The sequence below is a fragment of the Cimex lectularius genome, unplaced genomic scaffold (genome assembly GCF_000648675.2).
Source record: "Cimex lectularius strain Harlan isolate CLEC.00 unplaced genomic scaffold, Clec_2.1 scaffold177, whole genome shotgun sequence".
NCBI lineage: Eukaryota > Metazoa > Arthropoda > Insecta > Hemiptera > Cimicidae > Cimex > Cimex lectularius.
In genome coordinates this window covers 611382-667079 of record NW_019392787.1, presented here as the reverse complement: position 1 = coordinate 667079, position 55698 = coordinate 611382, and the positions used below count along the sequence as shown (strand labels likewise).

The window sequence follows — 55698 nt, the reverse complement described above, 5'->3', positions numbered from 1 at the left end:
TGCCCACAAATAGATGAAAGTAATTAGTATAAGTAAGTATTGTTTTACATTATTCCAGTTAGTTCATTTTGCAAATTTTAAACTGAAAATACTATTAATGGATGGATACATGTACTCATATTACCCTAGCTTGTGTCAAGGTTGTCAGGTTAAACACGAATGTCTAGACTTGTTATTGTATGTTATATAATTCTAACTAGTATTCAAAGATTTGCTCATTTTGCAAATGAAAAGGTTGCTCGAATGTGTGATGATGTTTTGCCACTAGGCACATTTGTTGGAATGTAAACATTAACAGTTGAAAGTAGATATAATTATTGTACTTCGGTTAGTTCATTTTGCAAATTTCAAGCATGCTTGATTGTGTGGTAGCCTAGGTATGCAAAACAAATTTGGAATTCTGGGTCCCTGACGTAGAAATAGTATTCAACTAGAAACTGATGCCCTTGCAAGAAGAGGGGCTGCTATACCACTGATATGACCCAAACCCTTCTGTGGCATGGGATTCACGCTATAAATGAGTCTTAGCCAGAAAGATAAAAAGAAAATGAGAAAACGATTTAACTGAAATTAGTCACAAACAATCCAAGAAACTCCTAACAAACTTTGGAAGGAAAGAGGAAACAGAATATATTAATGGAAGCAGGACAAAAAACTGTGAATCCCAACAGGATTCTTAACAAGACACTGAAAACTAAATGGGCATCTGAAGAAGATTGGTATAACCCTACATAGCAAGTGCAGATTTTGCAAAGAAGCGGAGGAAATACAGCATAAATAATAAACTGGCCCTCAAAAGGAAGTGTTTTGGGACGTACAATGTAACCATAGAAGAAATTCAACCACTGAAAACAGGCCTACTAATCAAGTTGATGAACTAGGACCCACCGGTGTGCTACAGGCACAGAACGGAGGATACACCAACTCTTAAATGGTGCAGTGTAATACACCCTAAATTATGCATCTTAGGATAGATTAGATTATTTAAGAGCTGACCTCTTTACGACCTGCACTCTATGACCAGAATTAGTCTATTGTGCATCTTCATTTTTATCTAGATCTCCTTGTTAAGCTTTTACCTGACACCAAAGCTTTTCGAAGGGCTCCCATGTATCCTTCAGACCCTGGCTTTTCCTCTCGCGAGAATTAGGACTTTCAATACAATTATTCAGAAACCGTGAGATGCGGTCTGGTACAAATTTGTAAATACCAGGCCCTGAAGCTGATCTCAGTAAAGATCTAAACGTTGGCACGATAAAGAAAATGTTTTCTGAAATCTACATCACACCAGACCGCATCCCACGATTTCTGAATAATTATCGACCAACGGTCACTAATACCCAACTCTGGCACAGTGTACAATAACCAAAGTTTCTGCTTGAAAAACGGTGGCATATTGTCCAAGCCATATATTAATTCTAATCCTCGGTTTATTTCCATAAATGCCCCAACTCCTGACCCATATTCGGTTTTGGAGCCATCTGTAAACCAGATATGGCCGGTATTAACTGGGATCTTTCCCTGTCTACTCTACAAGTATTCTGATTAAAATTTTTTGGTGGCATCGGTAGTCATCCCCTAAGTTCTGCCTAGCTGAAGCTTTAATTGCTCCTTGGTATGTGAGTATGCTATTGGAGCCTCTGCATTACTCTATGAATTGTAGTTCCGGATAAAGATGTGTAGTGGTGGTAACTGGTAGATTCAGTAGGACTTCCTGGTCAGCTGTAGGGGTTGTTCTCATTATCTCAGTGATGCTTCTCTGTCCAGTACCGAGGATCTGGACCGCCCTTTTGCATGTTTTAGTCCATCGAACTACTGATCCGTAGGCTATCATGGGTCTAACAACAGCTGACAATAAGTTTAGTAATCTTAAAAAATGCTGGGCTCTGATGCAGTCCCAAACGGGACTAACGTGTTGTGGCCAAGTATGTCGGAATGTGTCAATTAATGAAAGGTCATGTTATAGTACATCTATTATTGCATCTAGTTAATTATGCAAATGAGAAGCATAAGCATGGATCTGAATAAGATTCTTTTCTTTTAGTAATTGTGCATTTTAGTATTATGTACAATCGTTTGAAGGGACAGAAGTGGAGCGGTCGGACCCGTCCGTTGAAAATGAAATTTCGGGAAAATGGAAATCTGCTGTCGAACGGAATGGGAAAACGTGCGTCGCTCAGAGTGGAAAACTAATGGTCAAAAATGCGTCGAATTATCCGTTGAAAATCTTATGGGGGAATTATCTATGAGTGTTGAGTTATTTATTGCCCGTCCAGCTGTTAGGATCAATATGAAGTGAAATCGAGAAGGCAGTAAAGAGTTGGTAGGGTAGGAGGAATGGATGGTTGACACATATTTTCCATGAATTTGACGTTTCGCGTTATGAGCAAAGTAGTCTCGTTCAGCGGCCGATTCCGTTCCGTCAAGTTCAAAGGAGGCGAGTCGGACCGGGCCCGTATGATGTGAGAGGACGAGGCTGTCACTTAGCCCCTGTCTAGCTGTCCTTCGCGAAACTTATGCCTGAAAAATGGCCTCTGGAGACGGCGTAGACGAAATACAAGTGATCGACACATTCAACAAAATGAAAACGGAAGGGACCGCTTCCAACTACAAAGACGACGACAGCATTCGAGGAGGTAGGATTAACAGACGACCTTTTCAACGAGAATCCAATGCCGACCGACCACCCGTCCTTCGAGGCACACCCACCAACTCGACAATCTTAAAAAAAAAAACCACTAATTTTTTTAATTTTCCACCCCAACCATAGATTTTATTTCACCAAACGATAAAAGCTATAAAGAATATAAATTGCCTCGACAAAGAAAACCTACGGATCCTTTTTATTTCCTTTATCCCAATAACTCCCTTAAAAATTACATCGGTTAAAAAAGAAAAAAACTAATATACTTAACAATTCAAAACAAATATTGATCGAATTCAAAATATTTAAAGTTAGAAAGTATTGCTTATTAAAACTCATTGTCAAATCCCCTTTCAAAATAATCATGAAATCATCCCCCTCCCCCGAATTGAGTTTCTCTTTTACACCCAAATAAAATGATAAAAACGCTCTGCCTAATAAAATCTAAACATTAATTAACAAATGATTCTAAAGAAATAGGTTAATTAAAAGTATTTTCATGTTGAATATGTAAACAGTTGAAAAGTATTACACTGGATCTTTGGCCCTTAAAAACACCTTAGACCATTTTCTTATACATGTTATGTACCAACATACATACAGACAAATTGTATTTTTAATTTTAACGTTGTTTGATTTCTGTTCTTGTGCTTAATCGCTTTTGAGGTCATGGAGTTACGGTCAGACTTTGGCATGGAGATTACGCTTGAAAAAGAACACTTAAACCTACCGTATATATGTGCGATAGTTGCACATGTATTAAGTACAAGTTGTTTCTTTAATTTTAATCTTTTGTGATTGTTCACAATTGATTTTGAAGTCAGACGATTGAGGTTGAAGTTAAACACTGAGATCAGCTTTTCTGAATTAATAGACACTACAAATTGTAAATCCATATATGTTTGGTGGTCATAATTGACCATATTAATTATTACATTTAATTATTCTTTCTAAGGCCTTGATGCGCACTGCTCTAAGCCTCTAACCACTTGAGCTGTTGTGACTTTGCTACCCTCGAACACTAACTCCTCATCTCAACCTTCGAATTGTCCTTCTTTTTGCCATATTTTCATATATCGTGTAATTAGAATTCGATTCTCAGCGACTTATGTAATGGCCACAGGGAGCTGTTAGCAAAGTGATTACTTCTCTAATTATTGTGTGGTGTTTAGTGGCTGTTAGTTATGATTATTTGGAGATTGTGAGATTCGGTCTGGTGTGACGTAGATTAAAGAAAATGTTTTTCTAAAACCTTCCCTCACACCAGACCGCATCTCACAATCTGCAAATAATCTTTAATTATTGTATTAATCCATATATGTTTATAGTCATTATTGTCCATATTAATTATTCGTTTTATCTACTATCTTGGTTGAGTTGAAAAAGCAAGTGTCTTGAGCGGGATTCGAACTCACGGTCTTTGGGTCAATACACTGCTTCTCAAACCAGAAGTCGAAATAGCCCAAAGTGGTTAGAGCGATGTATTGAGTCGAAGGTCGTGGGTTCGAATCCTGCTCGTGACACAACTTTTTCATCTCAACCAAGACTAGATTAAAATAATAATTAATTGAAATAATTAATATGGTCAATTATGACTGCGAAACATATACGGATTTACAATTTGAAGTTCCTATTAATTCACCATAGCCTGTACTCAGTGCTTACACGTGCCACTCGGACACCAACTCTTCACATGAATGTACAATTTTTCAAATTTTCCCTTGAAACTATGAAAAAGTTAGTGTCATGAGCGGGATCTTGATATAAAAAAACATCTCATCAGCATATACATATGGTCGCACAAGTATACATACATTCAAGTTATTTGTGTGAGTTTAATCTTGTCATTGTTTGATCTTTACAACCAGTCACAATTGTTTTTTTGAAGTCAAGTAAGATTGAGGTTGAATTTAAGCACTGAGATCAAGCTTTTGAGAATCAATAGACACTTCAAAACATACATTTTTAATAATAATACATTATGTATGTGCACACATATATTTTATTTGTAAAATATTAATTAGTTGAAAAGAATTTATTTGATCAATCGGACCACAAAACCTAATAGATTATTTGTAAAGTTGCCATTGTTTGAGCTTACTGCTTCACAATTCATTTTGGGTATGGCCAAGTGGTTAGCGCTTGCAGTCCTGGGTTCAAATACCAGCTTAGCCTATGAATTTTTAATTGTGAATGATATTGAAAAAAAGTATTGTGAAATTGTTTGGCACCTCTTCTGTGTGACACCCAACGGGTAATTGGACATAAAGCCCTCTCCTGTATGACAGGAATTTCTTTTCTTCACAATTGGTTTTGTATCTGTGCCATATTCATACATACATCCACTTTGGCACTAACTACATAGAACTTATCCCTACAGCATATAATATGGACGCACAAGTATACATACATTAAAGTTATTTGTGTGAGTTTAATTTTGTGATTATTTGATCTTTGTAACGGTTCACTTTTTTGTTTTTGAGTCAAGGAAGATTGAGGTTGAAGTTATGCACTGAAATTAGACTTCTGAGAAGAAAAAACATGACACTTCAAAACCCCTTATATCTTTCGCATATAAATTAATAATGTATGTGCATACATATATGAAACAATTATTGCAGTTATTACTTGCTGCTAGTGTTTGAGCGTAGTGCTATTTTTCATAATTGGTTTTGTATTTTTGCCATTCAAAGTTTGGTGAAGAGGGCAGAATTCTGAGAATATACAGATTGGCACTTAATACAGAAAACTTATACATATAGCATATACTTGTAATACGGATGAAAAAGTATATGTACATTACAGTTGTTTGTGTGATTTTAATCTTGTGTGATTGTTCATAACTGGTTTTGAAGTCATACAATTGAAGTTGAAGTTAAAACTGAGATTAGACTTCTGAGAAGAAAAAACTGTCGCTTGACACTTCAAAACATCCTATCTTTCTCATGGGAATACATTATGTATGTGCATTCATGAACTGATTGTTGCAATTTTATTAGTTTTAAAGATGCCAGTGTTTGAGATTTTTGCTTGTGTGTGGTGATTAGTGACCGTTTGTCGATGATTGTTCAGAAATTGTGAGATGCAGTCTGTGTGATGTAGGTTTCAGAAAAACATTTTCTTCATCGTGCCAATGTTTTGATCTTTATTGAGATCATGTTCAGGGCCTGGGATTTACAAACGTTGTTTAAATTTAACAAAAACATGAAAGATGTGAAAAAAAAAGTGAATTTATACAATGCAAATAAATATATTTTTTTAAAATATTCAATTATTGCTTGTTCATAGTTGGTTTTGGGACTGCAGTGCCTGGGTTGTTATGGTGTCCTACTCGTATTTACCATGCTAGCCGTCTTGGGCTTGAATTTGGCCTAGTCCATGAATTTTTAATTGTGAATAATACGGAGATAGTATTGTGAACTTGTTTGACACCTCGTCCTTGACACCCAATGGTTGGACCTTAACCCCTTACGAATGACAGGAATTATTTTACTTTACAATTAGTTTCGTATCTGTGCCACATTTACACATACAACCACTCACAATAGATAAACATTGCTTTATTTATTCTGATTCATAATTGCAAAGTTTGGCACAGAGAACAGTTTTCTGAGAATGAACAGATTGTCACTTACTATAAAACTTACATCTATGGTGTACACAAACAATATGGTCGCACAAGTATTACATACATTACAGTTGTTTGTTTGAGTTTAATGTTGTTAATTGTGACTTTGCCATTGTGTGAGCTGCCATTGAACCGATTTTTGTAATTTAAAGATGTGCTAGTGTTTGAGCTTATTGCTTGCTAACTATTGGTTTTGGGGACCACAATGACTGAGTGGTTCAGCGGTTCCCAAACTCTTTCTGTTTCTGGCACCCTTAATATATCAAAATTTTTCGCAGCACCCCAAGTCAAAACAATGGTCTAACTCAGCGATAACTTTACAATAATAGTAGTAATTAATTACAGTAATAGTAAGAAAATGGTACATCTAAACCTCTAATTTTGTCTCTAATTTTATTTAATAAATAATCAAAACTACTGATTTTCTTATGAAATTAAAAAACTTGCCTTTTGAAAAGCGATTACACACTTAATAACAAAAATATAAAAGTGAATACTTTTCTTGAGCAATAATATAAAATGCACAATTGCAGCTGTCTCGTTAACATCCATATTGAGATTGGATAGCCACCAAGGTCTTAAATTTTAGGGTTTTATAAAGGGAGTTAAGTTTTATAAATATAATTTTTAAAAAAATATAATTTATAAGTTTTATTTTGTTTTTATAAATATAATATTATTTTTTATAGAAAATTTTCATGGCACCCTGGGGTGCCGTGGTGAACAGTTAGGGAATCACTGGGTTAGGGTGTATGACTCCTAACTGCCACACGGTACTGGGTTCAAATCTGGCATAGCCTATGAAGTTGTAATTGTGAATAATTATTTTAACTATTTACACTTTTTGTCTAAGGTCTTTGGTTAAGATGAAAAAGTTAGTGTCACAAGTTATAAAGTTGCCGGTCATTTATGACTACTAAACATATGGAATAATATAATAATTTCATGTGTGGGATTAGTGACCATTAGTCAATGATTTTTCGGAAATCGTGAGTGTGGTTTTGATTTTTATTGATATCATCTTCAGGGCTCAAAGTGTCTGTTTTCTGCGTAATTGTGCCATTCCTGTGTGTCTTGTTGAGAGTGGCACAATTATGCAGAAAACACGATAACGTTGGCACGATAAAGAAAATGTTTTTCTACAACCTATGTCACACCTGACCACATCTCATGATTTCCCGAATAATAATAATTACAGAAGTACTTACTTCACTAACAGCTCCCTGTGGCCACATCAAAAGTTGCTGAAAATCGAATCCTGATTACACAATATTTGAAAATATGGCAAAAAGAGGGAAAATTGCAAAGGTTGCAGGTTCAGATGGGGATTTGGTGGTGAATTGAACAGAAGATCGAGGGTTTGAATCACGCTCGTGACACTAATTTTTTCATCTCAACCAAAGACCTTAAATAAAAAGTATAATCAATTAACATAATTATATAGTCAATTATGACTGCTAAACATATATGGATCAATGGATATGGACTTCTTTGCATTTGACCCCCAAAGGGTAGTTCGACCTTAAACCCCTTCTGAATGACAGGAATTATTTTATTGTACAATTGGTTTTAATTCCTTGCCATATCCAAAACAGACTAATGAGAATGATCAGATTGGCACTAAATACAGAAAACTTATACCTATAGCATATACATATGATACAAACGCTCAAGTATACATAAATTACCGTCACAGTTCACAATTGTTTTGAGTGATAGGTTGATGTTAGGCACTGAGATCAGACTTTTGAAAATCCAATGATACTTTGTACTTGTAACTTTCTCATCAGAATACATTATGTATGTGCATACATATATTACCTGATTGATTCGGTTTTATTAATTGTAATGTCACCAGTGTTCACTTCTTGTTCACAATCAATTTTGTATCTTCTTATGTATCTTTGCCACATACATGCACACACCAAATGGATTAACATTGTTTTTCTATTTCTGTTGGTGTCAGTGTTTGATCTCTAAACTTTCATAAACTTTTTGAGGTCATGGGATTGCAAAGTTTGGCCCAGAGAACAGATTTCTGAGAATAAACAGATTGACATTTAACACATTCGTTACAGCAATGATTTGTAATGTCGCTCCCAAAGTATGGGAATTGGGTCATTCTGGACTACTCCCATAACAAAAGTGTAACATGCAAATGTATACCTGTCGTATATACATTCGTTAGAGTCTAGACTGAATAAAATATTTAATTATATAAAATATTTCATATAATTTTTGTCGTGATAACATTGCATTTTGTTGTGCTGTTAATATAACAATAAATAATTACATAAACTTAGTTTTATATGTGACAGATTGTTCGTTAAAAATAAAAAATGATTATTTTTAATTAATTCATGGTCATTTTTGCCTATTCTTGTTTCATTGAAGCTCTCAGATTTTTTCACTCAGTTATAAAGCGATAAAGCATGAATAATAAATCTTACCCAAATTTATTAATGGAGAAAGTATTCTATTACCAACTAGCAACATTACAATTCAATCAATTGTAATAATAAAGATAATCAACTAAAAAATAAGTAAAATAATAGATTCGCATTTCTTTTGGAATTTCTAAAACGGCACTTAGCCCGAACAAATATGCACTGAATTTATAAAAAAAAGAAGACAAAAAGCGAACAAACAGAATACTCATCAAACTCTAGATAACAAGGACATTGTTCTTATCTCCAAGGGCATGCACATTTTTCCACCTTTAGTCAGAATATTCTTAATTAAGTCGTACAACGCAATTTAAAAATTGACCCACATGTATATCATTAGAAAATTTAGTGTTCAACCTATAGACGGTAATTTTCACATGTTGATATAATTCTTTTGAAATATATAGTTCAAATTTTTTAACATAAAATTTACGCAGTTTTTATTAATTTTTCCAGATGAAGACGGAGGTGATGATTTTGGAAAGAAAGATGTAAGTTCAACAATTAAGATTTTTTTCATGATATATTATAGCTAATAAGTACATTAACTGCATTTCTTGTTGAAAAATTGACACAAACAATTTTAATGAATATGAATGAAATGTGCCAGTTGGCATAATGAAAATTGCTCCTATCAAATTTTTATTGCATGTCTCTTTTTGGAAAACAGGAAGAGATACTTTGTCAGACTAATTGAAACCATTATGGATCCAAAGATAAAGCCAAAAATCTTATAACTTATTAGAAGAGAGTGAGAAATTATGCTAATTCCCTGTAACATTCATTTCTGCAGTTAAAACCTCCACTAAAATGTTTAGTTGATATAATAGAGCTTGAAGACATTGAAATTGATACGAGTATAAAGAAAACATAAGTTGAATAAAAACAAATATTTGTTTTCAGGTAGTGCATGTGCAATTAAGACAAAAAATGTACTGCATGAAATTTGTTGATGAATATTAATTTCACTTAGAATACAATTGACAGTGTGAAAATAAGGAAAAAATTGTCTTTTATTCGTTAATAAAAAGATATTTTTTTAGTATAAGATTAAAAGAAAGAATTGATTTTTCATTTCAGGGTTCACTGTCTCGTCAAAATGGTGCGATGGCAAGGCATAAATCTGAGAGAGAGAAGAAACTTGGCCATCGAAGAGTTGGAACAGGGGGAGAGGTCACTTATAAAAAGGTAAATTATAGGAATTTGTATATAAGTTAAGTATATAATTGTTAAGTAGATATCTATCAATGTACAATGCCTTGTTGACATATAATGTATAAATAATTAGAATATTAGTTTTTTGCATATTTGTATATAGAATATTTTATTATTTTTTAAACTTCTTTTTAAGTATCAATTAACAGGCTTAAATGGAAATTTTTTTGATAATTTTTATTAAATGAGAGGGAGATTTTAAACAATTATCGCTCCCTCCGGCTGCAAGCGTACATGGTGGAACCAAACGCCATATCCCTCGTACTGAGCATGATCAAAAGTAAAAATGACAACTCTTTTTTGTTATGTACCGATTCGCTCAGTGCGTTCCAGAAGCTCAGGAGAAGAGCCTCCGTGGACCCCCTAATAAACGGGATAAAAGAACAGTTAAAGGGGATCAATGCAGTTGGGAAGAAGGTCGTGTTGGCATGGGTTCCTGGCCACATAGGGATAGACGGGAACGAAGAAGCAGACAGGGCGGCCAAAGTAGCCGCTGGAAGGCCCCATAACGCTTCCCAACCTATACGCCCAGTGGACCTAAAACTACTAATTTCAAACTGTAAAAAGAGAATGGGAAAACAGCTGGGCTCGAAGAAATAGAAATAACTCTGCCAAACTATGGCAGGTTAAGAAAGAAGTCGATCCCTGGTCCATGCAGAATGGTTCGAAAAGGGAAAAGGCCATACTGACAAGACTACACATAGGTCATACAAGAATAACGCACGGGCACCTTCTGGCCAGAAAGCGATTGCATAGGTGCCCGTTATGTAAGGATATAATAACGTTCAAACACCTAGCAATTGTAGAAGGCGTGATGTATATAGACAATATTTTGGCATATCATCGGACCTGTGCGTAGCCTTGGGGCACGGCAGCAGGCACAGATCGCTGTTCTGGTGCCTCAGGGCTATAGGGATTTTTAAATACATATAGTTTTATGTGTTTGTGTTGTGTCTGTGTTTAACTTTATGTTAATTTATTGGAATGAATGGAATTTTTTTAGCATGAAAGGAAGGGGTGATTTAACCATCCCCGAGGAATATCGAGTACTCTGGGGTGAGTGTGTGACGTGTGGAGAGTAAAAGTAAGTTATTAGTGAGAGTGGATTGGGTTCAACCCTGCCCCGAGGAATATTGAGTACTCTGGGGGAGTGAATGTGATCAGACGTCTGTTTCTTTCGAGTGTTGTGTTTGTGGTAATTTATTGTAATGAATGTAATTTATTAGCGTGAAAGGAAGGGGTTGCTTATAACCCCGCCCCGAGGAATATCGAGTACTCTGGGGTGAGTGTATGACGTCTTGAGAGTAAAAGTAATTTATTAGCGTGAAAGGAAGGGGTTGCTTATAACCCCGCCCCGAGGAATATCGAGTACTCTGGGGTGAGTGTGTGACTCTTGGAGAGTAAAAGTAAGTTATTAACAAGAGTGGAGAGGTTTCGACGCCGCCCTGAAGAATATTGAGTACTCTAGGGGAGTGAATGTGACCAGACATCCATGTTTGTGGTGATGTATACATATGTACTGTATGTTTTGTTTCTATTCTGTATTTGACAACCAGAGGTAAAAATGAGAGACTAACATTCTAGGATATCAACGTAGTATATATTTGAAATCAGAGAGTCAGTAACCAGAACGAGACGCTCAAATGGCTGCAGTTTAAAACAAAATATGCGTGAAAGAAGAGAAAAAGAAGGAAAATATGGAGAGGACCGGTGATGACCTTAGCTGTTTGTCGGCCCATAAATTTCCCATTTTATTATTATTTTATTAAATGTTTTTCTTTTATTAGTGATAGAAAGTTTGAAACTAAATTTTTGTTAAATTAACATTAGGGAAAAAGGGAAACTGCTGTTATTTATAGATGGTTGATTAGGAATGATAATTATCTCAACCAAATAGTAGACTCTTTAGTAGTTCATTACCAAAACCTAAATTTGAACCTTAAGTGAACTCAGTTAGTTTCAATATTTAATCTTAATATCTTCTTCTTTCTTAATTGAAAATTTATGATTAAAGGAATTAGGAAGGACAAGTAATAATATGTTTTGTTCAATTGATCTTTTTCTAAAATCTTTATTTGTTCCTTATGTGGTTCATTATGTTTGGCTAAATAGGTGTTTGTATAAATGGGATTTTAGAAATCCAGCAATGATTTGATACACCGTGTGATGTAGTCAATCAGAGGTGGTCCTCACTTTTAACCAATTTTAACCACTTTAACCAATTTTTTTCAAAATACACAACAACACTTTACAGATCCAAACAACTCAAATCATGGGATCGATTCAACTCGGAATTCAGCATGCTGTCGGTGGATTGGCGTCAAAGCCGGAACGTGACTTGCTAATGCAGGACTTCATGACAGTGGAGACAACAACGTTTGCTGCTGATGGCAGCAGTCAAACGCCAGCCCATCACTATTCAGAGTTCACTTTCAAGACTTACGCACCGATTGCTTTCCGCTATTTTAGGGATCTATTTGGAATTCAGCCAGATGATTTTTTGGTAAGTCGTGAAATCAAAAGTGTTTCATTTCGAATTTATGAAATATCAATTTTTGTTTTGTTTTTTCCTTTGCAGATATCATTCTGTAGTTCACCTCTTAGAGAATTGTCAAATCCTGGTGCTTCTGGTTCTATTTTCTACCTTACCGCTGATGATGAGTTTATTATAAAGACAGTTCAGCATAAAGAAGGGGAGTTTTTGCAAAAATTACTTCCTGGATATTACATGGTAAATTTAAAAATTTAATTGTAAACAGTGATAGATTATTTTTGGTAAAAAACCTAGAATAATGGGATTACTTTCCTTTATTCATACACCATTGTAATCTCATGAAATCATTGTTTTTATCTTTGACATTGATCACATTGTCGATTAAAACAGTATTAGTTTAATCAAGATTATCTCATTTCTGTTTCAATATTGAATAAAAGTGGAAAGCAATTTGATTAGTTGAACAAATATAAACATTATTATCAATCCATATATTATTTAATATTATGTCTTGTTATATTTTCAGAATTTAAACCAAAATCCTAGGACATTATTACCAAAGTTTTTTGGACTTTATTGTTATCAAGTATGTTATTTATATTTTACAAGGAACTTTTACATTTTTGCTATGTAAAAATTTTCAATATAAAACTGCTTTTAGTGTAACCATAAAAACATTCGAATAGCTGCTATGAACAACTTACTGCCATCTTCAATACCCATGCACCAAAAGTATGATCTGAAGGGTTCTACATACAAGAGAAAAGTAATGTTTTTAAATTGTAAAATGAACCTTTTTTTAACTTGTCTTTTTTCTCCTCCAGGCATCTAAGTCTGAAAGAAATAAAAAATCTCCGACTTATAAAGATTTAGACTTCATGGATCACCACCCCGAAGGAATATTTCTGGAAGCAGACACATACACTGCTCTTGTAAAAACGATCCAAAGGGATTGTCGGGTGAGTGTTGTCCTATTATAAACTCTCCAAACAATTTTTTTAAAAACCTTATATTAATACAGTTTTTAAATTCCAGGTGCTAGAAAGTTTTAAAATAATGGATTACAGTTTACTTGTTGGTGTACATAATTTAGATCAAGAATCTCGTGATAGAAGTAAGGTGAGTGTCTCTCTCTTGATTGTTAATTTTCATGATTAATTACATCATTTGTTTTTAATTTCGTCATTCGATAACATAGGATTTAGCAGAACAAGAACCGGCAGAAAGCGAGCAGCGAGGACTCCAAAGGGCGAGGTCCATTAATAGACACAGACTGGTAGCACATTCCACAGCAATGGAGAGTATACAGGCTGAGAGCCAACCTATAGACCACCAAGGCGACGTCCCGTTAGTATTTTTAATACAAATTGCCAAGCTGATTTCGACTGAATGTCAATTTATTTCCCCAGTCCTGGTGGTATTCCAGCAAGAAATGCAAAGGGCGAACGTCTTCTTCTTTATCTAGGTATTATCGATATCCTTCAGAGCTACAGGTTGAAGAAAAAGCTGGAGCACACCTGGAAATCAATTTTACATGATGGGGTACTTTTTTAAAATTTAATACACAATGCTGTTTTACAATCAAATTAATTAATTTTGTTTTTAAAAGGATTCAGTCTCAGTCCATAGGCCAGGTTTCTATGCACAGAGGTTTCAAGACTTCATGGCAACTACAGTTTTCAAGAAAATACCATCCCGTGAGTTTTATTACAATCATAATAAAATTCGCTTTGTATATATAATGGACCTTGTTTTTCTGAATTGTAAATAGGCCCTAGACACAAGAAAAGAATATTATTATACTTCATATTGGCCCTATAAATTGCAAATATGGAAATATATTTTCATATTTCATGTATAGTAAATGAAAGTTAAAGAAATTTAACTTTGAGAGAGAAAAAAAAACTAATAACATAAAAGAATTAATTTTCAGGGTGTTCTACCTTGGGCAGGGGATATTTCACATCAATAATGTCCATACATCATTATGCTTATTTGAAATACATAAAAACTTAAAATGATTGTTTATGAAAATAAATAATTGAAAACTTTTAATGTTATTTTTTAAGAAAGAAATTAAATGCAGATGTAGTTCATGGAGTCCATTAATTAGGCTGATTTTGAGACATATAAATTTTACTAGGAAAATATATAATAAAATAATTTTTAAATTGTTATTGTTTTGAACAGTTGGAGTCCAGAATATACTTTCTCATAATTTTTAGTTTGAATTTTTTATGTTTGTCTTGAAAATATTTTGGTTTTTTACAAAATGTTCGCTACAAGAAAAGGAAAGTAAATGTCTTGCCCTTATTTTTATTGTTGTTTAAATCCGGCCCTATTTATCAAACTTTAAAAATATTTGAGAAGGACTTGTTATACAATTAGACCCTTAGTAGTTTTATTAAAATTGTCATTTGCACATCCAAAGTACTAAAATGCTGAATGTTAACATAATTAATGGTTTTATTTAGAAAAGTAGAAGTTCAGTTTAATTGTGATCTTGAGTTTTCCTCTGTCTTTTTTCCATCATCCCGGGGTGATTGTGCAACTGCAGTTATGTCATTGATTTATTGTTGAGCAATTGGTTGGAACTCGACGAACAATAATTGCCAAATTTTCTTGGATCTATTTTGCAATTAACAGTTTCAAAAACTTTGATCGACATTGCTGCAGTCGACTGACCCATTAAACCAAATTCATTGTTTTACCCTTTGTACTTAACATTATTAGACAAACTGACAGTTTTTGTTTTTACAAATTGGATTTTTAGCTAGTAGAAGTTTAAATTCCGGCTCGTAGTTGTCCACTATTTCTTTTCTTACAATTACTAACTTTAAAGAGTTTTTTAACATTATCAAATTTTTAATAAATAATGCAATTAGAACTTCACTGACAGTTTATATTAATGTAAACATAATACACATTTTTTTATGTAAGTAGCTCCCATAATTTTGTAATTTTGTACATTTAAAGGAAGTAGGCGACATCATAGATCTACAAAGTTTTTTTTTTCATTTTTCCTTGGTTTTGGTAAAGTTTAAAAAATTATCTTGTTCTCATCTCTGTGGGCTATATCTAAAAGGTAAAATTAATGCATGATTCTCATTTTCTAATTAGTGAATGATGTTCATCTGGGATATAGGGGAAAAAACTGTGAATGTAAAATTGTTGTTTTATTGATTAATAAAAAATGCACATGTATATCTAATTATATAAAATCAAAGTGGTATGGTATTGAATGACTTACCAGCTTTGATCACTGTCTTTGATGTTTGCTCGGGAGAATGTTTTCACGCATAATCCTGGTCCCTAAAATTCATCTTATACATAGTGTTTTTGCATTATTTTCTCTTTTAATATATACACTTACTACATATACCGACTGTCAGTTATCTTTTAGATATCTCATCATTGAATAGAATTATTAGTTCAATCCTTGTGCTAATACAGTACAAACTTATTTGTTTTGGTTTATTCTCAAGAACCTTTGTTTTAGAATGAGTAAGATGGGATTTTTGTGGATAAAAAATAAAAAGGTCCTTGAGTTGTTTTGCATGATTTGGTCAAATATCAATGTTTATAATGATATATTGATTTAACTGACGATTTCATAAAAGGGGCTGAAAGTTTGATTTTTTTAAATGTTATACTTTCTGTTTTAATTCCATTTTAAACTCTCTAGTTGTCGTGTTATTTTTGTAAGAAAAAGGGGCCAAAAATGTTATGTCAGCAAACTCATTGTAAATTAAACGATCTCCTGATGGATTTTTATTTGCATCCACTGTCAGAATGATGTGTTATTGCATAAATTTTCTTTTTCAAATTGAGAACTGCTTTGACAAAATTGTTAAAACATTTGTATTTTCTCTTCCAAGTGGACTTGCCCGAAATAAAAGGAAACCATAGAAAATTTAGGACGCTCGTCACAAGTTATATAGGTAAACACAAAGTTTCAACAAATGCACGCAATTGGATAAAACATTACTTGGATCATTTAAGTCATTTTATTTTGTTTTATTTTATGGGAATATTTTATTGGAATATTTTATTGATGACACTTTTATGGATAATAATAAACATTTATTTTGCTTTGAAATATCACTAATGCTTTTAACTAATTGATTTTCTTTTGCTTTTAAATAACTAGACATTTTTTTAAATGTAATTTTTCTAATACAATAAAGAAAAACCCATCAAAATCCTTACTTTTTTAACTGCCTCTAAGGCAACTCTAATTTAAACAAAAGATTATTCTATTTTTTATTATAATACATTATAACTGGCACATATTCCAATTTTTATTTCATTATGTTATTTTATTATTACTATTATTATTATTACTTTTTTTTTGGGCGGTTTACATACTATAACAGTAGGATTTATTCAACCGTTCTAATATTTATGTTTCTAATGCTTTCAGTGTTGTGTGCATGTTGTGAGTTGTTCACATGTGTTCACATGGTAGATTGTTAGCATGAAGTTTTACACACATATATTGAAGGGTGGCTTATTCAGGGATCTTTTGTACTTTACTAAATAAAAAAAAAAACCTGTCACTACTCTGTTTTTTAAATTGACTTTATTATTTTCAGCCTTAAAACACTCGCCTTCCAAGAGAAAAAGCATTTCAAGACCTGTTCGGGCACAAGACTCTACAGAAGTGGACGGAACAGGTAACTCTTCACAAATTCCATGTTAATGAATTAATAATAATTGACCTTTAGCATAGATGATGATAGGGTTTACATTTCTAATCATATTTAATACCCAATTTGTTTTTAATTTTTTTATATAAAACTAAACAATAAATATTGCAGGCTAGGTTAAACAGACAATTTTGTTTATTTTTTAAACGGAGCTATTTCAACTAAATACCAGGGTTCTGGCGTTTTTGAAAAAATTCCATTTGTAAGTAGGCTGGGTTTGAATTCAGGGCCACTGGATTTGAACGCAGGACCTTTACAATAATCAGTCGCCATGTTAATGCTTTAACACTTTACTTCCACTGACTTCCCTAAATGTATTTTTAAAACATTATTTAGTAAACATAAATTTTCATCTACCCTTTTAAACTAATGAATCTTTCATTTTTACTGGTTTTATGTCAAAAAGTTGAAATTTTCTTATGCCAATGTCATCTTTTTTTAACAGAAAACTTTTTGACTTAATTTAAAATATCCTATTTCCATTCGGATGTATACAAAATCACTATTAAGGGTTTATTATATCTGATCATACTGTCCTAACAAAAGAGCTGATCGACCTGGACAATTAGGTACGATCAAACTAAAGATTTATCACCTCGTGAACCTCACCACAACTCGTTCATTTACAAAAATAATTACTGTTCATAAAACCCATTACTAATTAAATTTTAAATACATTTCATTGTGTTTAATGCATAAACGATTAGATGAAAAATTTCTTTCTTGTAGGCTTTTTGTTGAAAGTGTTTTAACCCTTGAATCAACATGTTGATTAAATCTTGCCTGCGAGCTGATGCACTTTATTGACCAACTGATTTTTCCCATTTTTTCATAAAAACCTCAATTTTTATATATTTATTATGTGTGGTCCTATTCTTTGAACCTATAAAGTATAATAAACTTAAGGTTTTGTTGTCTCCTTCATGTCCCTTTCGCGAGAAAAGTGATGGCCTTGAATTTTGTCCCAGATAAATTCCAATTCTGCGGGCTCTGGTTGCTCTTCAGAAAACATCAGAAAATCATCAGGGGAAAAATATCTTCTTTCTCTAAACAAAATGTGTATAGTAATTAGTAAAATTCAGCTCCAACAGTTTCATATAATGAATAATTTCATGTGATAAAAACAAAAATACTCACTTTGACATAATAAAGTGATCTAAGTGTAAATCAACAAAAAACATGAATCATAGTGAAACCTGATAAAAACTATGCTATTTGTGACTTGTCCACAACAATCCAAATAGCATAGCGAAAAGGTACCCAGATGAACAGACCTTCCAATACTCCCTACTGTTTACCATAAGCAAGTTTTGCCCAGTGGTGCACTAAAGGGTTAAATAGAATTACAGTTTTTATTATAATTTAAAAACATTTTCAAGAAAAAGCCTAAAAAACAGAAATTCTTTATCTATAAAAATAAAAAGAAGGACAACAATATTAAAAAAAAAAAATCAACAAAATTAGTCAAAATTGATCATTTTATTTTTGATAAACAAAATAAATAATTACAGCTTCAATAAGATTAACTATATGTTATAGAAAAAGAGGTCGTACTGACAAATATGAATTATAAATATTTGTTTGAACTGTTAATTAATTAAAAAGAAACATCTTAATAAATTAACATTTTATTAAATTCCATAGCAGGCACTTCTGGCAATGGACATAGCAAGCCAAGTAAGATTATAATCTATCACTGAATATTTAAGGAAGTTGTAGCTCTAATGATTAAATCTTATAATTATCATGCTTTCATGTTGACTCATTTTATTGCTATAAGCATTAGATATTCATAAATAATTACATTTAAAAGAGCTAGTGTTTTTGGTTTAACTTCGAGTTTATTTTAGGCTCCATTCACTTGATAATTGTTTGAACTTTCATTTTAAGCTGTGCTTAATTATTGGATACTGATATTAAAAATTCATTTTGCTCTTTTACTAATCAGTACAGCAATTTTCACCAATTTATGGTACAGTGTTTTAGTACAATTTTGTTATTAGCTTCAAAATGCAAGGCATACAATGCATGCAAGAAATGTATGATTAAGTAAGCATGAATTTATTAGACAGATAATCTGAAAAATTATAAAATCAAATAGGGCAATAATATTACTACATTGATAAGAAAATGCTGTACTGTCTTAAACTTATACAAAGCTAAAAGTTTCCTTTTTTTCAAAACAGTCAATATTTCAATGGCTATTTAATTTGTATATTATAAGAATAAATAAAATAAAAATAAAAACGAATAATACAACAAAAATTGAGCGGATGTGGATTTGTGCGGGATGATAGGTTCACCAGAGGCGGCAACTTCACCTCCTCCTCCTTCCTATCCATCAGTTCTTAAGGACAAGCCAAGCTCCGCAGCACCTGCCCAACCAGCACAGACTAAGGCCCCACCACCTGTTCCTCCTCGTGGCCTACCTAGGAAACATAATACAGGTCCATTTAATTATCTTCAACACTGTGGACAACTTCATTTGTACCGAATGAGTTGTTACATAACGCAGTTATGGCTAATCATTCTTTTGTTATTTTTTTGCACTTTGCTTGGATTTTAATGAGCATATTCACTTGCACTAGGAGCAATTATTGTGTTTGAATGCAACATGTTAGTTATCACATAAAGTTAAGCTACTTATTCATATTACACTGAATTTATTGGCTGAATTTTATTTTATTGACTTTTCTAAAAATTATAAGCTTGAAAGCTTAAAAAAATCTTCATTATGTCTTTGATTGTTTTTTAAATAATGAAGAGCCGCATGTTAATTTATCTTAAGTGTGCTTCATGTTTCCCACCTGCCCAAACAAAGAATGTTAATTATTTGTCACATTCTTTATTTTTCTTGGGGTTTATTTCCACTCCTACACAAACCTATTGTATAGTCAAAAATATTTTTGTTGTTGAGATTTTTAATCAAAATTACGTGTATTAATTTAAGAATAATAAAATGAAATCAAAACCATTTAAAAATTTATAAAGGTTTAAATAAAATCACACTAGACAATTAGTCGGTTTAGTTTGAAATTAATGATTCAAGATAAGGAAGTTGAATAATTTACAGTGATTAATGAGATTGTTAATTGTGTGTAAATAAATATAAATCTGCTTGTAATGTTTTTACAAAGTAGAAAGTTGATGTTACTGATTAAAAGATAATTTCTTATCTATAAGAACGAAATCTGCCTTTAGTCAGAGATACAGTGATAGTCAGATATTATTGATAGCACTTTTGCTGTTTATCTCAGTATACTAACATTCAGTACCCTCAAGCATAGCACAACACAACAGCTATGTATGTTGCTCCATAAAAAAAGTAGCTCACTTTGAAATTTTGATTTCTTTTTTAAATTCACAATGTTTTGGCCATATTTTTGTTTTACTATTTCAAAAATGGTTTAATAATTATAATTAGATGGAAAGTATTTGTTTTTGTTGCCGATTGTGAGACAAAACTTCTTAATTCCTGATTTGATTTAAAATACCCACAATGTAAAACATCAAGGGCATTTAATCCTTTAAAAATGCCTTTAATAACTGTTGTTACAAACAAAATGATTATGAAAATGCCTATAGTTAGCGAGCAAGTTGCCTGTGCTATTGTACTCGTGAGGATAGAAGAAAAACGTGTTATGAGGTGTGAGTTTTAGATTTGCCTGGGTAATCAGCAATACAGGGAGATTGCCAAGGTTTATGATGCCTAGAGCCAGGGGACCAGACAATAACCACATAATTGCACACCCTGAGAAATCGTTTTTCCTCTGCTTCTGAAATGTCCCAAAGACTTTGAACCATGCAGGATGTGTTAGTTAATGTTGAAAAAGTAAGAAAAAGACTGGTAGAAAAGAGTCTACACCGAAGAAAGCCAGTATCGGGTTCAGCGCTTACCAGAGACCATTGTTGGGACTGCTTAGATTTTGGAAGGGTACGCTGACTTAAAATAGAAACTGTATGGAGGAATTTAATGTTTTCAGATGAGTCCCAGTTTTCTGAATCATCCCAGAAAGATGTCTTGTGTTTTTGTTGTTTGTGTTTATCGAGCATCTGTAAAACGCTACAGCCAATACAACAATTCTAAAAGGGAATACATGTTTGGATGTGATTCAGTTGTGGTGTGGAGTGGAATTTCTTTGGAGGCAAAAATGGAGTTGCATGTTTTTAATAGGCTGTCACTTAATTCTTATTTATGCAAGATAATGCAAAACCTTATCACTAGTATGCAGTACCTTCGAGATGTCACTATTCACATTGTAAGATGGCCAACCCGATCCCTGATATGAACCCCATTGAACTCTTGGGATAAGCTCGAATGTTGGGTAAAACAAAGCAATATTTCTCCTACATCCTTTATTATTTTATTTTATTTTAAATAATGGATACCAGGAACTGGAGGAGTTTCCCCCAAGCACTGCAGCTATAGTGTACAGCTTATTGTACTAACTTCCTGGCTTCATTTTTTGGGTGCTTGCGACACGTGTGTGACTTTGAGCCCCCGATGTGCCGGTGTTCTTCCGTCGAAGAAACTCAATTTTGAAGGGGGTTGGGATCAAATTCAGGGTCGCAGGCTGAAGTCCGACCCTGCCCCAGACCTTCTATTGATGAGTGCCATTTCAAATTTTTTTTGTGGCTACCAGTCCCCTTAGGCATTAGAAAAAACGTCCAGAGGCGACGGCGGGAATTGAACCGACAACTGCAGGATCTACTAGCTGAGAGTCTGACACTTTAACAACTCAGCTACCACGGTCCCCCCCCCTTAGTTGAAAGTTGGTTTATTTGTGATTTGGGATGAAATTCCTTGACATGATTAATGCCGAATTATGAGCATGTTGAGAAGATTAGAATTTGTAATAAAAGCAAGAAGAGGTAACCCATCATATTAAAGATTTTTAAGTTTGTGTTATAATGTTTTATATTATCCACAAAATTGATTTTTTTTTTAAATTTTCATTTATTTATTTATTTTTTAAGAGGTATTTTTATTTTCACACTAACCAAATCTTTTAATAAATACCTGAATATAAAAAATATAGGTGTTGATATTAGCAAAAAAGCAAGTACATACAAATTATTAAAATTTCAAAGTGGGCCAATTTGTTTGTGCAGAGCAGTGTATTTAAGCAAACAAGTCTCTTTCACACACAAAAATATGAACTCAAAGTAGTAAAACTGTTTAAGCAAAATACATGTCTATGATAGTTGTATCTTCTTATCCTGCAGAAGAGAACAGCCATGCCATTTAAGTGTCTGATTCTCATATTTGTCATATTCGTTAGAGTTTTTGGTTTGAATCCTAGAATTATTCATGGAATTTTATATGAGAATGATTTTAAATTAGAAATTATTATAATGTGATCGGACCCTCATCCACAATCCCAGTGAATAGTATGGGAGGAATACTATTCATACCTTTTTAAAAATATTGAACAACACACTTACTCCACCATTTATCATTTCTGAAGTCACAACTATTGAATATTATTTTATTCAGGATGGATTGGATAATGAACAAAGTTTTAAGTTTCATAGACTTTTGTATATTTCTTTCTCTGGTGGTTAGATTTTGTTTGTTCATTATTGCACTATTAGTTTAATCATCATATATCCAGAATTTTTATTTCAAACGAACATAAGTTGTCTTGATTTGCATTATTTTTTTGGGGTACTGGGAAATGTGAAAAAACATGCTTAGTTTTTTACCAAGCTAACTTAGAAATAAAACGCTAAAAATTATAATAAAAGTAACACATAGCTATATTTTTGAAATTTTCCGCTGACATAAGCACGTTCTAAGACAAAAATAATTAAGTAAGTAATTAGTTTTTGAAGAATGATTGGCTATAACTTGCAATTGTATATGCTTCAAAGTAGTCCACTCTGTAGTTGATAATTGCGCTTTTTAACATAGTTTGACTTTTTTCACATATATTAGCAACCCATATTTGTTATTTGCATATAAGTTATAGGCCCAGTGCATTTGTTTGTTGTAGGAAGTTATTGAGTGTGTTAGTTGTTTTAACAAATTAAACAAGTTTCTAGTCAATTTACACTTTGCTGTAAATCCAAAATTCAAGCATTGAATAACAATGAGTAATTAAAAATTCCATGCATGGTTTGTTATTAATTAAAATGTTATTATTTTATTTTATTAATCTCTTCTACAGAGTTTTTTTGTTTCTCTTTTGTGCACCATTTATCTCATTACAACCAATTTATTTATTCTATGTATTATGTACTGTTTAGGTGTCTTTTGTTACTTTGTATAATTTTTATTTACACTGTTTTATTATTTATTGGGGTAAGTTCATCAGTGAACGGTAGAAATATGATAACAATGATAATGAGACCATTATTTTTTTAAACATATTTCTATTATCTGTTATATAATTATTTGAAATAGGCAGTAGCCTGAAGGAGCAAGGTCAGATCTACGAGGTTTGTTAGAAGCTATATAAGTATTTTCAATAAACACAGACAAGTTGAAAATACTTATTTTTTATTCACCCCTTGTATGAGAATTAAAAAAAAGTATTGAGTTAAAATAAATTTTAATTAAGGTGTTTTGAAATAATTACTTCCTGAATTGATTTTCTTTCAGATTTTAAGCTTTTCAAATTGCTTTGAAAATTTTTAGCTTACAAGTCAAACCTTTTGTATAAAATCCTCGTACATTATAAAATGTCAATTAAACAAAAATAAATAAATAAAAAATACTATTTTGATAAATCAAGCTACAAATCTTTCATTGTGTTACTATCAGCCAGACTCCTTAGTACACTCTGTCATATACCACCCTATACTATCAATTTTACAAAATTTTCCCAAGAGTTTTAACATGTTTAGGTATGATTTGTCAAGTGGCGCGTTCAGTTTGTACTAAGGAGCCCTTGGCAAAAAGGAATTAAAAAATTGAATATATAAAAACGAAATTAAAAAAAAAATTTTTTTCCTTCCTTATGTTAGTGTTTTTATATAACTTTTGCAGATTTTGAAAGTGAACAGATGAAACTGGGCTCGAAGCCTCTCTCTAGACACGATTCAAACAGTAGCAGTTTCATTCAGTCGAGCCCACTTAGAGTTAGCCTTCAGAAATCAAACAGATTTAGTACTCAGCAAAGAACTATTGGCAAAAGTAATAAAAAAATTCTTTGATGCCATCTTTTAATGTCTTTTATAATGACATTATAATTTAACAATTTTTAACAAGTAAAGTGTGTGGGTGTGTGTGAGTGTTATATTAAAACTTGCTTTTAAAAAACAGTAAACAGTTTTAAGCAATGTTGTAGAAAGATATGCTTGTATTAGGTGAAACCTTAATGAACCTGTTTTACCAATTTTTATACTGATAATTATTATATTTTTTAACTTTACACTATTAGTTTTTGTAAATTTTTTGAACCTTCTAACTACCGTTATAGGACTTAGAAGTGTGATGTAAATAAACATTGTGTTGTTATATAACTTGCTTTGTAGTTAAGTTGTATAGCAGTAGTCTAAATTTTTTTTATATATTTTTATTTGAGACACCAATAGTAGTTGACCTAAATTAGTTTGGCTTAGATTTTTTCTGATTGATGTAGTTGCTTGAAGTAGTCCTTTGTAACTGTCTAGGGGTTTTGGGATTCCCGTGCAGTTCAACACCGCCACCAACGTTTGAGGATGCAATCCGTTCGGACCTCCACATCGATGGCTCCTCTCCTCTTAGGCACCGGCCGACATCAAGGCACAGTACTAGGTGATTATTTCATTCCTAAAAATATTTTTCGACTAGTACTCATCATAAATTAGCTGCCTTTAATCAAAAGCATGATATTTTCATGTTATCATCTTATTAGCTGATTTTCATAATTTAGTTTTGCTTCTAAATTTTAGTGCTGTTCAGTCTTTTCAACATCTCATCCAAATTTATGTTTCATATTTCAATGTTTTTTTCATTTTTTAAATTTCTTGCAATTGCTTTGTTGAAAAATTTGGTAACTTCAATGTAAAATGCATGAATGGCAAAAAGTTAAACATTGAACCATAAAAAAACACATACATAATAAATTTAAAAAATCCCACATAATTTCCTATAATTTAATTTTTTTCTAGATTTTAAGATCATAAGTTTATTTTTATGTGCCTTCAAATACATAAATTCAAAAAAATTGTTTATTGATCAACGGTGTAAAAAATATTGCTTTTTAAACGTGAAATTCATCTTTAATTGTCCAGAAGTAAATCTCTAATATAAGAATAATCTTCCAAGTTAATTTGCCCCAAAAAATTATCAAGGATGATTTACAAAAGTCGTTATTAAAGCCCTCTAATAATTATAAATGCTCGTGCTAATTATTAATTTAGCAAATTGTGCTTACAGTCTGTTTTGCTTACTCAGGCTCATTGTCATACAAGTGATCAAGCCAGTCATTTTGAGGGATGGCGAGCTGCTTCCGTGTGTAGAGACAAAGAAGAATTCCTTTACTATCTGCTTTATATGGGAAGGCTATTATACGATGATACAATGGCTGAATCAAGTTTTTGAAAGGATTCGTCTGGCCAGAGGCAACTTGAAAGTTGTCCACTTTGGCCGGCTTGCCCTCTTCATAAGATTAAACAAGCAGATTTCGTTTGCTGAAGCTGGAAAACAGTGTTGAACATTGAAATAAAAAAAAAGGAAAATAAAAAAATATAAAATTATGTATTTAAGGATAAAATGACAGCTTTTTGTTTTGTTTTTAAAGAACAATGATATTTCTCACTAGGTACATTTAAATTATTAAATTTCCTTCTAAAAATAGTGATGTTGAAAGTATGAACAGCACTGCTTAAAGCTCATTAAAAAACAAAACATTAGTACTTTGGTTGCTCAAATTGCTTTTTTCTCCAAAAAATCCAATTTATTTGAGTACGGTTTGTCCTGAGTATATATTTTTTTAGTTCCTAATCTCATTTTCTTCAATTTTCATTATTTTTGTTTTCCCTTCCAGATAAATTTTGATTTGATCACCCTCAAAAACAAAATATTGCATTTTAATGATTTTATTTTATTTTTTTTGTTCATTTTGTTGTTATTTATTTACTTTTTTTGGGACTCTAGTGCGGTGGCCACAAAACAAGTTGTTACTTTCCACGAAGGACATGCGAGGTAAGCAGAGTCTAAAGAGTAAACTGTAGATTTATGAGGTTCTAAAACCTGACGACGTCTATTTTTAAATGATTATTGCCTTTGAACCTTAAAACAGTGACTCTTTCTCTTCTTCCTCTTCATTTTTTCAATTTAATCCCCATTAACAGTTAACAATCGATAACTAGAATTACTATTAATTGTAAATAGAGTTCACTGCAAAAAAAATCTTCTTGCCAATGCTAGAATTTTCTTTCTTAATTTTTATGACTAAAAATGCCTGCTTTTTGTTTAAAACTTATTTCAGATTAACTATCTTTTCAAATTGTGCATTCTAAATAAAGACTGCAGTTTAAACGAAAAAAAAAAAAAAAAACCTGATGGTTTTAATATAGAACAAACAATATTTTTTCAAAACTAATAATAAACAATAAATAATGTTCACTTTTTAAATAAACTTATTTGGATTATTATACACAATAAAATTTTAGAGTTGGATTAACTCAAAAGTTAGTTAAAATAAACTTTTTTTTTGAGGATGTCACACAATTAATCTTTCTGTCATCTCTGATTACCTTTGTCTGACTATTCTCACAGGTTTGGTCTGCTAATGTATTTCAGCTTTTTGCCATCTTTGGTGGTTGTTTTGTCACAACTAATGAAAATGGCAAAATTCCAAAACATTGTTGACTGGAAGACTAAGATAATTGGTTTAAGATACTTTTTTTAATTGCATGTACTACATATTAAACAAATCGAGTAGGCACCATTTTAAGAATAAGTTTATTCATATACAAATTTTTAACATAGGTTTAACTTATTTTTATTTCCTGTTGAGAAGAATTGCTTGCAGTGTTTTAAATTCCAAATTGACGCATGGATGAAGTACCTAAATGAAATAATCTCAAATAAATTTTGTTTGATCCTAGTTTAGCTAATAGATAATTTATATAACCTTTTCTAGTATTGGCAATATTGATTGATCTTGTTTACAAAAGTCCTTAAATATTTACATAATTAATTAACATTTTCAATTAAGCAAAAATAGGAGTTATTATTTAGTTATTTTATTTTCTTAATTAACATTACTAATATTAATTCACGGTTATGTCAATTTTATTTTTTTAAATCAGTTCTTTATGTTTGTTGTTTTTTATAATTTTGTTGATATTTTTTATGAATTCGTCTTTCATGTACATTTATAAATTTTTGACTTATACTCTGATTTAATGGTTTTATATTCAAGTACTCACAAAGGGTTCTTTTGCTACCAAAATAATAAATTTTCAACAATAAAATTAAATTGTTTTGCTCAATTCAATTTATATTGCGCACATAGATAGCAAACGTTTATGTGAGACAATTGTCACTGGTTGCTTTTGATGCCTTTTTTGTGAGAAACCTTGTAGTATCAACCCTTAGAAAGTAGTTGTAGTTGACTGTGTGGGTGTGTGTTGTCAGTGTGTCAGAAGTAAGGCTTGAATGTCGATCGGACAAGTCAACGCTGAGCGTCGAGAGTGGAGGCTCGACAGTCGGGGGCAGGCATTTTGAGGGATCTACGCCCACCTGGACAGAGGGAACGCCGTCTTTCACGGAGAGCAGTAGTAGCGGCGATATGGGTGCGTACAATATACAAAATACATTCTCTTGCTGCCCATTTGTAGAATATTCCATTCGTAATTTTGTTTTGCTCATAGTTTTTACATTGATTTTGCCATGCAGATCATTATTCATTCCTATCTTTGAAATTTTTATAACCAGTTTACTAACTATAATAGTTGATATAAATTGTACTATACTTTTTTTACAGTATATTTTACAAAAATTTAAATTTGTTTTTGTTTGCTTAAACAACTTTTATTGGAATAAATAAAACAATAAAAATAAATGTTTTTAAACCCGTTTAATAACTACAACATATTTCTTTGTTGTAATATTGGGTGTGTGCATAAGTTTATCAGTTCTCAGAAAAAACTTTCAAAATAAAGATATTTTTATTTTTAATCAAAAACATCGGTGGTTACCTAACCTTTTTGTTGGCCCATACCTTACACTTTATATATATAAACCAAAACATAATTGCCTTTGTTTTCTACAATATACTTCAATGTACGGGGAGCAGAAATATTCCCTTTTTGTAAAAATCTGCTGACAGAAGAGAAGAAATCTGTAAGACTGATTTTCAAATTGTTTTCATAAAAAAATTCCCTACCTTTTAAGTGGTTGTCCAGGGAGCTAAAAAAGAAAAAATTCTGAAAATCTGACCTTGTGTCTGGAGATTATGGAGGGTGTGCATTTGTTGCTAGCCTAACTTTGAGATTTTACTCTGAGTGAGTGCATTTGTGTGAGGATTGACACAACATTGTGTCTAATCACCAAGGCTGTATGTTGTTCGTTCAGTGCTGACCCAAGACGCTGTAGCGGTGTAGTTTACCTCTGCCGAAAGGGTTTGATTGTGTGGTAACAGTTCCTAATAAATTATTTCTTGAATATCCCACCAAACAGACAATAGGGGCTTATGAGGTCCTCCTCTTGTCGACTATGGCAGTGTGACATTCTTCTTGCTAACGGCCCTTCAATGTTTAAAATTTTTGTAAAAGACCCGCTTCTCATCCCCAGTGAAAAATAGGAAATAAACCCTTCCAATTTAGCCCTATTTAGATGTGAAACACGACAAGCTATGTGCTTCCCTTGTTGTTTTTTTCCCTTTCTATTGTAAAATGCACTTGAAATCTCTCTGATAGCTCTGCTTCAGTTGATTTGTCCTCATCCTCCAATGCTACTAGTAAGTAATCGGTTTTAAACTCATTAAGCATTCTTCAACAAGGCTGGTCTTTGATTTATCTCTCTCCATTACAAAAATGTAGCATTCAATAGAACACTGTTGAATCACACATTGTTTTACTATAAATTCCATATAAATAATTCCGTATAAATTTTGATGGTCATTGTTCACTCTATGTCTGAGATCGAACTCTTATAGCAAGCATTGCCTCAAAAGAATTCTATCTACTAGCATGTCGTTTAAAGGATCGCCTTATTAAGGTGAAAACAGAAATTTGAAAAAAAAAGTATGCACACACCCAATAATTATTTATTAATATAATGACATAGATGCAATGGTAAGGATCTCTTTTTCCTTTTAATTTTTTAAAGCTTTTGCTTTTAAAAATTATATTGATTTATATCTAGCAATTTATTATTTGGTCTTGAATTTTAAAAAATCTTGCTACTCTTTCTTTCTATTTTTGGTGTTTTGATAGTTTTATATAGTCAAATGAAGTACCTGTTTTAAATACAAATAATTATTACATACTGACAACTTGCAAGTGATAAATTATAAAATTAAAGATTTTAAGCGTGGACCTTTGTTGTGCGAGTTGATTGCGATGTGATTTGGCTGCCGGCTATGTATGTCAGAGATGTTTCGTCATTTCACATTTTGCTTGTTGATCTGTCTATTATTTGTTCAGTATGTCCTTTTTATATGTTTGTAAAGCGAATGAAAGGGTTACAACTGATAACGTAGCACATAGAAAATTAATAGTGCTGTTGAAATACGTCGTCTGGCAAACCGGCCACGATGATTAATTAAATTTTTTGCCTAGATGATCACATAATTCAAGAATTGTGTATTAAAAATATGCACGTAGAATAAGCAAGATTGAAATAATTCCCCTGTAGAACCAGATGAACAAACTATAAATTTAAATACTTGTATGGCAGGATTAAGACTCTTAAAGAAAATTAAATTAAAATGCTAATTGCAATTTGAATGATTTGAGGTGTTCCTAACTTATAAACAAATGGCTAATAAATAATGCATTTATGTCTTTATTTATTTATTTATTTTTTTGGTGCAGGGTTTCCTATGACACCGGTAAAAGGGATGGTTTATGAAAAAGACACCAATATTAAGGCAATATCTGAGGATGGAGCGCTGTCAGAAGTGGTAAGATTTTAAATATCATTAATGCCAATTTATATTTGTAACAAAAGAGCTTGGATTAACTGCCAGTCTAATAATAATTGCTGATGTTTGCATTTAAAAAAAATTCAATTATTTTAAAACATTAATGAAACCTTATTCAAAAGTTCAAATGAAGTAATTAAATTTGATTGTCTGATTTCAAATAGTAAACTTAAATTTTAATTATGTGTTAAATGCTTCTCTTTGTGCTAATTGTTTGTTAACTGTGTCAGTGTTATACAATAAGTGACAGTTTGCATGACCATTTTTGTATTTAACATGTGAAAATACACGCCCTTCTCCCTATTTCCCAATTAAGTTAAGAAGCAATAATAGTAAAGTGCATTTGTATTAAAAAAAGGGGAAAAAATTGCTCTTAAAAATGAGACCAGCCAAAAGGCATGATAAAAGTTCCAAATTACATAATTTTTTGAAAATTTAACGAAACCATAAAGAAATAGAAAGACTGAAAGTAGTGATATATTAATTGTGTAATTATGCATATTAAAAAATAATATAGGTAAATATAGCTTATATCTTTATTTTGTGTAAATATTCTTTTATACTGCTATTTAAATTTTTCCGCTTGCATTACACGAAACTGTTCAGTCTGCTAAAAATATGTCTAAAAAAAAGTTGTAGCCAGTCGGTATTTTCGTCATTGCATTTGGGTTTTGGCACAATAAATTTTTGTTTATTGCTCGACATGTTTTCTTTTGTCATATTATTCTTTTCACTAAGGAGATACAGGAATATTTTAAAGAGCAATACCTGCCGGATAATCAGATTTTGTGGCAGTCCTGTGTGGCAATATGGATGAATCTTATGTAAAAAGTAAATTTATTCCTGTCGAACTGCTGAAGATTTTTTAGGGATTTTCTAATCGCATTTAATATACTGTTGAAGATTTATTTGGTTCAAAACCGTTCATTCCTTTCTTGTATAAGTATTTTTGGTTTTGCTTAGTTAATTATTTAAATGAAATACAGTTAGTGATGACTATTTATTTTTAATTTTTTTGTTGTTGTCAAGCGACTATAATTAATGAAATCAAAATTTATTCATATTGTTCTTAAAATCTGTTTATTGGAGCATTTCACTAAAGTGATAGTACATTGTAAAGACAAAAAAAAAAAAAAATCACAAATATATTTGTTAATAGAATACTGTAAACGCAAAATATAATTGTTGGTTTTTTTCCAATAAAGCACCATCAGAGACATGCCGGTGGGAGACCACAGCTTGCGTTTAGACGTAAATCTGAGGTAGGACAGGTTTGCAAAAACAAATAGAGTTGTAGTTGTTGGATGCTTTGCTTACTCAGGCTTAAGGCAGTGGGCTGTGGAAATGCAAATATTTTAACACAGGGAAAATTCTCCACTTCCTTACTAGAGTTAAATGTAATTTGTTACAATGTCACTTAATTCTTTCTGTAATGATAGAAAATAACAAATTAATATTTCATAATTAAAATGAGAGCCCAGGATGATGGAGAAATGAATGAGATGGATTTATATTATCCATCTTGCCATTTTTTAATTTTATTATTTTTTTTTAAATATTTAAAATATTATTGGTATACAAATGTATTTTGTGTGTACAATGGTATTTTAAACTCATACTTTTTCCCTAGTTAAATTGCTATCGATTTTATTGTAAAATAAGTGGTTATTGAGTCATGGAAATGCAGGCTACATGTTTTTTAATCTTCGCTTTTACTTGTCACTCTTTTTGTTGTCTTTCTTTGCAATGTACATATGGCCTGGTACACATTTCATTTATATTTGCACTAGCTTAGCTATATATGCAGGTAGAGCTTGTACAGTGATATTGCTTTGGGTTTATTGAACACATTTTTGTTGAGAAGTCACTTTTGATATGAGAAAATTAACTTTATTGCCGTTCAAAGAGTTTATGTCAATTAAAATTGCTTATAATGTCTTAACTGCAGAGTACCTCGCTCATGAGATCGGAGTTGAGCTCTACTCCTACTCTCGTAACATGTTGACTGCGTAAGACACAACATTTGGGCCATGTCAACTGTCCACATGTGCCTGCACCCTCCCATTGATTGACTTTTTAAACTCTCCCTTCCCTTCATCTGCTACACAATTCTGTTTGAAATTCCTAGGGCTGTGTGGTGGTTAGTGACCGTTAATCGATATTTATTTAGAAATTGTGAGATGTAGGTTTCAGAAAAACATTTTCTTTATCGTGCCAACGTTTCGATCTTTATTGAGATCATCTTCAGGGCTCAATAAAGATCGAAACATTGGCACGATAAAGACAATGTTTTTCTGAAACCTATATCACACCAGACCGCATCTCACGATTTCTAAATAAATTCCTAGGGCTGTTTAAAGTCAGGGGCCTAAAGAAAGGACAAAAGGGCAGTCATTTCAATTTTTTTCCAACTGGAAGTGATTTTTTTTATTTATTCTGTGCTTTTCTGGCTATGTGTTTTATAATTTTAATTATTTACCCATGTTCAATAACTAGGTAAAATAAAGGAAAAATTATTTGAAAAAGTAGAAACAACTTTTATTCATTTATTCACACCTGAAACAAAACTCTGGGGTTGCCTATTTCATTTACTTTTTTGTGATGCAGGGGACGGCATCAGTTGTGCCATGTAATTTATATCACTTAGATAAACATAAAAAAATCATTTACATATTTTTAAGTACAAGAGAGTATTTTACACAATAAATTTGGTTCTACCATGGACATCCAAATGGCCATGCAGTCAACGTGTTCAAAGATTCCCATCTGTTAACAATGTTATTAATTCTTTTCCTTTAGTAAATTCTTGTCTTTCTATATTTCTATAAAGAATTTTTAATCTGGAATCTCTCTGTCCACACATTTAAAAAAAAAAAAAAAAAAAAAAAAACATTAATTTGATTTTGTTTTTTACCTTATTCAAAAGAACCAAAAACAAAGCTACATTACATTTCTAAAAATTATGCAATAATTACAATCTATTTTGTATAAATTGGAATTACCCGGTTGGCAGTCTTTGGTTAGATAGATCTTATCCATCTTGCCCACTGAAGTTTCCAAGGCTATTGAAAAGTAGGCTTTTTCAATTCCAAATTCACGCATATTAAAAGCTCAACATTCTCAGTTCTGCCATTCATGCTTATAAATACATTCAAACAAGACATTTGACACATAAACTTTGATTGTGTAAACAGCTATTATTAAACATTATTTCTTCTAAAACTCAGAATTGAGACCTCAAAAACTACTGTTCTCATATTAAATGATACTACACAAATTCATGCTCGATATAGCTGGATCAGCTATATGCATGGGACAGTCCATTCTCAGGCTTTCACAGTTCTCGAGTTTTTGATGCTAAAAATCATCTAGGGTCCAACAAAACAATTTGTGATTGCATTGATAGCTTTAGTACTTTAGTAGTTGTAATGGTCAGGTCAGGAGCCTCTTTCAGTGTTCTGCATTTTAATTTTGAGCATGTTTTCATTGAAATAATTTATATTTTGATTGTTATTATTTCATTTAACGTCCAGTTTTGGAGTAGGCCTTTTAGAAAGTGGATTCAATAATCAGACTTATTCAATGGTGATTTTGAAGAGGGGAAAAAGGCTCCCAGGTTTCTTGGTCCTTAAATCATTGGAATGATTTCATATAGCATTAAAGAAATTTTTTCTTATGCTATTTCTAATGTAAAGCTGTCTTACAATATTTAACAATTTATTTATACCATAAAGCAAGCATGTTTAGACCATAGATTTTATCAACGAAGTAAAGCAGTATAGAAAAGAAGCAACATTAAATCAACAAATAACAAAATAAGAAAGGAATAAATTTTTAGATATAACTTTTTTAAAATTAATGAATTTTTTTTGCATAAGCTTGATTCATAAAAGTCCTTATATTAGATATAACAATTTACAAAAAAATTTTTTTACTCTCTCTCTCTCTCTCTCTCTTTCTATGTGGTCAAGGTATTAAGACATACAGTTCTCTTGCTATCGCCAAACTTGATAATTCAAATGTCTTGATAATAAGAACTCGTCAGCAGGTCACTTTGGTAAATTGACAAAGTTCTGTGTATTTTGATACACTCAGTGATACAAAATATTTTTCATAACAGGAGAGAGATTTTGCTATAAATCAAAATGGAGCCACTTCCTTTCTTTATATTTTGATTTTTTTTGTAATGTTCTTCCAAATTTCCACGTACTGTTTACTTCCTTACAGCTTCAAGTTTATTCGCATTTTCTTTAGTTATATTCGGTGCTCGTTGATGTGTGGTTTTACAGTTGATCTATTTTTCATTATTTTTACAATGTTTTAATCGAATTATCAAAAGGGAAAAAAATTACTTGATGAGATTTTGAATGATTTTCTGTTTGACCAGTGCTGAGAACAAATTGATAAAACACTGACCACCGAACATAACAAACTAGAGAAAATTCAAGGCAACATTAGGTTGTAAGGAAGTAAACAATACGTGGAATTTGAAGGAATATTACAAAGAAAAAGTTCGAAATAAAAAGAGGGAAAGTGGCTCCACTTCGATTTATTCTCTTTCTCCCCCTGCTATGAAAAATATTTCGTATTACTGACGGTATCAAAATACACAGAACTTTTTCGATTTACCAAAGTGACCTGCTGAAGAGTTCGTATTATCAAGAAATTTGAATTATCAAGTTTCCAATTAACGAGAGTCGACTTTATATATTTTTTAATTTGAACTTCATGAAAAATAAAGTATAGTAATTTGGGCGTTTGGCTTCCAAAGTCAAGTCAAGTTCAACTTTTATCTCTATTACAGTCAACCTGTCGAATATCAAATTAAGTCTTTCTTTATTTAAAAATAATGTAAACAATTATTTACAATTTATAAATTGAAGGAAAATACTAGGCCTGATGAGATTCCTTGCTAATTACAATTGGGGGGCGAATAGAGACATTCTTTTAAGAATATTCAGCATGTACTTAGGAGCAAAGTTTCGATATGGAGCAGCAGGTTACTCTTCAGCGCGAATATCAACTTTAAAACCTCTAGATAGAATTTATTATCAAGGTATCAGAATTGCAACAGGGGCGTTTAGAACAAGCCCTTTATATAGTCTCTGCAATGATGCCGGTGTGCTTCCTCCGGAATTTTTCAGGGAGGAGGCAATTCTTAGGTTTGTTGCTAGACTTTGGTCTAAGCCTTTCCATCTTCTATTTCCTTCAGTTTTCCGTAACCCTCACCAAGATATGTACTCATTCCTAAGAACTAGGACGAGACCTCTCGGAATCCGCGGTACTGAAATGTTGAGATTAGGAGGGAATACCTTGCCGGCGGTTGAGGGTTTTAAATTGCTAGATATCCCANAAAGAAAAATTAAAGCTTGGATGGCAATAGGATAAATAAGATTACGAGTGAATGTTTGGAGTCAGAGCTTTATAGCACTCAGAAGAGATATAGCTAACCTAAGATAGAAGGTTTGGATGTTAGGGCGTGAAATGACCTTAGCCGTTAAAACGCCCTTAAAAATTAATAATAATAATAATAATAACCTTAGCCGTTAAAACGCCCTTAAAAATTAATAATAATAATAATAATAATAGAAGATGTTTTTATATTTATTTGGTGTAATACAGTGAAAATTAATTCTGTCAATAAAGGACTTATTTTTAATTTAATTGCTTGGCCAGTTCCTTTAATGTGACTTTTTTGGTATTCAAAAAATCGCAGTAAAACCTTTCGGATTTGATCATTTATCTGATTGAACAATAGTTTAATTTTTTGATGTCATTTCCATATTAATTTTTTTATTATTGAACTTCTGCATGTTAAAAATTTACCTTTTTGTTAGCAGTTTTGTTGAATATTGTTCTTTTTACCGTAACTGTGAGTTGGTTAGTTTGAGAGTTATATTAATGTTATAGAGAGTGGAGTGTTGTAAAATATCCCTGAACGATCCAAAACAAAGATCCATGTAATTGAGTACAGTTTGAAGTATGATTTCATAATTATATTGTCATAATTATCCAAAACTGCTGTGTGATTTTTTTTCCAAATAACTTTTAGAATGTTTAAACAATTTTTAGTTATTTCCTCGATAATTCAATTAACAGATTGAAGAGTTAAGTTTAGAATAGTTTACTCCTTTAGGCTTGTTTTAGACATTTTTGGTACCAGTTTCCTAGGCTAATTTTATGTGAAATTTTATTTAGTTTTTTATTAAATATTAAAAAAATATTAATTTAAGGAATTGATTGGGCAATTACACATTCCCATCTTTCTGGGTTTAGAGTTTAAAGTGGTATTATTTGTAGGATTTGTATTTGTGTAATTGTCCCTTCTTTTCTTTTTGCAGCATTAATCTGGAACCGCTTTCCCATTCTACATCCATTTCAAGCTGCGGTGATTCTTCACAGCCTTCACAGCAATTGATTCAAGTTTTAAAATATATTGTCTCTGTTTTTAAGCTTTGTTACATTGAAAAAGGAAGTTGAAAAAATTTGAAGCGAACCTTGTTTATATAGCATGTATAAACAAATTATATATATAATTTTTTAATTCTTTAATGTTATTGTAAATATTTAAATATTATTTTATATTCCCTTGCATTTTGTAAATTCCATTCAATTGGAATAAGGTGTACTCGAGTTCACCCGGTATTGTGATGCCAATATATTGTTATGTGATAATAGTAATCTCGTTTTTTAAAATTAATAGTATTATTTTAAAGAAAAACTTTTTTTAATAGTGATAATTTATCACATTTTTAATTGTTGCCAAGTTAGGTCATGAATAAATTTCACCTTATTTTTATTACCCTTTACATATTGAGAAATCCAGTCGGTTACTAACAGCTATAAACGTATATATATACATAACAAAAATCCTTTAATTAGAATTCAAAAGCGCCTTGTTGATATCTCATATCAGATAGTACAAGTTAATAGCAGCTGTATTTAATATGTGTACATAACGCAAAAATATTGTTTATATTCAAGAGTTGAGACGAAGCTGAAGAGAGTTATTTGCAAAGCATTTTGGCTCTAATAATAAAAGACTTGACAAAATAAGAATAGCTTATTTAATAGATAAACTATTTATTTTGTAAAAGTGGTAATAGAAAATGTAGTTTTTAAAAGAACAATAAAGGAAAATAATGAAATGATTTGCGTGTTTTGTACTGCAGTCTATTTGTGATTGAATTACGCCTAGGAAGTTTTGGATTTATTTTAAAATAATTACTCTTGAAGATGAAAATATTTTTACCCAGGTTGTGTTTTACGACCCATTTCTAGTATTGTAAAGTGGCCTTGATCATTCAATCTTCTAGTAACCAAAGTTTATTTTTTATTCACTCAATAACATTTTTATATTCGTACTTATTTAAATTTCATAACATGATTTATTATTGTGTATTTTAATTATTACTTCTTAAACGAATTTTTGTTTGTAACCCAAGATTTAGTTTTATCTCGCTAATAATATTTAAAGAAACAAACGTATATAATTGTGATTAGCTTGAAACTGCTGAAATTACTTGTGATGTCTCTGCTTAGATTAAATTCAAAGAAAAATTTAAAGTTATTTAAAATTAAAACAACTATTTAAATTTTTTTAATTAAGACACCTACACTCCTGCAGAGGCTCATATCCACTATTTCGATGCCAATTATATTTTGTGGTTATTACTCCGCAGAGATACCAAGTCTTCTATTCATGGGATTGTAAACAAACATTTTTATTTATTTTTTAATTTAGCAGTGTGACTAGCGTATTGCACAAATTCCGTTTTTACCAATTGTTAAAAAATTGTTTATTAGAAAAACAAAACATAGTTGATACATCACTGTCATCTAATCGAGAATTTGTTAACAATACGGTTGTATTCATTGAACAACAGGTCATAATAAAGATTTTGAATAAAACGTTCAATACGTTTTTAAAACATGTTTTAGTTACATAGTTCTAACAAATTTGACCAAATGGGGTTATCAGTTAAATTTCTCATTTTAGGATATGATCAACAGCTTCATTGAAAATAATTGTGATTGTATATATAAAAAGTATAAACATGGGTTGCACTGTATGTAATTATAAGGTACGAGTAGTGTTAGAAGTAACTAATTGTAGTTTCAGTTGAATTCAGTTGCCCAACAATAAAAGGAAAAAAAAGGAGTTAACTCAAATTGAAAAATGTGTTCATATTGCACTGCCGATGGCTGGATGACCCCCTCCAAATTACAACGTACCTCCCTTCCAATCATCGTACTCCTTTCCATCTCTATTTATGTGCTTGAAGTATATAACACTTGTTATGTTATGGAATGCTACATGTATTTATTAAAACTCATTAACAAAAATACACAGACTGGTAGAAATTGAAACTTGTGGATAATGCACATACCTTCTTCCAAGTGTTTACACTTTCAATTTTATAAAATAGAAGATCAATGTTTAGATTTAGTTTTGCTTCTGTCAATAATTAACAAACAATAATTTAAAAAATATATATAACAATGTTTGATATTTAAATAAATTATGAATGAAACAAAGAATTTGATTTCATTTAAACCATTTCTCAACATTTTTATTTTTTGAAATATTTTCTCCTTTTAACTGTACTTTTTTTTTAATACTTTAATTTGATATATTTTTCTTCAGACCTTGTTTCTAGTGAATGCATATAAAAAAGTAGATGTGTCAAATTATTTTAGATATAAATGCTAGTGACTCTGCTAAATTATATTACTAACAAAAGAATGCACACTCTAACAGGCTCTACTCTTTAAAATTAACCGATTTAGACAAAATATATTTTATTTTATTAATTTTACTTATCTATTTAAAATAACATTAGATTTGAGGCGTGTATTGTAAAAGGTCATGATTTCTAGACTCTAGGAACTTAAGCTTTGAAATTCTGTATCATTTTTAATTTCAAGCATCACAAATTGTCAAATAAAAAAATTAAAAGTATATATATAAAAAAATAAATAAAAAATAAAAGGCAATCTTAGGAAAGGCTTGGATTAAGGGATATGTTAATTGAAATATTTGTACATCATGTTTGTGTGATTGTTACCCTCGTTATTGTTGTATTAGTGTCCTATTGTAACTGTGTCCATTGTTGATAAATTTAATATAACAATTTTTTGATTTATAAATGTACAATTCATTTTTCCTATTTCCACAAGCCTACACCAGCTCCTCTACATGTACCGCATCGCAATTTCTTGAACGACTTCAAATGCACCGCTTACTCTTCAACAAGTTCACCTACGCTTGCTTTGATTAATAAGAAATCTTATGAAGTTTTATTGTAAAATTAGATAGGATTCCAAACTGTTAGCATGTTAATATCTATAATGTATGCTTAGTGATTTGATTTTTAATGAATAATATATATGAACAAATAACCGTATGTATGGTATTAGGCTACTGTGAATGATGCTTGGAGAAAATTCTTAGCATTTGGAAATAAATAGCCGTGTACTTATTAAAAGATAGTTATTCACTAATCTCTACACTTATTAAAAGACTTAAACGGATCATAAGGGCATGGATATTAGTTGTTAAAACATTAATTTAGCTGTTATAATTTTTATTTTCTTGTACTAACATATTCATTGTTAGTAAAATCTAAATATTATCTACAACAGTATAGCCAAATTTATTTTCTGTCATTGCTTAGTTAATTGACAAATTAATTTTTGATTTTTCTTCTCTTAAAGTTACACTTACTGGATCAAATTCCATTTGATTTGTGTGTTACGTTGGTCTCATTTCCCAGAAGTGACAAAAGAGCCAGCATTGGTCACTTAAAAAGTAGTTCATTTAAATATATAACTGTTGTATCCCAATTTCCCAATAAAATAATATAAAACATACAAATATACACCTTGTATGATTGACCAGCCTTAGTACTTATAAAAATAGAGGTCTAGATAAAAAAAAGTTTTTTTACTGATAAGCTTTCAAGCTTTAAGTTTTTGGATGGATTAATACAATTAATTTTTACACCCAAAATAATGCTCACAATAATAATCACTGAGCTTAGTGATAATTCATTCTCATTCAGCTCCATCTGAAAAACATTAAACTGTTTATAGAATTGTTGCTAATTAATTTAGTCAGCTCCGGTGATGAGAAGAGACAAAAAATTAATAATAAATGTTCCATTCGTTTAAAATCATATAGACTGTGTATTTGTGGTGATGGTAATCTTAATAAATAAGTTTTTCAAAATCTAGATCAACCTGTTTTAAATCTTGAGTTTTCTTGTTGAGGTGATGAAATTTTAATTTGGTCATTTACAATCATCCTAGTCTCTATGCTCACTGTCTGTCAGACAAATTTTAGTGTTCCGCCATTTGATGGTGGGTTTTCTTTATACATAGGCCAGACTAAAACCAATGATGATAGGTACTATTTACTACTATACTTAGAAGAACGAAAATTAGTAAACTTTTTATTTTTAAACTACAAAAATAAGGCTGATTGGTCATTTATTTTAATTTTAAAACATTGGGGTGTATTCAGTAATGGTTCATACCTGTAGCTTGATTGTTCTAATCGTCCTGATCCAATTTGGTTTGTTGTAATTCATTTAGACGATTGGCCGTTTTCAGTGCTTGTTTTGTTATGTCATTTGTGCCCTTTTTATATTATAGATAAACCACTGACGATGGCAAATGCTGAAATACAGTAGAAAAAAAAGTCTAGATGATTGGAAGTGATCAAGCTACATTTTTAGTATTTTTTTAAATAACATTAACTTTAAATTTGAATGGTTACCGGTTTATGGTTGGAAATTTGTATGTGTTCAGTATATTTTTTCTGTTTTTTTAATTTTATGTTTTATTAACAATTACAGTTGCGTAAAAATCCATATAAATTAAATTTTTTGGGCATATTTTATGTTTTCTCTACCTTAAATTATATTTTAAGTAAAGATTTGGATGGTTAAATGTCCCATTTTTCTCTGTTGAATTCTTTTATTTTTTTAATATTCTATCTTTGTATACTTTAAAAACATTTAAAAAGTTCATTTTAATTTTACTTCAACAGATTAAATTAAGTTTAAGTTATCTGTCAAACCTTGTACATAATATGGCACATGCATTTTATCCTAATGCGCTCAAATGATTTTTCTTGTTTTCCAGACTCATCTGTGATGGAAATTAAGGTGTATCTAAAGAAAATAAATTGAAAAAAATTGAAAATATTAACTCAAACATCAAATTTCTTAAGTATTGACAGGAAGGTCATTTTAAATTTTAATTATTATTTTATTAGGGACTTTTTAATATATAGCCTGAACAGATACGACAAGATGTTATGATTAGTGACAGGTTTAAGATAATGAATAGATTTGTGTTGTTTGGTCAACATTGTGTTAAATCCGTCTTATCCAAAAAATTAGAACTTTTAGAAAAGTTTCGACAAATCTTTTAGAGAACCTTGAAGTAGAGGGATACATGTATAACAATATTGTTAAAACAGAAAAATAATAAGACATATCATTAATAATTTTTTTTACAACAATTTTTATAATAGTTTTTACATTGTTAATAAATATCTAGTTTATGACCTTCCAAATACAATATTTATGAGGTTTGAGTTGGAGAACATCAGAGATAATTGTTTGAGATTTTACCCAAAGATTTGAGTCATAAGTGTAAGTTTAATTGAAGTTAAATTATAAAAGAACATTGGATAAACATTTTTTCATTATAGCTTTTTTCTCTGTATGTTTTATTTTAAACAGTCCTTCCAAAGTAATATTACTTTCTTTGCATTATTAATAATAAATTTATATTATTGTATATAATATAATTATCGAATTATGTATTCATCGAATTGCATTTTGAAAGTATTATTTTTGTTACAATCGTGCATGTTCATTTATGTATGTATGAAATATAATTGTAATTAAAAGATCATTTCGAAAAGTTTCAGCTAGTTTATTCGTTAACCACTGTTCACCAAGAAAAACAATTGATTAAATATATTTTAAAAAACACAGAAAAAAGCCAAAATATATTCGGTAGGTATCTGTTTTTTATTTAATGAATTTTTAGATAATCGATATTTTGTCATTTTTTATTGATTTTTATGTACTGGCCAATGTTTTTTGCCTTATAAATAGACATTAATTTTGATATCGGTTTAAACATTTTTTTAAACCTAAAAAGTAACAGAACAGATTGTAACTTATTAAGGGGACGACCAGGTTTGTGTTTCAAGGATTTGGAACTTTTTTTGGTGATTCTAAACTCTAAAATATCGGACACATATCCTCACATCTTGTGAATAGGCCTGGTTTCGACAAAAAATTTAAAAGTTGAAATTTAATGTTTTTATTACGCCGTTTTGCTTACTTAAATCAACTATGTGAATATATCTTATATTACAATAAAAACAGTAAAAGCTATCAAAGTTGATCAATAACCAAAACATGATTAAAAACCAAATATTTTTCAAGTAAACTAGGTCATAATTTTTTTCGTGAAACTAATATGAAATTTCGTCTTAGCACTTCTAGAGACCCCTAAATATACATTTTTATTTGAATTCAAATTGATAGATTTTTGACTCCTAAATTTTTTTCGATTTTTGAGAAGTTCTCGGAATATCTGATTGAAACGACTATAATTCAAAATTGGCTAAAAGGATTTTAACGTCAAAAATACCATTGAAAGAAGAAAACCGTTCTTTAAAACGACGTATGTACCATAAAAATATATAAAAGATTTATGTAAGAAATTACTTAAAATAAGAAAATATTTTTGTCATAAATTAACCACTTTTTTAAAATGGAGCTAATATTCCGATAATAATGTTTGATACAGTTATAAAATACACTTGACAATATCTTTAAAACCTATTATCAACCATGAAAATCGGTCTCTTAGGTATTGAGAAAAATTATGCTTGCTTGCACAAGGAATGTCAATCACAAAGAAGGTCGTCGAAATTCAAAGCCAAAAAATTAATTTACACAGATTTTCGCGAAAATCTGTATTTAAAGGTTTTTTACACTAGAATCACGACAATGAGGTCAAATCCATGTTTTGGCCATTTTCTAACCTACTTTGCTTACAGAATGTTTTTTAAAATACGCAAAAAACAGTAGTTTGTTGATTTATCTTTTAAAATCATACCAGATCTGCGTCATAGAATATTCTTGGTTTTATCTTAACCAACAATGAAATCAGTATACCAAAAACAGTATTTTTTGGTCTCTAAATAACCAATTGTGATTATTTAATTGAGATTAAAATTTGATTTTGAAAACCTTCCTCAATCAGATGACTGAAATATTAAAAAAATAAAACGGGCCAACAGTTCGGCATGACACAGACGTTGTGCGGGTTTAGCCTAAATATATAATAATTGTTGCATAATCACTTATTTTCATTTAATGTTACTTAATTTTCTGTTTCTAAATCATTTAAAAAATTATTTTTAAAAATCTTTTATTCTACTCTTTCTACTATCTAATGCCAGCTCGGCTTGTAGGAAAGGGGCGGAGAGAGAGGGTGATAAAAACTGGCAGCAGAGCATTTTATTCACAGCAATGATGCATATTTCAAAATCTAGTTTTAATCGCAATTAAATGATCATAAATCGTTATTTGAAGATTCTAAAAAAAAATATTAGTTTTGGTGTATTAATTTCATTGTCGGCTAAGAGAAAAACCAAAATGTTCTATGAAGCACAATATTCTAATTTGGTATGATTTTAAAAGATAATCAACGAAGTACTGCTTTTTTACATATCTTAATAAACATTCTGTATACATTCTTGTGGTGTCTTATTGGTTTTGTGTGAGAGTGTTATAATTCGTAATATATTTGGTGGGATCGGGGATGTGGTCCAATGAATTTTGTGTGTTGAAACTATGCCAAGCTTTCGGTGTTTTTTATTTCGCCTTCCTCAGGGTTCTACAATATTGCCTCGAAAAAGCTCACAAATTCAATTTTGATGAGATAAAAAATCTTACAAATTACACATGAACCTCTCCTTGGACGTACATTTTTATGGATGGAAATACTTGTAACCTGATATCAACGGTTTAAGCACAATTTACAACGGGATTTTAAACGATCAAATTAGGTAGATAATGAAATAATTTATAGAAAATGTAATGTTCTTTAGTTGTTTATTTGTTTAATATATAAAATTGTTTTATTAGATTAGAGAAATCACAGGTTATGTTTTTATTTATTTATTATTAAATTAAAATAAGAATTTTAATGCCTAATTCCCAAACGTGGGCAGATATAACCATATTATATAACCAGGTACATGATAGTAACCTACACTATCCTCTTTGTTTAAGTTACATTTTTGATTTTGTCTGTGATGTTAATTCGTAAAAAGTAGTATTTATTTATTTATTAAAAAAACATTAATTTAGCAAAAACTAAGAGATAGTAAAAAGAGCAAAAAAGTTTTATACATGTTGATAAAATTTTTTTTAAATGTTGACTAATCTGTAAGTTGTAAAAACAAGATGATTGTTGATTTGCATACATAACTGAGTAATTATACAAAAAAAAATGTTTGTATATCCGTTGTAGAGGCCTGAGGAAGGTGAAATAAAAGCACCGAAAGTTTAACATAGGTTCGACACACAACATTCATTGGATCACATCCCCGATGCCACCAAATATATACAGAACGATTACTAAAACATGCAAAAAAAGTATTATTTTGTTGATTTACCTTTTAAATCATACCAAATTAGTATATTCTGCGTCATAAAACATTTTGGTTTTTACGTTTTACAAATCTGCGTCCAAGGAAAGTTCATGTGTACAGAATGTTAATTAAATTATGCATGTTTACGCCAATAGTACATATGTAAATACTTCGTTCTCTTAATGCAAAAAGTAGTTGCTTTCTTTTGATTCCCCCCCTCCCCGCTTACGCGGCCAACTTCACTATGGGATTCTCTTACGATCCACTCCTACTATTCTCTCCAGCGGCTTTCTATTTAAAGTTGTGCCAGTGATTTAACTTGTTTTGGTTCAACCCGAAATTAATATTCACAAGGAAATTAGCCGAAGCTGTACTCCGGAGACTACGACGGACTCAGGCCCGAAGTTGCGTCGCCGCCGTGATTCGACAAGTTTCAGCAAGGTGAGTCTTTCTTGGCATTTTTTCCGGTGAATGGTTTTATTTAATTTTATTTGATTTAATTTTGAAACATTGGTCCACTTTCATTTCCTCATTTATTTTCTTCCATTTTGACTTTTTTTACATTTAATTTTATTAAGAAAATATTCTTTTTTTCATTTAGAATCGTTTAAGTCAAACGATTAAACAAGCAACAAACAGGATTTTGTTGATTTATCTTTTTAAGTCATACCAAATTAGAATATTCTGCTTCCTAGAACATTTTGGTTTTTATTTTACCAACAATGAAATGAGCACACCAAAAATAATATTTTTTAAAATCTTTAAATAACGATTTATGATCATTTAATTGCGACTAAAATTAGATTTTGAAATACGCTTCATTGCTGTGAATAAAACGCTTTGCTACCAGTTTTTGTCACCCTCTCTCCGCCGCTTTCCTACCAGCTGAGGTGGAATTAGAGAGTAGAAAGAGTGGAGTAAAAGATTAAAAAAAGTATTATTTGGTGATCGTGAGATGCGTCTGGTGTGACGTAGGTTTTAGAAAAACATTTTATTTATCATCCCAAAGTTTCGATCTTTATTGAGATCATCTTCAGAGCCTGGGATTTATAAACATTGTTTAAAGTATACAAATATTTGTAGGATGTGATAAAAGTGAATTTCATTAATCAAATTCAATATCAATAACATTCTTATATCATCATGACATCACACAATACATATAAAACAATCATTACATTCCACACATCAAACATTTCTAGTCTAATTCTTCAACAATTTGGCTTTTTCTCTAATTATCCTCGTCTACATAATCCTGAAAGGATAATCAGGCCGAACCATTACCCATTATTTCCCATTTTCGGCTTCTTTCACTTCAAAGAAGCCGACTCCTTATATAAAAATGTTTTCTGACACATCTACTCAGAAAACAAACATTGAGTACAAATACTTCGATTGGGTCTAAAATTTCTAGCATTGTATAAATTCACTGTTTTCACGTCCTACATGTGCCACGATCTGTTCTCGATTCAACAAGACGGGCCCAACTCTGATTCCTTTTTATGAGAAACAGAGCCCCAGAGGTTTTGATCGAACATGAATACAGCCGATCAGGTGCCTTTTTATAATAAAATTTAACTAAAGTTTGAAAACAATTTATTAATTACACAAGAAAATAACAATTAAAATCAATAAATTTCCTTTTTAAATTTTAAACAAACAATTACAACTTTTTAAATTTAAATAAACAGTAATTTCATGCAAACCGTTTGCCAGACCATTTAGAACAAGGGTGGATAGGTACTCACTATTTACAGTCAATCCGCAGTGGACCGAAGCAATCAATTTTAGGGAATACAACACTTTTTAAATTATTCTGAGCATCGCACACTTCTTTTGTTTTCATCTACACGGAATGGACTTGTTCACATCTAGACTCAACTGTCACTCCCTCATTGTCCGGATCCTCTCTTATTTTAAAAAAAAATTAATTTATTATTTTTTTTACTCTAGGCCTAATCATGAAATCTAAATCACAGCATTGTCACTTTGAAATAGAAATGTGACACATGCATTTTTATAATTTAAACAATGTTTATAAATCCCAGGCCCTGAAGATGATCTCAATAAAGATCGAAACGTTGGCCCGATAAAGAAAATGTTTTTCTAAAACCTACGTCACACCAGACGATCTCCAAATAATCATTAATTAGCGGCCACTAAACTCCACACATTAAAAAATTTAAATGATTTAGAAACAGAAAATTAAGTAACATTAAATGGAAATAAGTGTTTATGCAATAATTATTAAATATTAAGGCTAAACCCGCACAACGTACGTGTCATGCCGAACTGTTGGCCCGTTTTATTTATTTTTTTAATATTTCAGTCATCTGATTAAGGAAGCGTTTTTCAAAATCTAATTTTCGTCGCAATTAAATAATAATAAAAGTTATTTAGAGATCAAAAACACACTATTTTATGGTATATTAATTTCATTGTTGGTTAAGATAAAACCAAAAATGTTCTACGGCGCAGATTATGCTAATTTGGTATGATTTCAAAGGATAAATCAACTGTTTTTTGCGTATTTTAAAAAACATTCTGTAAGCAAAGTAGGTCAGAAAATGGCCAAAACTTGGATTTGACCTCATTGTCGTGGATTTTAGCGGTATAAAACGTTTAAATACAGACTTTCGCGAAAATCGGGGAAAATTAATTTTTGATTGAGAATTTCGACGACCTTCATTGTGACGGACATTCCTAGTGCAAGTATAATTTTTCTCAATACCTAAGAGACCGATTTTCATGGTTGATAATAGGTTTTAAAGATATTGTCAAGGGCATTTTATAACTGTATCGAACATTAATATCAGAATATTAGTACCATTTAAAAAAACGAGGTTAATTTATGACAAAAATATTTTCTTATTTTATGTAATTTCTTACAAAATCTTTTATATATTTTTATGGTACATACGTCGTTAAAAAGAACGGTTTTCTTCTTTCAATGGTATTTTTGACGTTAAAATCCTTTTAGCCAATTTTGAATTATAGTCGTTTCAATCAGATATTCCGAGAACGACTTCTGAAAAATCGAAAAAATTTTAGGGGTCAAAAATTGATCAATTGGAATTCCAATCAAATTTTATTTAGGGTCTCTAGAAGAGCTAAGACGCACTTTAATATTAGTTTCACGAAAAAATTATGACCTAGTTTACGAGAAAAATATTTGGTTTTAAGAAATGTTTTGGTTATTGATAAATTTTAATAGCTTTTACTGTATTTTTATTGCAATCTGCAAAAAACTTTCAGTAAAATGGTATATTCACATAGTTGATTTGAGTAAGTAGAACGGTGTAATAAAAATATTAAAAAAAAACTGGAAATTTCAACTTTCAAAATTTTTTTGGGAAACCAGAGCCTATTCACAAGAAGTGAGGGATACGATATTTTGCAGTGTAGAATCACCATCAATAGTTTTGACCTGGTTGTCCTCTTCTTAGTAATAATAATTATGTATATAATGCAGGTCGAAATATGTAATTTCATCTATTTATGTAATACGGGAAGTCTGATTTGCTCATTTTCAATCCATTTGTTTGCTTATGAACACCGATGCTAGAGAAGCCTTGTATTCCTGCGGGAAGTCGAAAAAAAAGAGGTTTAGTCCTCCAAAGGCCAAATGTCCACTCGCATTTTTCGTTTCAGACCTTTCTGAACAAATTTGGTTCCGTGTCTGTCTGTCGGTCTGTGGTCAATTCCTTGTAACCAGCAAAACTTCGACTCGATTAGACCAATTTTTATGATAAGTAGATGGTTGGTTTTCAGATGGTCCCCTATGAATTTCATCGCAATCGTATCAACGGCATGCCTGCGCATGCACAAAATGTGAAGAAGCTACAGCCCATCCACTTGGCAGATGGTTTTTATTATTGTATGAAATATGTTTTTGTGTATAAATGTTATATAAAATCTCATATATTTAGTAAACGTGACGTTGAAATGAACTGAATTGCCATTCTATCTGACAATCCGTTAATTTAAAAATTAAATTTTAACGTTTATCAATATTAAAACAAAAATCCTATTTTTTCCAGTTGAACGTCACCAACATGGTATTGGCCTAAACAGAAAGTGTATTGCTTTTTCGTTGGCTTGAAACAGCAACGACAGGGTGGGCCACAGAGTTTGATCTTGAAGTTGAAGATGAAAGTCTTGTCTTTTTTTTGAAGTCCATCTTTTGGAAAATGGCTTCCTGGGTGAAGGTCAAACTGGTATTTCAGACTTTTTTTTCGGGTTATTTCTAATTAAGACAGCGTTGTCTGCAAAGTCTAAATCTGTTTTCCCTCTACCTGTATGACTTCCCATTGGTTTTAATTTCTGGAGTCAAACTAGGAAACGCAGAAATAAACATTTTATTATATGACATTGTCATACTGACAAACACGCAATAGGCCTTCAAAAAAACACTAACATGCTAGAATCTACCGTGATCAGTGAAATGTATGTCGATCTTAATATCGTAAATAAAAAATCATGGCTTTTAGAAGAAGAGGTTCCACTCCGCCCAGATTATAGGCTTGCCAATATTACGGCTAAAGTAATTACTTTACTTAGTTATTATTACTTTATTAAGTAACTGCAATCTGTCTTGGTTCTCGCTTGGAAGTTATCCGAATGGAACTCTTACTTCAAAACACTCTTAGCCTTTCTTTCCCAAGAATATCATGATGGTCCTGCCATGACGTCTATCTACCAAAGATACTCTTTACAAACAGCTTTGCCAGAGAAACCTGGCTTTTAACTTTCGGAAACTTAACCTAGAACGTTTAAATCTATCAAACCTTCAAAGGCTGTTCAATGCCTAAATACGGTTGTTTGGCGGCAGGAAAATGGGAAGTTGTGCTCTTTATGCATTTAACTCAATCCGTAATGAGTGTTCCATTTTATGTTGGAATGCACTATCCTTGGTGAGGTGCGGTTTTTGAAATTAGAGTCTTTTCGACTAAAAAGGGTACTACTCTTGAGTCTATTAAGGAAAACGTTAGGCCATTATAGGATATGCCAGGTTTGCTTGGAAGCAAAGGTACGAAATGGTTAAAGAATTAATTTTTGAAAAGAAAAAATCTACTTAGAAGTTTTTTTGCCTATCTAATAAATTGTATTTATTTTATACCAACTATTATTTTATGATTTGTTTTGTAAAAACTACTCCGGCAGACGGTATATAATCCAAGCTTAAAAATAACTTAGGTATTTTTGTTTTATCTTTTAACTTATTAAAAAAAATATATAGTGTATTATGTGTAAACAGTGATGAAAAGTAGGACATGTTTCTGTTCGTCCCACGCCAGCTCGATGTAGTCATTTAGTCGTTGTATAATCAGTCATTTCCTCCGTCTCATTCGTTCTTCTCGTAAGCACTCGGCCCAAATGACGACGTAATATCAACGGAGAAATGTTTTCTTCGGTTGCGATCTTTAAGAACGGCCTCGGATCGCTAGATCGAACGATGCATTTGCATTTTCATCAAGGCGTGATGATTTCTGGCGCGATATCTTCGACGTTCTTGATATCTATCGGTAGATTATTCTATCCAGACTTGTTTTTTAAATAATAATATTTGACAACTTAAAGTTCGGTTATCGGAAATTTGAAATCTTTCAGTTAAATAATTCATATAAATATGGGGCATAATAAACAAAAACAATGAACCAACTATGCATTTAAAATATATGTGTGGTGATTAGTGACCGTTAATCGATGATTATTCAGAAATCGTGAGATGCGGTCTGGTGTGATGTAGGTTTCAGAAAAACATTTTCTTTATCGTGCCAACGTTTCGATCTTTATTGAGATCATCTTCAGGGCACAAAGTGTTTGTTTTCTGTGTAATTGTGCCATTCTTGCGTGTCTTGTTGAGAGTGGGCACTGATGATAATCCATTAATTCCACCATAACTGACTCTTTGAAAAGGCTGTGACTTACGCATGGCACATGAAGGAAAAGCGATCGTCTTCTCCCGATCCAGAAATCTGATTGCAACAAATCAAACCGGCATTCATTTGTGAAGAGCTCAGCCATATTGTTCAAGTGTTTGAGCGAAATGCTGATTTACGAATGCCTTTCTACTCTATTCTTCTCCAATAGAAGATAATCTGATACGGGACATCTAGAGACTAGGCTGTTCTCTCGAAACCTTCTGATGACTGTTTTAGAGCTCATTCTACATTACGTTTCATTTGAAGATGACTACCTATCAAGGAAGCCGTTAAATGACAGTTTATTAGTGCGGTAAGACCGTTAAAACGATTGTCTCTAGCTGTCGTACCACCTTCTCTTCGATCGAGACTTCCGGTGGCCGTAAACCGCTGTAGACCATGGTTAAGGCCAAAGCAGACACACTTGAACTTTTAAAGGTAAGTATGAACTATGAATTTCAATATTTTTATTGTTTTGTTTATCAAACATTAATATCTTTAAGTTCGTATTTGTGAACAGACATTTGCACCAGGCTGAATCGCGCTTTAATGAGTACTTCCTAAGCATCCTGTTAATCGATGTTATTTGTTGTGACCAGGTGTTTGTGAACTAATTGTGTCATTGAGTCTGTGCCTGAGTGTAATTAGTGTAAATAAAGTACATCTTTAGCGAGAGTGTGTGCAATTATTGGTTAACACCAGAATCATTAACAATAATATACTTTACCACATAATAGAGGCGTGTCATGCCTTGGCTCTATATAGAGAGCGTGTAGGCCTGCAGCCGATAAGAAAGGTTCTCGGACACGGTAGCGAGTTTCAGGGTCCCCTGTTCTGCCTTTTAGGGGAATTGGGAATTTTTCATTCTATATAACCGTAAAAATATGTCTTTTGTGTTTCCGTGTTTTGTACGAGTGAGTGTATTTATTAGAGTGAAATAGCATCATCTCCATCGTCTTTCGAGCTGTGTACGTGACTTGGGTCGATGGCAAATATTTATAAATGTACCCCATCGACCCCAATTAGATTAGTTTGTTTAATAGGAGAAGAATATTGAGTTCTCCATACACCAAATAGAATCAATGCAATGCATCAAGTATAGATGTGATTGTATTTATTTGTGTGAATGCGTATTGAATGTGTGTTGTTATACTTTGCATGCACTCGAAAAAAACAAAACTCTTCACAAAGATATTCATATGCCGACAGTTTTTTCATCCATCAAAACATATCACAGACGTTTTCATAGTAAATTACAAAATCACACTAACACACAAATAAGAATACTACATTCCATACACTTACCACCGTTTAACATACACCCAAACGTCATTAGGTTTAAAACGCGAGAAAGAAATGAAAAGCTGAAGAAGAGAAGGATTCGTATGACCAGTTTAATTTATCGGCCCAAAAATTAAAAAAAAGTCCGTTAAAAAAAGGTTTGCTTTTGTAAAAACCATCATTTTATCTACCTTTTATATTACAAAGCTGCTCGATTATTATGCCTTAAGCAAAATATGAAGTTAAATAGGCAACACCATTTGAAAAGACAACATTTGTTAAATCAAGAGTTAAAACGAGGGAAATTTTTTTAAAAAACTTTCTAGAGGGAGAGGAACCGATGGCAGTATGTATGTACAGGGTGTCGTCGGATAATTTGAAGAGCATTGTTCATGTATCTCGGTTTTGTATCTGCATTATGTAGCATGTTCGATGTCGGTTCAGCACGCTTCCCGTTATCTTGTGGAAGGCGAACAAGGTGATTGGGAAAAATTGAATTTGAAGCTGAGAGCAGGGGGGCGGCGGCGGCGCCGACGGCCGGGGGTGGGAAGTGAGCGAGCAATGAGCTCGGGAGCCGCTCTAGGTAAAAACGGGCCATTCTGTTTAATAATGTAAACAGGGGGGTGGGTGTTTATCTGATGTTGGTAGACCGCTAAATATGGACGTTGGAAGCGTTATCTAAGAGAGGCAGGCCCTGGAGCGCCCTGTATAAATGTACTTATTACCTTGGTTAGTCCTGGAATTAATGCAGCCACAGTTTCTCTTCTCTGCCTCACCTGGCACCATATTTTATGCTCCCTCCTCTGAATCACTACCGAACGTTTTTAATCAACTTTGCTCAACCATTCCCATAGGCGTAAGGCCGGTGAAACTACAAAAACTAGCCTACAAACAAAATTGTAGTTAAATATAATAACAAAATTTCCCATGAGTAGTCTTAAAAAAAGAGTAGTAACATATAAAATATAATGACATAAACATTTATTGATTATTTGCTTATCTAGAAATTTACGATCAACAATATTGTGTTAAATCTAAAGGAAGGGACGTATTTTAAAAAAAGCTATGTTTTTTACTCCAATAATGTTCAGAATAAATGTATACTATTTGTGTTATATATCACGTCGATATATGAGTTTACAACATTTGTGAAGTTACATTTTACATTTTTTTTATATATTTTTTTTATTGGCCTTATGATCTTGCATATTAGCCATAGTACGAATTCTTGTGTGTTCAAATTGGGGGTTATCGGGAAAAAAGGGCCAGAGGCGACGGTGGGAATCGAACCCACGACCGCGGCGTGAGAGTCTCTCATGCTAACCACTCGGCTACCGCGGTCCCCCATTTTACATTAAATGTGATTAAATTACATAAAATACTTGCCAAACTACAGATCTACAAAAAACCTGTTTTACATGCACTCGAGTTAAATTGGAATACATTTCTCGAATATTTAAATGGAAGAAATGGACTGGAGCTATACAATTATGAACATTAAAATATAGAAATCAATTGACACAAGAATTTAATCATTAAATTAATATGTTTAACTGTTTATTAATTTATTTAATTATTTATACATCTGTTTATTTATTCTCGTGTTTTACTGTTTGAATCTATAACTTGTTAATGTTGTGTAGGATTGTTAATGGTATTCAAAGTCTATTTATTTCTGTGAATGTTAAATTGAGTACTGTAATCAAAATTTATATATTTATTAATAGTTATGAGCTATAAATGGGTTATGTACATATATTAAATTCATTTATTTGTTACATTTAGAGAAATTGTAGCTGATTTAAAATAGGATTCAATACCTCTTATATATATTATATACATATTATGCGTGCTAACTTCCTCAGATGATAGCTCAAATGTGTATATGCTTTTTGTACATATTTGTATGCGGTTTGTTGAGGAAAAGAAATAAAAAGCATTTCTATTCTACTTGCCAAAAGAATTCTTGACTCGATGACCACTCCTGAACCAAAAACCATTGGCAAAATTTTACCCGCTTCATTTAATGGAGGTGTTCAATTTTAAGGAACTCTACTACTTTCGCATTGTCGCATAATAAAAATCAATAGTTCTGTGTTATTTGCACAAATCGATGAAAAACCAGAAAACAGGTTTTTTGGCGAAAAAAATTGGTTGAAAACTAAGCTTTTTTGAGAGATTTCTTTTTGTGGTCTGCGGAGTGATAAATATATTGTTTGGTTGCTACCTATCACGCTAACACTGACGTTGTCATATAATAAGATACGTACTGAAATATCACAAAGTATGTCCGGTTTGGGACCACCCGATGTAATAATTGGTACGATTAGCTGTTTGCTTTGAGTTATTATTTTTACATCGAGATGATTTTCCCATTTGCTCGTATTTGTTAATAAATCGATGATCATCCTGCGGTGATATCCAGGTGAGGAGGAAATCTTACGACATGGAAATACACATTGCTTTTCAACGGAATCACACGACGGCAGGATGCAACGTGCGTAAATTGAAATGTGTCCGAGCAGAGACTCTGACAGCTGAGAAGGGCTCAAATCTATCGGTCTATCTAGGGGTCTAATCGATCATACACAAACGTTACAATTTACATCAGGTCAATTACTTTCGCAAAAAACCGGTTTTAATACGAACAACTTTTCCAAGAAATTGTGTCAAAGTTCCTTGACTCAAAAGATGTTAATTTTTGCTACCTATGCTACCTGAAAGATGGCAGAAAGTGATTGCAAACAATGGAAAACATATCTCCGAATATTATGCCAGGTAAAAAGTCATTGTTTTTTGCCAACCAGATATTAAAGCAAGACGATGTAAACTATTTCGTTAAACTTTCCGTTCTGGCATCCTTTTGTTTTAGTGTGATTTTGAAGATGTTTTACGTCAAAAATACCATGTCAGAAACTATCAATCTCATCCAATACGGTTTTAAAGAAAAACTGTTGTTGAAAAAGTGAATAGTTTTAATACAAATAAGTTTCATTTTGTATTTAACAAATGTTATTATTAATTTGTTGTTAAATATTAAGTTCAGTAGTTGTCTTTCTCAGATGCAAAGATTTGGGCTGAAGGTATGTAAGAACAGTAAACAAAGTTACTTTCGGTTTATATTTTCTTAACATCTCTTGTTTTCTCGTTTTTAGTTTTTGCACATTTTTTCTTCTTTGACGCGCTGTACAAGGCATAAAAATAAAGGAAAGAAGTATATTAAAACTGTGCTTCCCAGCTGTATTCGTGCGGACCGCATGAGCAGAAAGGACTTGCCCGAGGTGATTCAGATGTTTATGGCGACTGCTCCTCCGTTTCGACCCAGGCTGAAATTGAAGAGGGACGAACCACCGCTGAAATTCCGTTTCACCGAAATCCACATGGAATACAAGCAGACGGGGTGCATTTATAAGACGATCCGGCTCTACGGCCCGGAAAACGTCGAGATAATGCAAGAGTACGTATTTTCGTTCCCCGTTCCGTTTTTCTACTCGATCCATCCATTTGGATTGGCTGAGATCGTGACTGAGGTCATAGCCAGTTTGAAAAAGCTCTGTGCCGTGAACGAGGGCTTTCTGT

At 31.7% G+C, this 55698-nt stretch overlaps 2 protein-coding genes across 18 annotated transcripts in view; both read left to right on the top strand.

Annotated features, from left to right (window-relative positions):
• Positions 1-2282: 2282 nt before the first annotated feature.
• On the top strand, positions 2283-41935 carry LOC106674100 (phosphatidylinositol 4-phosphate 5-kinase type-1 alpha). Of its 16 annotated transcripts, XM_014406594.2 has the most exons (23): positions 2289-2636; positions 9176-9210; positions 9800-9907; positions 12189-12437; positions 12513-12665; positions 12955-13014; positions 13090-13194; positions 13253-13387; positions 13464-13547; positions 13627-13775; positions 13838-13970; positions 14038-14125; positions 16307-16369; positions 17024-17104; positions 18782-18814; positions 19435-19584; positions 24129-24275; positions 24755-24878; positions 26223-26270; positions 27711-27868; positions 30113-30201; positions 31428-31484; positions 36564-38394. In XM_014406594.2, the coding sequence occupies exons 1-23, from the start codon at positions 2528-2530 to the stop codon at positions 36567-36569; spliced, it is 2364 nt and encodes a 787-aa protein (XP_014262080.1). In that variant the 5' UTR covers positions 2289-2527; the 3' UTR covers positions 36570-38394. The 16 variants fall into 16 exon arrangements, with proteins under 16 accessions (XP_014262088.1, XP_014262078.1, XP_014262080.1 ...); XM_014406590.2 differs by lacking the exons at positions 31428-31484; positions 36564-38394 and adding an exon at positions 39403-41364; XM_014406597.2 differs by lacking the exons at positions 31428-31484; positions 36564-38394 and adding an exon at positions 41371-41935 and having other exon boundaries at positions 2290-2636.
• A 12595-nt stretch (positions 41936-54530) lies between these two features.
• LOC106674321 overlaps positions 54531-55698 on the top strand; it is a 1386-nt gene continuing 218 nt past the window's right edge. The window contains exons 1-3 of one of the 2 annotated variants that reach the window (XM_014406964.2): positions 54531-54897; positions 55182-55202; positions 55275-55698. The exon at positions 55275-55698 is cut by the window's right edge and continues 218 nt beyond it. In XM_014406964.2, the coding sequence (XP_014262450.1) occupies positions 54844-54897; positions 55182-55202; positions 55275-55698 (499 nt within the window). In that variant the 5' untranslated portion in view covers positions 54531-54843. Of the gene's footprint in view, positions 54898-54991; positions 55203-55274 lie in introns of both variants that reach the window. The other variant, XM_014406965.2, reaches the window with a different exon arrangement.

Excerpts from the sequence above, each read along its gene's own strand:
- LOC106674100 (XM_014406590.2), top strand. The coding sequence starts at position 2,528 with ATGGCCTCTGGAGACGGCGTAGACGAAATACAAGTGATCGACACATTC. Across the intron at positions 13,776-13,837 it reads GACCACCAAGGCGACGTCCC|TCCTGGTGGTATTCCAGCAA; the intron begins GTTAGTATTTTT and ends TTATTTCCCCAG. Across the intron at positions 19,585-24,128 it reads ACCTAGGAAACATAATACAG|ATTTTGAAAGTGAACAGATG; the intron begins GTCCATTTAATT and ends TAACTTTTGCAG.